Source organism: Gobio gobio (genome assembly GCF_949357685.1).
Source record: "Gobio gobio genome assembly, chromosome: 21".
Taxonomy (NCBI): domain Eukaryota; kingdom Metazoa; phylum Chordata; class Actinopteri; order Cypriniformes; family Gobionidae; genus Gobio; species Gobio gobio.
The window spans coordinates 38,383,785-38,455,873 of record NC_137117.1 but is presented as its reverse complement, the minus strand read 5'-3'; the positions used below and the strand labels follow the sequence as shown (position 1 = coordinate 38,455,873).

Here is a 72,089-nt window from a genome sequence, read left to right as displayed (position 1 = left end):
TAAGCCTCCAACCCTTCAAGTTTAATGTGCGGCACAGACCAGGACGACAAAATGTGGTGGCCGACTACCTGTCGCGGTACCCGGACAGTACGCGGCTAAGAGAAGGGGGAGGTAATGTGATACAGTAGATATCCCGCTGGGCACAGCGCACGCACATACACATATATAACACACACACACACTTACCACGCTGTTCTCCCCTCCCTCTGTTTGGTTGTCAGCAGAGCGGGTGCACACGCAGCTGATAGCCCATGGACAGTTTTACACACTACATGCTCCATTTCCCTGCAATAGTTGTTTCCCGATCACACATAGTACATCACAAACATGTTTGTCCCGTTTATGTTTTGTGGGTTTTGTGCGTTGTTTGTAGTTTGTCCCGAGTGTTTGGTCAGGACTGGCTGATGGCACTGACGAAGCCGAGTGATTGAGCGGCGCCGGCTTATGACGTCACTGTTAGCGCCATACCTGCGCAGGTTGCGCAAGTCCGGTGAAACCATGTGTGTTGTTTAGGGGGGGGGGGACTGACAAATTAAGAAGATGTCAGTAATGTGTTATTTTGTTATGATATTGTTTTGTTTTGTGTTTTATTATGTGTTATATGGGGATTTGTGTTTAAAAATGTCTATTGTATGTGGGGAGAGTTTTGGACAAGAGATTATTTTAATGACCAAATTAATGGGATGTCCGTTGAAGGGGCGGAGTCTGGTCTACAAAAAGGGAGACCAGACTCAACACAAGGACTTGTTAACCAAGTCAAGCAGGAGCAACGGTGGTGCTGAGAGACAAATTGACAAAGCGAGTATAGTGTAGTTACCCCTTTGTGTATATTTTATATATAGATTTTTCTTCTTTATTTTTCCAGTTTGTTGTTTCTTTGATACTTTATAATTTAGGAATTTGAATTTTACACTGTATATATTTTTGCACCCTCACTCGTGGACTTTTGTATATATTCGGTGCTACAAATAAATTACACCTTGCACAACAGTGCTGTTGGGGGTAAAGCCATCATTTTTTTTCCCTCTACACACGAACCCTCACGTTACCCAAAGCAGATCCGTAGGGGTCGCTGTGTGACACTGGCATAAAGTTGGCTTTACGTTCGAGATTCGCGAATTTAGGGACCGTCTCTAAAGTTACGATTTGTATACACGTTTCTAACTTCAATAGCATTTGAAGAGGATGACTTACAGTCATAAAACCAGCTGTAAAGTGTTCATCTAGGTGTCAGGTATGATGCACACCTTTTGTATTTTTGATATTTAATAAAATAAACTGTCAAATCATATGAAAATATGGATATGCATTATTTCACTAGGATACTGTTTGGGCTCGTATACAAAATATGCTAGATTTAAATGTGTCTGAAAGAACTGATGAGAATATGGCTTGAGAATATATTTACAGAGATAATATTAGAGATTATATTTACAACAAATTATTATTTATGCATTATGCATTGCTATTGACGACGGCCATTATAAGGAAGGAGATCCCACAGAATAGAATCAAGCTTAAAAAAGTGCATAGAGCTGCTTGATGTATTTGTTGTTTGTTGATTTTCAAATATAAAACATGTTGAAATGTTTTAAGTGTGTGCATCTGTTCTTTATGAACACTTTCATCTCATTTGAAGAAAACCGTGATAATATTGATAACCGTGATAATTTGGGTCACTATAATCGTGATGTGAAATTTCCATACCGTTTCATCCCTATTGGGTTGTTTTAACCCAGTGAATGGGTTGTTTTAACCCAGTGAATGGGTTGTTTTTTACCCAGTTTATGGGTTGTTTTAATCTAGCAGTTGGGTTGTTTTAACTCAACGGTTGGGTTAAATGTTTGCCCAACCTGCTGGGAAGTTTTATTTAACCAAACTATTGTTTAAAAAAACAAAAACAAAAGTCTTGCTTACTTAAAATGAACCCAAAGTATGTTGGAAATTAACATTTAACATTATTAATATGTTTAATAAATGAACATTATTAACAAGTTTAATGAATAATAATTAAAGTATAAGTTGGGTTAAATAAAACTCCCCAGCACGTTGGGCAAACATTTAACCCATTTACTGGGTTAAAACAACCCAATTGCTGGGTTTGTCCATTTTCAACCCAACTTGAGTTGTTTTTAACCCAGCATGTCTAAGTGATATTTATCTATTGCACACGGATGCACAAGTTTTTTAACATTTCATCAAAATGACTTGATGTGTAAATGATGTCAAAATGATGTGTATCTATGTAAACTTTGCAGGAGGACTATAGCATTAACAAAATGTCACAGCGTATGGGAATAATAAAACTAACTTTGGTTTTAATGCATAAGGTGTGCATAAGATGTTAAAAGGGAAAACAATTACAATTTATTTTCCACCGCTTCTATTTATTGTAGTATTTTTCAAAACAATCAATGCGATGTTCTTCAAATGATCTTTGTTTTAGACACAGAACTAGTATATTGTTCTTTGCAAAACTCACAGACTGAAAAGCATATCGTTTCTAAAAATACAGCAAATCTATGACATGCAAACTCACTAAATGTATAGTTTGAAAACAAATGTTTCAAAGTGACATATCATCAGATGTTTTTCAATGTAAACAAGTTAAAAGCCTATATGAGACATACAGAATGCAAATATAGCATAATTACTTCTACATAAATTATACATCATGTTAATGCGCTGTTTTTAAGTCAAATAAAAGGCTACATTATTTTATCATTTTTTCATTCGTTTTTATCTGGTGCTCTTCTCATCATCTCTGAAATAAAAACACAAAATACTACATTATTTCAATATATTCTACTGGATTATGTGAATAAAGCAGCATTTAATAATGTTAACTTTATCTGTAATTAACTATGTGTAATCTTTAAATATACATTTAAATTTTATTGTTTTGTTTTAGATTAAACACAGACAATGAAAATGTATCGTTGTGAATATGAGCAGTGTGTGCTTTGGTTCTTACCCTTCTCTTCAATAACACACAAAGTTAAGTTTCTCTTCACAGTCTCTGTTCTCCCAACGTTTAGTTTTCAGGTTTCGAGCTCCACAGTAATGGCCATTGGCAGGGCACGCTGGCAGCTGGACCAAATTTCCCAGAGATTCCCCACTCACCCAGAACCAGGAACCTGCCAGGAAGCGCAAACCTGTCCACACACTGGGGGTTTGAGAGACTGCAGACTTTTGTTGGGCTTGAATGAGATGTAAACTGGTTGGCAGACTGGCCAAGTCTGAGTGTTTAGTCCTGCAGTGTTCTAACGCTTCCTCCCAGCTCTTGTTCTGCGGTACCAGAATCAGTTCAGGCTCCCACTCATAACAGAAAAAAGGCACCCTTTGATAACATAAGTAGTCCCACAATTCACCATAACAAGTCCAGGCACAAAAGTCAGTGTTTGGGAAATTTGGTTGACCAGTTTTCCATTTCATAAAAATGTCTTCACTTCCATCACTCCACACCCATTTGCCGTCAGCAGAGGGCTTGCTCAGACCAACCCAGTTATTTGTGTTCATCTGACCGGCTGCTTCATTATTGAACCTGGTAAGCTCATCTTGGCTGTCTATGGTGGACAGGTCGTCATAATTCTCTCTGCAAAACTTTTGAGCATCGCTCCAGGACAGATGTTTATTAATAAAAAAGTGTTTCCTGATCAAAGTTAAAGTCAACTCACAATGAGCTGAGAGGAAAAGAGCAACCCAGACAATCTTCATCTCTTCTGTGGAAAGCCAGTCAGTAAATCCAGTCGAGAGGCAGACTCAGTAAATATTGGCCATAAAATGCAAATTTACTATTTGATAGTCAGCAATGCAAATATTCACTTGGTCAAATGTCACACATAAAATGATATATATATATATATATATATATATATGCGTAATGACAGAATTTTAATTTTGGGGTGAACTATCCCTTTAATAGACAAAAAGCTCAAATTAATGAATACTTTATTATTAATCTATTATTGCTCCTTGCAAAAATTCACATTCACCGCAGTAAATTTTACTAATCAAAATCCTTTATTCATTGTTTTTATAAAAGAGGTCCAACAGAACATCCACAATATTTCATCATCTAGAATCTTAAAGTTTTCTGTTATGTTGTATAGGCCCTATGTATGTACAAATTATGTTTTACTTGTATTATTATTTAATCGTAAGTATCCTTTGCAATCTTTCTATGTACTTGTATTTCTGAAACATTGGCATTTAATAAATGGCATTACACAGTCCTTATAAGGATGCGTTTTCCCCCACCCTATATTGTAGACCGAAATGGGTGATTATTCATAATAAACATGCTGAAACAATAAAACATATAAAATTAAGATAGTGTTGCACAATTTAAAAAAAACATGATAATAACGGAGTTAAGCAGTGCTTAACTTAGTGCTTGATTCTTTGCGAATGTCTACCGGAAGTTAGGGCCACAAAAGTGCGCATGTGCAGTAACGTTTGTTTATGTTGTTGCCGTTGAAACCGTCTATAAAGCACTAATTTAAACAGTTTGCTAACTTACAAACAAAGTTAAAAATAGTCTGCAAGTCAATTATTTTTACTCTATGGAAAGCCTAAAGGGTTTTGGGTTATTATTATTTTTTAGTAGTGTATAATGAAACAGATTGCGGTTTCATAAATTAAATGGTAAATGTTCAAAATCGAGAGGCATACAGGCGGTGATGTTAGAATATTATTACATGATGTTTTTCTAGGATAAACACAGCTCATGGTAGACCACAATTGATGAAACATACAAGTGCATCAGACTAAATGAAAAGAAACTACGCAAATTGAGCAGAAACCTGAACTCTCATCTTCATTTGGTTTGGTTGCTGACTTTATGTGGTGCATATCCTAATTTCTTGTCAATCAATGTCAGGACCAAAATACAGGGTGTTCTTATTTGTTATTTGGTTGTTGTGAAAGCAAACTAATTTATTTGCATATATATTTCTAATATACTTAAGTATATATATATATATATATATATATATATATATATATATATATATATATATATATATATATATATATATATATATATATATTATTTTTTTTATTTTTTTTATCTGAAACTGAGAAGAAACTACTTTTAAAAACAACTAAGAATATAGTGATCAAACTACATTTTGTAAGTCACAAGTTATAATAAAAATTAGATCAGAGCTGTCAATGGAGGGACAAAAATCTCTGGTTTCATCAAAAATATCTTAATTTGTGTTCTGAACGAATGAACGAAAGTCTTGCGGGTTTGGAATGACATGAGGGAGAGTAATTAATGACAGAATTTTCATTTTTTTTGGGTGAGTTAACCCTTTAATAGAAACTCAAACAACAGAAATTTAAGGTTAGCATTTTATTTAAACCCTTTTTTTTAAAACACCTTTGACTTGGTATTTATTCATTTGTAAATATATATTCAGATAGTGATCATCCTAATGCATTTAATACAGTTTAATGTAAAAATTGTTCTTTAAAGCATTTTCCATGTTAAACATAATTGGAGTTTGGGGTATTGGCCTTTTCTTTTTCAGCAGCAATTAATTCCTCTGGTAATGTGTTGTAATTTCATTTTTGTGTTCCTTTTGCCTTCCAACAATTATGTCTGAGTGAAAAGACAGACAGTAATTTGAAATTACTAGCGAAAACTAGTAGGCCTTTATTATATTAAAGGTTCAGTGTGTGAATTCTAGCAGCATCTAGCGGTGAGGTTGTGAATTGCAATCGGCTGCTGCTCACCCCTCCCTTTCGAAGCACATAGAGAAACTTCATCTTCGCAGCCGACATTGACACAAAAACACTAGTTTATTAATAAAGAATTCAAATGTCTCCTTGCTATTTTTGACACATTCATAATAATTACTTTTGCCGGTTCTTGTTGGCAAGCTTTATGCATGCGCTTGCTTGCGCAGTAGGCAAACGGCATATTACATAAACGCTCATTATGGTTTAGAATACTCTCCAGTACATATTTAAGTAATTAAATGAATATAAATGTGTGCTTAGTCGAATAATAGCTTATACGAACAACTATTAGTCGAGTAGAAAAAACTTTAGTCGGGGGCATCCCTACTTATTTAACATATGTCACAAAGGGCATTCTAGGTTGAGCGGGCGGAGTGGAATCTTCAGAAGGGCGCTCTCCGCTCTGAAGGAAATTACTTCGCTCCTAGTCTCGCATAGCCAGATCTTCAGACTGACGCAGAAGGTCTGGACTCCATCGCAGCTTTCACTGGTCAAAGACCGCCCAAGAGGACGTTTGACTGACTTGTAACGCAACCAATCACAGTTCGTTTTGTTCCACGTCATGTTTAAGGGTGTGAAAATGTAAAGTTGATGTCCCTGCAATAACAGACCTAGCCTGGTCCTACCAGACTCTCATACATTTCATTTGTACAGAGTCTGGCCACTCCATTTACAAGCGTTAACTCCCTTGAAGGCGGGTACTCTGTTGAAGTTTAAAACTTAGTGGATTAGGATTAGTGAGCAGGTCATGTTGTTGCTCTTTGAGCCCAGAAAGAGTCCATACGCTTAATCCATATCCACTGGCTGCTTCTTTCGGCCGCTTTAGAGACTGATCTAACTGTCTGTTGCAGAGCCTGTCCATGGATGCCAAGGTCTTTCACCAGTCTGATGGTGGAAGAAGCCACAAAATCTCTGCACACCACTTCAACCGGATAGACTTTCGCTTTCCATCCTCGTTATTGAGCGTTTGCTGCCAGTTCTATGTAGCACAGTTTCTTGCGCTCATAGGCCTCTTCTATTAAATTATCCCATGGGACTGTGAGCTCTTTGATGTAAACAGACTTCATTGAAGGGGACCAGAGTTCCAAATCTGGCCCAAGGGTGGTGGCTGCAATCTCAGGTGGAAAGATTAGTTGCTGGCCAATATCGTCTAGCATCTTCCAGTTCCAGGCCATGGCTAGCTCTCCAGTTTGACCCAAGCTTCTCCTAGCTTCTGATTTGGTAGGGGGATGGTTGGGCTTTTTCTGTCCCTCTCGGATGAAGGTTGGGGCCGTGTTGGAATTGGTTGCTCTCAGGGGCAAGGAGTTGGTGGTATTCCTCTTGCTCTCAAGAGCTGCTGCCAGACTCTTGAGGACCTGGTTGTATCTCTAGGTGGAACGACCTTATGTGAGGCTGGTCTTACAACCGGTCAAGATGTGTTTGAGATTCGCTGGTGTTGGACAGAGGGAACAGGTTGGGTCCTCGCCATACCATTGGTAGAGTTTTTTTGGAGATTGGAGCACATTATAGGTGGCGCTGATGAGGAAGCTGATGTTGCTTGCCTCCATTTCCCAGAGCTCCCTCCAGCTGAGCTTTCTCCTCTCTAGGCCTTCCCATCTCATCCATTGTCCCTGCTTGGCAAGAGAGACACCCTTTGCGCCTCCACCTGACAGCGCACCTCCTCGATCCCCATTTTCCTCCTCTCTGATGTCCTCCTCTCTTACTTGCTGTAAGGCCAAAGCCTCCTCTTCCCAACTGGATGTGCCCTACAATGTCACTGTGCCTCAGGACTGACTTAGCTTGCTGCACCGCATCAGATGGTGTCCATTTCCGTCCAGTTAACAGGGGTGGAACGGCATTACTGATGGTCTGGTCTTTGGAGTCCTTCAAAGTCATTCTTACTTTGGAGTACTTGTACTCTTCGATAAGGCTCGTGATAGGCAGTTCAAGGACCCCTTTGCCATAGAGGCTGATATTAGTCAGACAGCGCGGGACGCCAAGCCTTTTCTTCACGTATGAAGTCATTGTTTGCTCCACAGTTGTTATTGGGAGCTCGTAGATAGTGAGTGGCCACATTACCCTAGGGAGAAGTCCAAATTGCAGGCACCAGAGCTTGAGCTTCCCTGGCAGTAGAGTACTGTTGATTTTTTCCAGACTGTTGGTAATGTCCTGCCTTACTTGCTGCACATGGTCTTTGTTCCTTAGGCTTGCATTGTACCATCTGCCCAGGCTTTTGACAAGTTGCTCAGACACTGTTGGTATTGGGTCGTCACTTATGCAGAACTTCACGTTTTTTAGCTGTCCCTTGACTATTGAGAGTGGTCATGTCATCCATGTATGCTCAGATGGGTGGAAGACTGATCCTGTTTTTGGTTCGCTCACCCCCCACCACCCATCTTGAGGCCCTGATGATGACTTCCATGGCCATTGTGAAGGCCAGGGGTGAGATTGTACAGCCTGCCATGATGCCTGCTTCTACACACTGCCATGATGTTGTAAAGTCAGCTGTTGTGAAGCACAGTTGCAGGTCTTTGAAGTAGGCTTTTACTAGACTAGTGACAGATGATGGAACTTGGAAGAAGTTGAAGGATTCCCAGGTCAAGGAGAATTACATGGATATCTGTTTTGTCTTTCTTCGCCGCTTGGATCTGGTGCCAGATCATACTGGAATGCTCCAAGCAACCAGAAAACCTAGGAATGCCAGCCTTCTGTACAGATGTATCAATTTATTTGTTCTTCTCCAGGTAGGTGGACAACCTCTGTGCTATCATGCTGAAAAAGATTTTTCCCTCAACATTGAGAAGGCAGATTGGCCGGAATTGACTTATGTCTGTCGCATCCTTCTGCTTGGGAATTATCACCCCTCCAGCCATTCGCCACGCCTTAGGTATTATTCCCTTCTGCCTCACTATCCTCATGAGCCTCCAAAGATAGCGTAGAACATCTGGTGCATTCTTGTAGAGCTTATTCGGTACTCCATTTGGCCCAGGGGCTGATGCTGATCTTGCGCGCCATACTATACTCTCTACTTCCTTCCATTTTGGAGGGCCAGTATCCAGGTTGAATACAGGAGGTTGAATAGGTGGGGTGTCATGTGGGATAACTATCTGTTTGTGCCTTTTCATGTCATGGTGGACCTTTTCCAGATGTTTTTCCAGGTCTTTGACGAACTTGAAGGGGTTTTTGTAGAACCGAGGTGTTGTGTGTTCCTTCTTCTTGAGAAGTTTCCTCAGGTTCTCTGTTCTTCGCAAGGTTGCCAACCAACACTTGAGGCCTTCTTCCACTGCTTTCTCAGCTGCCTTCTCTCTCTGACCAGCCTTTCGATCTCTTGCTGCCTCCTGGATTTGGCTGTTGCTGGCATTGCTTTGTTGCTTCTCCTTGTGTTCACTCCATAGTGCTCTTCTTCATAGTGGTAGATGATGTAGCCCATCCTTTGCAGCTTTTTCTCTGCTGTGCCCACTTGTTGCTCCAGGATTTTTGTCAGGTTGTTGTTGACTATTTCCCACTCTCTCTTTTCAACAGCTTTGGGCCACTTCACGCTCGGTCTCTGCCCTTTGATCTTTTCCTCCTTGGGAGGTCTCTGTGGTTGGGTGGGTCCTCAACCCCCTGTATGATGTTATTTTTGCCCAGCCACAGGTGCACACTTGAAGTGAGCATTGTGTTGCTGCTTTGGTTGTCTCATGTGCCGTGTTCTTGCATGTAGTCTTGTCCGTTCCTGGGTCTGTAGCCATCAGTGATGCGCGGGTTGATCCAAAATGAGCGGGTGCCTGCGGTCACCCGCGGTTACCCGCGGTAACGAGTCATCCAAAATAATTTTTAATGATATTCGGGTCGCGGTCGGTCGGGTCATCCTTATTTTCCTTTTGAATGTTGAGCGTTATTGAGCGTTAACTTTTTAATAAATACTGACGCGGGACAAAATGCCCGCTTTCCCAACACGTTGAACTGAGCAATGCCATTGTGCAATTTTAATAGGCTACTTTTAAACGCATATAGCTCAGAAAAGTCAGTTTTATGTATTTTCTGAGAGGGGGCGGGATTTTTGTTGTCAGGGGAGAGACGCACACATCGATTAGACTGGATAAACACATGCAGCATCTTAATTGTTAAGAAAATGAAACAAAATAAATGAATAAATCAATCCATTAGGAGCGCAAACTGTTCTTTTTCTGAATGCTGTATGATATAGGCCTAGTCTAGTGTTATGTAATAAACATGTAATTTAGTTGAAGCTTCTATTCAAAAGCAACTACATCACTCAGCTGGCATAAGAAAGTGAAACTAGCTATTAAGGGCTTTCTCGCAGTTGACCTGCTGATGACCTTCAAGCCGGGTCGAAACATAAACATCGCGTTCATCAATAATATGCATCTAGACAGCTGAAATGGAAAATGATGGGCCGCCTCAAGAACTGCCTGCTCTCGCCGCTGCACCTCTGAGCGCACCACGTCAGGGCCTGAAACATTTTCTCAATGGCCCAATGAGCTACGATGAGCATTTATTACTTTAAAAAAATGCGGGTCAGGAAGCGGGTCGGGTACAATATTTTCTTCTTTTTTTTTTCGGTCCGAGTTGCGGGCGGGTTAGTTGAAAACGTCGGTCGGGTGCGGGTTGTTTATACATTGACCCGCGCATCACTGGTAGCCATGCTGTCAGTCATCGTTCCATCTTGCGCCCCCGCTCTCGCAGGCTCTAGGGGTATGTTACTTTATTCTAATGTTCTAGATAAGTGTGCTGATGGAAACATCAGTTTAAGGAGTATTCTACCATGATTCCAGTGAGGTAGCAACAATAACTGGATTGCTGATTTAACTTTAAAAGTAGAAGGGGAAGGGGCTCGTTTTAGGGAACCGGATCATTTGGCTCATCTCAGTAATAAGAGCCGGCTCTTTCAGCTCCCAAATGGCTCTTCATTTAAAATGAATCATAGATCACGGCTATCGGATTGGATCAAATCTTGAAAATGGATTGTTCAAAAGAAAAAAAGGATTCTGAAATTGGATTAGATCACAAAATCCGATTTCAAAATTGATTTCAAACGGGATCAAATCATGTTTTTTGTTTTTTACTTTTTAGTAAGATTAGGATATCTCTGACCCCCCCCCCCCCCCCCCCCAAAAAAAAAAATCAGGATTATCCTGATCCCTGGGGGGATTTCAGGAACAAAAATGTAATAACTTTAATATGTAGTCTCATGTAATATACACACATTTATATTTTTATTTTGCTCTTGATATTGGTATATATTAGACTTCCTATTAAGCCTTTCAGTAAAGTGAAAAGATGCAATAAAACAATCCCCCAAACAGACAGCTTTCAATATCAAACAAATAGAATATATTTAATTTTAAGTGTTGTGACATTTGATCAAGTGAATATTTGCATACATTGCTGACTATGAAATAGGAAATTTATATTTACTGAGTCTGCCTCTTGACTGGATTTACTGACTGGCTTTCCATGGAAGAGATGAAGATTTTCTGGGTTGCTCTTTTCCTCTCTGCTCATTGTGAGTTGACTTTAACTTTGAGCCGGAAACACTTTTTTATTGGTAGAACTAAGCCCTGGAGCAATGCCCAGAAGTTTTGTCGAGCTTTTTACATGTTTCTATGTTATGTTTCCACATTATTTCCAACATACTTTGGGTTCATTTTAAGCAAGGAATGCAGTCATTTTTAACAAGAGTTGAGTTAAATAATCCTACCCAGCATTTTAGGCTCTTTAAAACAACTCATTCATTGGGTTAAAACAACCCATTCAAAACAACCCATTCATTGGGTTAAAAACAACCCAAACAACCAAGTTGGGTTGTAAAATGGACAAACCCAGCAATTGGGTTGTTTTTTGAATGGGTTGATTTTAACTCAATGAATGGGTTGTTTTATATCAATGAAGGGGTTGTTTTATATCAATGAAGGGGTTGTTTTAACCAAATGAATGGGTTGTTTTTAACCCCACATTTTTAAAGTGCATGTTTTTCCTTCACATTTTCTGAAATGTATTTTAATTTTAATAAACAATTTAATGTGTAAAAAAGCGATCACTTAATGGATGTCAGATATATGTGTCATGTGCTGATGACCCGTGAGCATCTTCATGCTATTGTGAACATTGTGAGCATTGAATGCGCATTAATGTCAGTGGTTATTTATAGCATTACTCATGTCAGTGAGTTTTTTATCCTTGTCACTCTTACAATGGACAAGTTTCCTTTAAAATGTTCATTTGAAAGGTTTTCTTCACATGCTACAAAACAGTCATGTAGGTTTAATCATTTTCCCCCATTTTTAAGAGGTAATAAGTTGCATCATTGTTCACTATTCAGGGATGCAAATGCATTTAGCCAAGCAAATAATTGTTTCCTGGGATGCAAACTCTGAAGGAGACGGAAGGAAAGTTGCCTGAAAATAATTAAAATGAACAGCTTTATAACAATCGTTCATCTTCATTATAACTACAAGGAATTATTTATACAACACATTACCTTACTGTGCAATATCATTGCGCCGCTGCACTCATGGTGCGGCTCAAAGTTCCTTGATTATTACGCAGGAATGAGAGAATAGTTCCTAGCCATATCGGTCTAGAAAATCAGAACTTTTCATTTTAAGTTTGTACACGATGTAACTACAGAAGAGTCTTTGGTAAAACATTTTTTGAGCGAGATCAATTATCTATGCTAAGCTATGCTATAAGTGCTAGCACCAGACCCGGAGACCGGCTGAATGGATTAAAAAACGGATTAAAAAAAAGTGTTCCTTTCAGACATGATACCATTATGTTTGTAAACTGGTAAATCAATCAATATTTGCCCCTATAAAGCACTAATTTAAACAGTCTGCTAACTTATAAACAAAGTTAAAAATAGTCTAGGAGTCAATTACTCTTACTCTTAATTGTGGGTTTTTAAATCCCATGTTTAGAAGTAAATATTTTGGATGAGGCTGAGAACGTCAGTGGGGAATTTTTAGTTTTTATCTCCAGTAACATTTATGTTTCTGTATGTTTTGTAATTGATCACAATACGGCGTCTTTGAATATGTCTGAAGGCGAGTGAGATCTGAGATCTATTGCAGATAGCAGGTGTGCTTGACTGCACTCATCATGTGATTCTTAAATGCCGTTTCAATGCGGATTGCGGTTTCATAAATTAAATGGTACATGTTCACAATTGAGAGGCATACAGGCAGTGATGATAGAATATTATTACATGATGGTTTTCTAGGATAAACACAGCTATCATGGTGACCACAAATGATAAAACATACAAGTGCATCAGACTAAATGACTAGAAACTATGCAAATTGAGCAGAAACCTGAACTCTCATCTTCATTTGGTTTGGTTGCTGACTTTATGTGGTGCATATCCTAATCTCATGTCAATCAACGTCAGAACCAAAATACAGGGTGTTCTTATTTGGTATTTGGCTGTTGTGAAAGCAAACACAATTATTTGCTTATATAGTTCTTATATACTTTAGTATATACAGTATAATTTTTTTATTATGATTGATTTTTATTTGAACAGAATTTTTTGGAGTGTATTCTTGGACAAAACCTCTTCAGCTTTGGAAAAGGTAAGTTTGTCAAGGTCTCTTGATGGAAATAACATCACATTTATAACATCACAGAGGGGCAATTTTTGCTCAAGATCTTGTATTGACAATGCAAGAGTCCAGCACTCTGTAAAGTCTCCTCCAGCACATCCCAAAGACTTTCAATGAGTTTAAGCTCTGTATTCATATGTGATTTCTTCTTGCTCCCTCCGAACCATTCTTTCACAATTTGAGGCTGATGAATCCTGACATTGGGATCCTGGAATATGGCCATGATGTGTAACAAGTCCGACTTACTGCCGAGAACCTGGACACAGCTCTCACTTTGGATGTACAGGGATTGGATAGCCCTGAGAAGTGACCCCCTTCACCCCATAATCCCGCAGCACCTCCCAAAGTTTCTCCCAGGGGACCCGGTCATACACCTTCTCCAGATCCACAAAGCACATGTAGACTGGATGGGCATCCCTCCAGGATCCTTGCGAGAGCAAAGAGCTGATCTGTTGTTCCACGACCATAAATATTTAAATGTAAGCAAACCATTACCATAGTAAACATGGTAAATACGTCCGCTTGAAGAAACCAGACAAATCATATAGGCCATCAAAATCGTGTATTTATTTCATCTGTGTCTTTTCTCTTTACACCGGACTGTCTGATATCCATATTTAGCCACGCATATGTCATAGAGCTTCCTTTGTTTCTCTGACTGAAAATATAGCCTAACTGTATTGGGACGGTCACTGGAGAGTGCCAAAGCTCTTCGGGTCGTGGCAAATTTAAAAGATCAATTATCGTTCTGTCTCAAAAGTGATGTAAACACGGTCCTGTGACTACAAATAAACAGAAACAGACATAACTGAATAAGTGTGTCTTTTCTTTTGTGAAATCACGGTAAATACCACTTAGTGTCAATAATATGCAATCTTAAAGGTGTCATGAACTGGCTTTTAAAAATAATTATACTGTTGTCTGAGGTCAACTTATTACGTTCGCGTGGGGTTCTTACATTCAAAAACATCATCATGAATAAGTAATAGGCTATTTTCTGCCCTGGTTTTGAGCCTCTCTCTTGGAACGCTCTGTTTTTATGGGCGTGCCGCACTGGAGACTTGGAAGTAAACGCCCACTGCTATGATTGGATAACAGTTTTGCATATTAATGAGTTTCGGCTCCCCGTCAGTACATGTGGGAATTGTTTTGAAAACTTCCAATGCAGAGAAACGGCAACCGGAATCCGCCTTTAGGGCTCGCAAAATGTCTTTATCAAACAAACACAATTATTTATCTCTCATCCATCCGCAATTAATATGAATGTTATGTTTTTTTACTTGGCCCGCCCGATCGGTGGATATATCCGCGAACCGTGCATCACTAACACACACACACGCACACATGCACGCACGCGCCAAGTACGTGCATCAGCAAAACTTGACTGCAGACAAATCAGCATGTTCAAAACTTCGGCTGCACAATATTTAGATATCAAACGATCTGTAGCAATGCAATACTAACACATATAAAACAATTTTTTACTCACATAAGTGTGTTGCACCATTCCTGTCAGATCCAATGTAGAAGGCACAGCATTGTGTTTTAATCTCAATATGTCTGCAAATCCAGTCTCGGCCTGTGTCTTGTTTATAAACGATTCTGCGGTGAAATGAAGCAAACAAACGTGTCTTGCGCATGTGAGCTGGAACTTAAAAATAAAGTTCATCCACACATTCCTAATATTAGAATCAGAAGGAAGCTTATGCAGCGACTGTGTTCTTCCACAACTAGGCTCAGCTCAATATCTTGCTATCTTCAGCATGTTTATTGCTCGGTAGCGCGATCCGTTTAGCTCCAAGAGTCGGTGGGCGTGGCTTCAGAATCAGGCGTACACTATTCTTCTGTTGAGGCGGCGTTTAAGCATACGCTGATGTCAAGGGTTGGCATATTCTGAGATCGAGCGTTTTCTAGGCCTGGTGTCAATAAAAGCTTTTCTTTGACTAACAAGGAAGTTTTCAGCTCCGAAACTTAGAGAATATTCTTACATCACAATGAACTTTTATATATCAAAGGCTGAATGAAAAGTTGATTTCTCAATTCATGATCCCTTTGATATTGTAAAACTGTGGTAAAACATCAATGCTTGGGTTTTAAATCTTTAAGTAAACAACAAAAATGCCAACAAACAGACGCTTTTATGTTGGTTTTGCAATCTGGCTAGTTTGTAATGATTTCTTTCTGACTAGTTTTCTGATAAAACTTCCACTTGTTGGTGAAATGATGGATTTGTGTGACGTTGTTCCAGAGAGGCGTGTTACGGGTGGGTTTTAGTGAAGTGCTGTGGAGCTTCTGGCTCGTCGGTAGAAACGCAGCATGATTTTGGGCTCAGTGCTACAGGCCCGAGGCTATTAGCCAATCCCGGCCCGTTGAAAGCCATGGCTCACAGTGGCCCGACAGTGGAAAAGCGGCTACTAGGGATAGAAAAACTGTTGAAGAACATATAACATTCAACATAATAATCACTGAAATAATGATCCAATCATTGACTCTTAAGCATTTGCCTATTTATTTTTTTTAACTTTTTTGGGCCGGGCAGTGGTGCAGAAATTATACATTTTTAAACTACTTTTTCTTAAACTAGAAAAATAATGCATTAACACAATTTAATTTCAACATCTTTATTTTCCATTTATTTCTTTGTACTTTTAGCAAATCAATGCATTTCTGCTACATTTTTGACTGTAAACTAAGGAGTGCAGTCATCACAATCCAGCATGCAGTGATCACATCATGTTGTCAATTTCAAGGGCATGAGTCGGCTTGCAGCACGGCCCTTCTGGATCCAGTTTGACGGCTGGAAAGCGCCCAGTCATCTTGTTTCCACATGGCTGCACGCCCTTGCAGTCACAGATACCATTCTTGACGTCTTGATCATGGCATGACATCAGAGTGTTGCGCTCACAAACCGGCTTGCAGAAAGCCTCTTTTGAATCTCCTGAATCGAATTGAAAACGCCCGATCACATTGCTTCCACATGGCGGCATGCCTTTGCAGTCTTTAAAATCCTTGCAGGCAACTGGCTTACAATCATAATCATAATCAAGGCATGGCGGGATGTAGTTGCAGGAATTACTGCAAGGATTGTTGCATGACACTTTCTTGCTGTTGCTCTTACAACCATAATCACAGCATGATGGGAGATGGTTGCAAGGACAACTGCAAGGGTTGTTGCAAACTGGCACACTGCATGGCACTTTCTTGCAATCGTCCAGCGTAGGGACTGCAAAATGTCCGACCGGGCAACACTTGATGATTGACTGTTCACAAGACATAGTGTGAGCTGCAACAAACAGAAAAAAAGAGTGTGAGGAGAGAATAAATGGCAAGACAAAACTACAAGCTACCTCTTCAGAATAATTTTGATGGTAAAGATTACTATAAAAAATGAGCACAGAAACGCGCAATTTCTTGAGAGTTATTAGTCACTGACACTGTCCCATCAATATTTAGAGATTCAATTAATGAGGTTCTGAAACGACTCTTTTCAAATCTGAAAAAATATGCTGTTACATTCTCCTTCCTCTATTCATTTTTGTATAGATCTTATGTAAACGCCCTGTGCTCTGTAAGTGTTTATATGTGAAAGACATGAAAATCAATGAACCTAAGTACAAAGTATAGCCAGTTCAACAGATTCAGCTGATTATGCCTAAATGTAAAACTATTAAACAGATGTTTTTAATAAACCTTTCCACTTTAGCATTTATGATGTTTATTTGTGAAATATTACAATAATTTAGTCATTTTATTCAAATTCAGTCTGTATTGATTTTCTCTTAGATAGTTCTTGAAATAAAATATCATGCTAAGATTTTATCCACTTTTTATTAGTTTGTTATTTGTTTGATATTTATCCTATTCTGTATGTATGTTTTTAATAGGATAGCCTATTAAAGCAACCAACAAGCGAGGAATATTGCAAGACCCATTTCTTCATCTAAAAAGGCAATACATTGGCATCGCAGAAGCTGGGGCTGGTTTACTTGCGGGTTGATTTTGAGGTCTGGTACAAATATGACATACAAAAATATGTAGGCTATTTTAAGACTTGTTTGAACTATTATTCATTTAAACGCTGGCTATTTCTGTGTTGTAAACGTCAAATAAAAATGACAGCCGTGATCAAAATGAGTAAATGACCTTTGACAGTAATGTTACGCTTTAAATAAAGATTATATTACAATGTTATTCCACTAGGTGTCGTCCAATGACTGATAACATGTATTTTCAGAATCATGTGAGAACTGTGAAAAAAATCCAGATTATCCAGAAACATAAATTAAGATGAAAAGAATTTACAATATATCTGGCATCTAGCATATACTAGCACTGTTTCTAATATTAAAATATGCAGTCTTAAAGACTAGGATGAAGTCCTTATGTACATTAACAAGGATTCTGGACGATTATAATGCATTTATGCCCCTCTAGCACAAAATGAGAACATGAGCGACAGTGAAAATGCATGTTAGATCCAGTGTTGACATGACCTCTCTCTCTGGCAGATTATATTCATATATCAGTTCATTCATTCTGATTTCTAAAAACACCAATAGCTTATGTTATAGGGGATATCAGAAGGAAGGAGACAAAATCATGGTAAAAATAAACAATGTGTGTATTGAATAATCTTAACTGCGTCTTTCTCAATACCTATACCACGAAAAGTCGATGGACAATTAATGACAATATGGTCCCATGACATTGAAGACTTTGAAATTAAAACTCTTTATCTTCTAACTTTGAACTTGTAAAACAATATAGCAGGCAATATACAATTAATCTGTTTGACAACACAAAAAAACAAAACAAGCAAATGATTACATAAAAACGATATAGCCTAAATATAAATAAGATAATATGAAAAAATGCAAAGACATTAATTAACAGTAGCCTAGGCCTACTGTATGTATGTGCAGTTCAAATAGGGGAGTCTGGTGAAAGTTTTAAGCAGCTCATTCTGTCACGGAATACAGAGAAAGTCATGATAGGTGGTAGCGTTTTCAGTTCATCACTCAGAAAGACTTAGAATAGTTGCATTTTGCACCTATGAGCAGGTCATATAACTTCAAAATGAGCTATACATTCATGATTTAACCCTTAATCGTCCCTCAAGTAGGGTTTACGTTTGAGTCCCTTGGGGTCAGATAGACCCCAAACTTTTACAGAGCGATTGCATAAGGAAATATAATTTTTTAACATGGAAAACTATATATAATTTTTTTTATTTACTTCTTAACTATACATTTATGCTGTGTTTTTGTGGGTATTTGGTAGTTGTTTACCTATTTACTGCACAAATACTTAACTATGTCATAAATTGGCTCATTAAAAATGATTTTTTTTATGAAAAAATCACTTGAATGATGATCTTAAATAAATATAAATAGTTTTTGGACATTGCTCTATGTGTTAGGGATAGAATACCGCCATCTGTAGGTTTGTGGAAAAACTTTAGGAATTATAGTTAAAGAGAAAGAGAGTGCAATGACCACATTATCCAATAGAGGTCCATAGGGAAGTTATGCAAAAGTTAAGCTGCCTTTCATCTTTCTTTTATTTGCCCTTTTCCCTCTCTTTCTCATGATTGTTCCATGTTGCATTTGTGCTCTAGTATTTGTCCTTCATTTATGTATGGAAATTTTTCAGATTTATGCCATTTTTGTTGATTTTATTTGCCAGTTTCTATAAAAATGCTCTCTGTTGCAGTCACACACGTGTGTGTTTGTGCGTGTGTGTATGAGACAGAAAGTTTGTTCTACTTTGTGTTTATGCTCTAGGACCAGACCTTGATATAAATGTTGACATTTTCAGATTTATACTGGATTTAGTTAAAAAAAAAATTGACAAGCAAAGTGAAAAAAAAAATATTTTTTACATTTTCCCATTCATTGCCAAAATCAGAAAAATATTCTCCAGACACCTGTGTGTGTGTGTGTGTGTGTGTGTGTGTGTGTGTGTGTGTGTGTGTGTGTGTGTGTGTGTGTGTGTGTGTGTGTGTGTGTGTGTGTGTGTGTGTGTGTGTGTGTGTGTGTGTGTGTGTGTGTGTGTGTGTGTGTGTGTGTGTGTGTGTGTGTGTGTGTGTGTGTGTGTGTGTGTGTGTGTGTGTGTGTGTGTGTGTGTGTGTGTGAACATGCTTGTTCCATATTGCATTTGTGCTCTAGTATTAGTACTTCATTTATGTATGAAAATCTTTCAGATTTATGTCAGTTTTGTTGATTTTATTTGCCAATTTCAATAAAAATACTCTCTGTTGCAGTCACACACATGTGTGTTTGTGTGTATGTGTACGTGTGTGTGTATGAGATAGAAAGTTCGTTCTACTTTGTGTTTATTCTCTAGGACCAGACCTTGATATAAATGTGGAAATTTTCAGATTTATACTGGATTTAGTTAATTATTTTTTTCACCAAAAAAAGTGAAAACATTTTTTTTTACACTTTCCCATTCATTTTCAATGTGGGGTCAATCTGACCCAGAGGGACTTAAACGGTAAAAAAATTTTTACACACCTTTAGAACAACCAAATCAAGCCCAGATCTTTTGTGCATGTTTAGATAGATTATTTAGGAAAAATCACAGAGTCTCATAGCCCTGAGATAAAGGGAACACTTTTTAAAAATGGAGGAAAAGTCCAGTGGGGTCAGCTGGACCCCAAGGGGCGATTAAGGGTTAATGTGTTAATCCTAGATGTTTATGTTTGTAAATGCTGCGTGACTTCGACGTGTTTTAATGGGCGTGCGGGACTGCGCGTTGAACATTTGAATCGATTTCAAACACTGGAGCGGTGCAGAGTTGCCATGTGAACGGCGCAGCAACAACTGACAAGTAAAATTCCCTCTGTTGCTTTTGTTTTCACTGCTTTCAGGTGAGTTTAGTCTATAAAATCACACAAATAATGCACACAACCGTTCCTGACACTTTTCTTACGTGTAATTGACCTTCTTCTGTTGAATATTTACTTGATGTAAATGTAACGTTTGTCTTCAAAACGTTTTTTAGCATTTCAACCATTTTCAGAACAGGTTAGTTCTTGTTTATAAAAGTTTGGGCTTTTAATCACATATTTATGTGTAGATGAGAGGTTTTGATAGTTTTGTAAAGGTTTTGCTGGCAATTGAATGGGTCATTAGAAGTTGGCTAATTCATGTAAATGTGTGCTGTTACATTGAACAGCACTGTGGAAGTGGAGTCATTCAGGTTCCTGGTCACTACCATCTCTCAGGACCTGAAGTGGGACAATCACACTGACTCCATTGTGAAAAAGGCCCAGCAGAGACTGTATTTCCTTCGTCAGCTGAGGAAGTTCAACCTCCAACAGGAGCTGCTGATTCAGTTCTACTCGGCTGTCATTGAGTCTGTCTTATGCACTTCCATCACTGTCTGGTTTGGTTCAGCTACCAAATCTGACATCAAGAGACTACAACGCACAATCCGGACTGCGGAGAGATTATTGGTGCCTCCCTGCCAACCCTCTAGGACCTGTACTCTTCCAGAGTGAGGAAGAGAGCAGGGAAAATCATCACAGACTCCGCTCAGTTAAAAGAGTTGAACACAAGCACCCCCCCCCCCCCCCCCCAAGGCATATGCCTGAAAGTGCAATACTCTGACTGTTTAGTGCAATATCTTCTAAACTCAGGAGATATTTATATTTATTCATACTACTCACATACTGTAAATGTTTATAATCTGTAAATGTTTATTCGGACTAAACGTAACTGTGACCTAATATTTTTTTATGCTATTTTCATATTTTTATTCTTAGAATTTGTATTACTATGTTCTTGTTGTGTTTGTATTGTATATGTGCACTGGAAGCTTCAGCACCAAGAAAAATTCCTTGTGTGTGCAAACACACTTGGCAATAAAGCTCTTTCTGATCCTGATTAATCGATGACATCACAGCAGTATGCAGGAAATGGTTGAGTATTATTTTAGGTATATCTCTGTATTTAGTGCCTGCAATGTCAATTGATAGTCTTTACACATCGGCTTGAATACTTACATGGTAAAAAAATCTAATTTTAAGACACGTCAGGTCGTCACGTGGGTCACCCGCTCAGTAAGACACTCGGTACAAGACGTTCGGCTAGACGTTCGGTTTGATGCTTGATTTTGGTACGGAGTGCGTGCGTACGCTCTGACAGATCGAATGCTTGGTCTTTTTAAAAACTTTATTTAAAGGGACCAGAGCAAACAATCATGTTGATCTGCATTTGTGCTGACAGTCCACAAGTAGGGTATAATCGTATACTTTAACCTCATAGAATCATTTAAATGTGAAAGTAAAAAAAAAACCCTGATGGATGAAAAGAACTTAATTATAGTTACATGTTTGCTAACAAAATAAACAAATTAAAAGCCATTTGTGTGTTGTGGCTTTTGTGTTCATGGTTAAGTGCTAATTTCAACATGCAGTGTATAGGAGACGTTTGCTAGCCTTGGTATAATTAACATTAACAATAATTTGTGTGTAGCCTACATTACAATAACTGTCCTGGTTGAAGTGCAGCAAATCTGTGTTGTTTTGAGCAAATTAATTGTATTGCAAAAAAAGCGTTCTAGAGTGAAAATGTTGCCTATAAATAATGTTGCGCGGCTTCTTATCAAACCTGCCACCGCAATGATCAACCTCTCCTCCATTTTGCTTGGGAACTAATGTGGTCGGAACCAAAGTTTACAGCACTGCGTTCTCTGGAATCCTCTCAAGCGGAGCACTTCTACATTCCCATTGGTAGCCGCCCGGTTGTCTCCGAACCGTGCCGTAGCTCATTACCATAAAGTTGACCTGATTTCAACTCTCCTCGACACCCAAATCGTCAAAAACGCGCCGTTCTCGTCAGAGCTTGTTGCCGGCTCCCATTGAAAATGAATGACTTCCGGCCACTTTTACGCTCTCGCCACCGGCAGTGTGAACGCACAGATACGCATGTGCGAAGCGAATCACAGATCAGACTTGTTGCGCATGCAAGTTATTTAAGGTGTTTCAATACCCCTGTACCAACTGTACCCGGTCTACGCTAGTGTATAGTTGCTGGGGTTTTTTTATATAGGATTTGTTTTTATAGTGCAGGACCCTGCAGAGTGGATCTTAGCAAAGGCTTTATAGCAGGGATGGGCAAACTCGGTCCTGGAGGGCCACTGTCCTGCAGAGTTTAGTTTCAACCCTGATAAAACTCACCTGCCTGTAGCTTTCTAGTAATCCTGAAGGCATTTATTAGCTGGTTCAGGTGTGTTTGATTAGGGTTGGAGCTAAACTCTGCAGGACAGTGGCCCTCCAGGATCAGGATTGGACACCCCTGCCTTCCAAACCCAGTGCTCACCACCAAAAGTAGGCTGGGGTTCAGTTCATACTCAGTCTGATTGGATTGAATGTAATCTGCCATGAACCACAGAAGTGAACTGCTCTTGATGATTGTTGGGTTATTTCTCAGAGCCCCAAATATTCTCAGCCTCTTCAATCAGGAATGCACAGGCGTGGGAAGAAACAGACACAGAAGACAGTGTTTCATGTTCAAGCTTCTTCAGAGGTTTATTGTCCAGCATAGGGTATATATACACTCAAAACCAAGGATACATTAGTATAAAGAATATCATGAGCTAGCAGGTGAAGAATGTTCAAGGATCACTGTTGGGGAAAAATTTAATCACAGAAGATTTAATCTTCCAGACCTGTTTTCTCTATTGTGTTTTAAATAAGTCAGATCAAAGAGGCCTCACCTGTGGAAGCCATACATTGTCCCTTTTATCTTTCATGGCTCCTGGAATTGGAATTCCTGACTAGCATCTATGCGTTTGAATAGATATGCTGATTAAGAGTATGTGATACTCTGTCTGTTGTTACAGATGAAGGACCATTGTGTTTCTTGCTTTTAATTGCTCAAGGCGAAACCTTCAGTGGGTTTCGCCAGATGTATGGGAAATTACTGAGGGGGTTATTTAGACATTGGGGGTATAAGAAGCTTGTGGCTTCTTTGTGTCTCCAGTTCACACTCAAGGTAGCCTCGAGCGGCTGCGTTTGACCGTGGCTCTTCCTTGCAAGGAAAATAAATCTTTATAAAGACAATTGGATTATGGTTTGTCTCTTATTAGTGATGTCGACGAATTAATTTTTGCCATTACAGTTGGTGTCAGAAGTTTGGGATTCCTTGGATGTGCCTTCTGGACCCCGAGAGCAGACAGTGACCTGATCATCCTGGACTTAGAGTCACAGCCTTACCCCGAAGAATTGAGGGAGAAGGGCTGACTGCTCTGGGGGTGTCCGGAGGGTCCAGACACTGGAATCAGAGAAAACGAATCCGATGGCAACGGGGCGCTTCTGGTAAGAGACAAACTTTTTAAATTCAGGGGGAAATGTTTTATTTTTTATTTTATAGAATTTGGTTAAATTGAAAATTGAATTGATAGGGATAAACCATTAGGCGAGTCTGACTCTGTGGCAAATGCAGCGTGAATTGATGTTTTTTACGAGGTAGAAAAAAGAACTGAAATCACGTGGGCGATTAAATACCTAGATTGGTATAAATAAGACCTAGATTGGTCTGAGAATAAATAAGACCTAGATTGGTCTGGGAACCATATTACCTAGATTGGGTTGGTTCCGCCCGCGGTCAGGTAACCAGGGCACAAAATCGGGCACTATTGCGAGTGTCCGCCCGGCTGGTCTTGGGTGAAGAGATCAGATCTGTCCGGAGACGTCCAACAGATTAATAGCGCGAGCGCGAAAAGCCACAGAATCAGACTGCCAATATGGGGAAATCCAAAGCAAGCTAGCTGAATATGAGACACCGGTATTTTATCAAATGAGAAAATTATATGGCCAGAAATGCATGCAACGTATACGAAGTTCATTAAATGTCATGATTTGAGTGTCACCGCTGAGTGACCGGACTGGGGCTGTGAAAGAGTCAGTTGAAGGAAAAGGATAAATCGATGGGCTGTTGTGAGAACGCGTGTGAGAACTGTGAGCAGACACTGAAATGCTGGGTGTGAGAGGCATTGACTGTGGAGAAATGAAACGGAGAAATTAAAATGCCACAGCTGTTTAAAGATCGCTGGTGAGTATGAACTTTGACTAAATTTTAGCTAACAATTTGAGTGATATGATCAGTAATTTGATTAGTCGGTATAAAGATTGTAAGATGAACAAGAGCAAATGCTGTAAGCAGCTCCGCTCTGAAACCCTGACTTCAAAGACATTTGCTGGACTGATGAAGATAATGGGCAGAAATGTTTTTATTGTAATTGGAAGTTAACTAGCTACAAACAAAGAGAGAACAAGAGAATTCAAATGTGTAGATGTTTGTGCGTATTCATTAATTTATAAAATGGGGGAGGTGCCATAACCGAAGGGAGATATACAATTTGAGTAACTAAAAATAATGTTGGTGAAAAAGCAGATAAACTTTGATAAAGCACCATAAATTGCAAGCCATTGTCTGTTTTATTGGACCTCGAGCGAGCTCTGTTCTCAAACAGACTGCCACTTTTGGAGCACACAGGTTGCTGAACGTTGCTCCATAAGCTAAAGATGAGAGCGTTTTAATTGTGCTCAGCTGGGCCATTGATTTTGCGCGTAACTGTGTCTGAACACCCATAAGGTGTAAAAAGTGTGGCAAATCAGGCCACCAGACTAAATTCTGTAAATGAAATCAGTAAAAAAAAAAAAAAAAAAAAAAAAAAGAAAAGAATAAAACAGATTTACACTAAGAAAATGAGAAAATAATAAACTTGATAAATTCTTTAGTGATTATTTTTGAAGGAAGGATTTGAGATAATTTTAATATGAGGTTAAAATTAAAGTTAAAGATGATAAAACATGTTGTAAAAGATATATAAAATATATAAATCCTGATTAACCGAGTTAAATGAAAAAGATATAATAAATATGTTCTTGCTCTTCTCACCTTTGCAAAACTCTGATAATGATGATTTGACTGAATATTGGGTTGTTGAAATAACTATAGGTGTTAAAATGTTGAAAACCCTAGAAATTGATGTTTTGGTTTCAAAAGATAAGCCTGTGCTGAGCTGAAATAAACAATTTGTAATCTCAATCCGGCCACCACGTGGCCTAATTTGAGTAACAGAGACTCAATCTGAGTGAAAATTATAGCTTCTGAATTTATTTTGGGGGCAAAAGACAAATATAAAGTTATGATCACTTGAAAATGTGATTTCTGTCTAAGGATAGAGTTAAAAGGAAAATGTCTTATATTTATTTGAAAACAAAGCCAGATCTTACACTGAGCTAGTGTGAGGAGTGAAAGGTTTATGAAAATGCAGTGTACCAGCCCTGAAGGCCTCAGAGTCTCTCTCTGATCCCAGACCAGCTCAAAGCTGATATCTGAGCCTGTGCCACAGATGATAGAAGATATTGATGAGTAAAAGCACAGGGCATTATGTGAACACAATAGACAGTTATTTGTTAAGATATAAAAAAGGTGCCATCAAGAGGGCAATAAGACGGAAATTGAACTGAAATTTTGATTAATGTATGATATGACCAGTAACTTCTGTCTACTCTTAGCCTTCACCATGTACAGAACTGATGGCCTTAGTCACAGATGTAGCAGAACATTAAATGGAATGGAGAGTTGTTTTGGCTAAATTCACTGAGTGTAATCCACGCACTGTTAGGTTGCGTCTTTGAAGAAGTATGATGGATTTTAGTGATTAAGTTGTGTTATAATTAACCTGTCTCCATGTTTTTGCTAATTTGAAAGCAGACCAGATGGCTCTGATGACTCTTGAATGCACTTTCCGAAAGGCTCTAGAAAATATCGGATCCTGTTTAGGGTCAAAGATCTCAAAGCGATGACGAGGTTGAGCACGATGTGGTTGTTCCCGATGACGGGTAAGACTTCCTACGGCCTGACAGGTGGCAACCCAAGCCAGGGGAATCACGATAAGTCGCCTTGGACCCCCTACCAAAAAAAAAAAAAAAAAAAAAAAAGGAGGAGGGGGTTTTATGTGAGGTGTGTATGAGAGGTGAGGCAGATGTCTGTGAGGCCAGCAGCATCTCTGTTGGGGGGGGAAGCTGTGTTTCGTAAGGGCCAAGGTCAAGACTGGACACAGCAGCCCCTGCCCTAATATTGGCCCCTCTATACCGCTCACCAAATACCGCATAAATTGAGAGCCAGGAAACACCCTGAAGGAAAAGAGCTATGAATGAGATCGGCATTCAAGAGCCAGCTGAGACCATGCTGTGATTGTGATTGATAACTTTGTGGAGCAGAACAAAATTTATTTGGATTAGTAAAACTGTATGATATTGAACTAATATGTCTCTATCATAGTCTTAATCCTGCAGGTCATTAGGATGGCAGAGGATAATTTGGAGACATGGTGATGGCTTTAAGATGAGGATGGCTTTTGAAGTTTAAAGAGAAGGTCTGAATAACAAAGAAATCTAAACTAAAGATAACTTGAAACAATAAGTTACACTATGAAATTTCTAAACTTTGTGAAGGATTAATGATTTAAGGGTTAATGAATTTAACATTATAGTTAAAGTCTTAGAAGACTGTTAAAAAGATTATCTGGGTGAGAGAGAGAGAGAGAGAGAGAGAGGCTGGAAACAGGGATTGTACTATATCTGTTATTGCTCAGTTAAAGCTGAGACTACACAAAAACAATGATATCAGAACAAAACAACCCAGCTGACTTTTCTAAAAATAAACAACTAATGAACGAACATATTTGAAACTGGTTAAGAGACCATGTAAAAGCACATCTTGAGAATGAGCAGTTCATATTTATGTGTCATGATTGAGTGTAGTGTGTCAGTAACCTCTGGAATTAGTGTCTTTATCATTACAGATGGGTTGAGTTAAACAAAACAAAAACTTTAGAGGAAGTTGATTATTCCGAGTGAATCTGATGAAAAGATGATCAGGACATGGGACGAGCTTTAAGTGGATTGGACATCCAGCTCTGTCTGTCACTAGTAATTATGACCAAATTTGTCATGGATGAAGACTATTTTAATTTATCTTTGGATTAATTAAGAGACAAAATGACAATTTAACTGAAGTCACTATCCAAATGATCTAGAGACTCACTCATATTTACGAAAGGCCGGAGGGCGAACCAAAAAGATAACTTCTAAAAGAATATCTAGATAACTTCTAGACATATTTTGATTCATACAGGAAACAAAAAATAAATAGAAAATAAAAATAAAAAATTAGGATTTCTGACAGGGATTGTGAACAATCAAAGTCAAATTAGGCTAAAATGGATATTGAAATATGAATGCTTTTTAAAATAGAGACTGGTTTTAACCAGCGTTAAAGAAATTGATGTGGCAAGTTTGATGATAAGAATCACTGCCAAATTACATGATATAAGAGGAGTTTTAATGGACAGGGCATGGAGAAAAGGGTACTTTAAAAGAAATCCTAATTGATTAATTAATTAATTTTGTTTATTGATAACAGGAGCTGAAAAGATTTTGATAAAGAATTGGGTATTGAGTATGATTAAGTATGATGTCACGAGATAAAGATGAGTGAACGAGCTGATTGAACGTAATACGAATTGATAATTTTGTCATTTTGATGAAGTATATTTAACATTAACAAATTTAGATTTATATTTGTTAATGGTTAAATATGAGGTGGGCTATGATGAGTGAAAATGGTTCTGTTGGAAATAGTAAGTAGGGAAGTTTGTGAAGAATTGTGTTGAAATGACTGACTGAAGGAAGGTTGATAAGAATGTGATGCACAGTGAGAAACTGTGGGCAAAGCACAAAATGTAAACTGAAGGATGTTTTATGTAGAGATTTAAGGCGCTAAGATGGATTATTATCTATCTTACTTATTTGTATTGTTTAGTTTGAGTTTGAGTGAATGCCAAAAAGGTCTGTTATGATTTTGATTAATCAAAAGAACCACTGATTGTTGGTTTTTCATATATGTTTTCTAAAGTGTTTAGTCTCTGAGGAGTGACTGTGGGTCTGGCCTAGGGATGTGTGTGTCGTCAAACGGTTGATAGCAGAAAGTTGGCATGTTTGAATTTTGTAGGTATCACACACCCCTAACATGATGGGAGAGCAGTGACAGTGATTACTGACTTAGCCCGGCTTACAGAGATGAAATACGGATTTGTCTTTCATTTTATTGGATATTTTCAGTATGTTTATGGGAAACTTTCAAGTTAAGACTTAAATGCGCAGCGTAACTAACAACAAAGAGTTTATTTCAACAGGAAACCGTGAGAGCAGATGCGGCTGCGAAGGCCGCGGCAGCACAGCAGTCAAAGGAACCAGAATGCATTTTATTATCTGAAACTAACACAAATGCTTTGATTTCCTTACAGAGTATGCAGGCATTTGCCACAGCAGCGGAGAAGCACCTGTGGAGACGTGGCTGGAAACTTATGAATGATGTGTGAATGTGCAAAATGGCGTCTAGACAAGAAGTGATGGCAAGCCTTGTTTACCTCAACAATATTTTCAATGATTATGATAAATGGCTGCATGGGCGAGCCTGCAGCCAAAGGGGGAATGGTAATGGTAATGGTACTCAAATGAATGAAGTTTATAAGGGGGTTACAATATTTGCTGAAAATTTCGCATTTTGATGCATATTGAAATACATGAAAACGAGAAAAGGCCTTTAGTAAATCTGAGCCCGTTTGAGACATTTTTTGGAAGACCACCATTCATGGGAATGGAAGGGGGTAAACAATAGCTTGCATCAATAGAATTGTGAATTATTGCAAAGAAATGTCTTCTCTGTTGTCTGGTGTATGTGTGCAGGCGAAAACTGCTCAGGGGAAACCGGCTGAGACTCCCTTGCACAACATCAAGCCAGGAGATCACGTGGTAAAACAGGACCTGAGTACGAAAAGCTGGAAGGCGGAAAGGCGGCTAGGGCCTTTTGTCAGGCTTCTGACGACACTGCGGTCAAAGTAGCGGAGAGAGCGACGTGGGTGCATGCGAGCCATTGCAGAAAGGTCCCAACAGTGATCGGGGAGGAGGAGCCAAGAGGAGAGAGAGAAGCAGGAGGAAAACGTCTGTGCGGGCAGATATATAAACATCATTTGCCGTTATCATCTCAGGAGCAGAGACACTGGCACAACGTGGTGCTGAGCCAACCAGTTTTCAAGTTAAACCCTATTTCAAGCCTACAGAATCCAGTAGGTGGTGCTTAGAGCTGCAGCGGACATCGAGCAAGGGAAGATTCCAACAAAACATCCAACGTCTGCTCGAAAGAGAACGCAGCGGTACAACCACACAGACATGTTGATTACAAAATTGAGAGTGATGCATGTTCAAGGAGATGTGTTCGTGTGCTCACGAGACTGAAGCTGAACGTGAAAGCAGGGTGTTCTGACTGCAGAGTCAGAATTGACATCAAGAATTCGACCACAGGGAACTGCACAGCGGTGATAGGCAGTATCACAACAGGTTTTACCTGTACGTTTAGCAAACCAAGTGACACTTCGCATGCTGTAATTTGGGTTTGTGGTGACAGAAACCATTTCATGCCACAGAAAGACTCGACAGGTTGCTGTTACCCAGTTTTAATGAATGTGATGAGTGACTATTATTACTACTTCTATTTTTATTATATACACATTTAAAATTTTTCTTTTTTGAAAGTTATCAAAGAATGATAAAAGGGGGAAATTGTTGGGGAAAAATTTAATCACAGAAGATTTAATCTTCCAGACCTGTTTTCTCTATTGTGTTTTAAATAAGTCAGATCAAAGAGGCCTCACCTGTGGAAGCCATACATTGTCCCTTTTATCTTTCATGGCTCCTGGAATTGGAATTCCTGACTAGCATCTATGCGTTTGAATAGATATGCTGATTAAGAGTATGTGATACTCTGTCTGTTGTTACAGATGAAGGACCATTGTGTTTCTTGCTTTTAATTGCTCAAGGCGAAACCTTCAGTGGGTTTCGCCAGATGTATGGGAAATTACTGAGGGGGTTATTTAGACATTGGGGGTATAAGAAGCTTGTGGCTTCTTTGTGTCTCCAGTTCACACTCAAGGTAGCCTCGAGCGGCTGCGTTTGACCGTGGCTCTTCCTTGCAAGGAAAATAAATCTTTATAAAGACAATTGGATTATGGTTTGTCTCTTATTAGTGATGTCGACGAATTAATTTTTGCCATTACATCACCAAGCAAGGATTTCTCCATAGATAAGAAGCAGGGAAGGAGAGACATGGTACAGTATGTAAGTGGAATGCACAGCCAGTACTTTTCTACTTAATATGAGAATGAAAAGTAAGTATTATTCTCACAATCATGTATATTTTTTTATGTTAATATAGTGGAATGGAATTTTCTTGTAGATGTGTATCTGAAAATGTGTGGAGCAGTAAAAATACATCTTGAAATAGATCTACAGAAAACAAACTTGTGAGAAAGGAAATTAATGAAATCAAAATGTAAATGTTATATTCTTAAAAAAATCAGTGTCTTTAAAGTATATATCAGTTACTGATGTGTAGAACAGAAAACTTTGATTATATTGTTCTTTTAAATGTTGAATCTATTCTGTGAACTTCTTTGAGCAGATTCGGTTTGCTATATTTAGTTCAGCATATGCCACATTCACTGAAGTATGGACATAATCTCATTTCAGCTGTGTATTGTGTATCAGAGTCCTTGTTAATTGTTCCATTAAATGTATTTATCCAGACTCTCAATAGCTTCCTCTTTAGAGTATTTTCTCCATTCATCTGGAATCTTGCCCTTCCCCTGGTAGGTTTCTTCATAGAAATTTTCCAGATCTTCCTGGAATCTGCACACAAACCACTTCCAGTACGGCAGCTCAGAGAGATCCGGGGTGATACTCCATGCAGCAAATTCAGGACCTCCTTTTCTGTATTCCTTCATGGGGATACTAACATCTGAGCTATTTGGATAGAAAGATCCATCACTGGCTACTGCTGATGTGCAGATTTCGGTACATAGGTTTTTTGTTTCGCTGTAACTCCACCCTTTCAGTCCAAGATTACGATGGAAAGGAACACTGTGATCTTTAGCGTGGCCTTCTATTGTGTTGGTGCAGATGGCTGCACAGAAAGGACACTGAACCCAACAGCAGTCACAGAAGTGATTGATCAGAAGCTCATCTGGTCTGAACATGTAATTCAGCTTAACTGGAAACGTTTCTGTGCTGAATGTATGTTGTATGTCAGACATTATAGAAGGAAGTTTTTTCATTATCACATCATCTAGGAAGCTGACTTCAACACCATCATGATTAACTCCAGTGAGGTCATTTAGAGAGAAAACCAGCACATCAGAGAGCTGTTGTGTGAATTGACACAACCACAGATCAGCATCTCCATTGACCTCTTTAACATGTTTGGTGGATTCATGTGCTGCGTTTGTGATCTTCTGCTCCAGCAGTTTAATGCTGTTTTCCATCTTGGGTCGAACACTATCTTCAAATCGTTCAGTGATGTACTGACTGACTTCATCTCTGATGAATTTATTGAAGTGTTTTTTGGGATTGTAAATGTAGGTCATGTATGCTTTGAAATCCTCCTCTTCTGCCAGTGTCCTCAGGATGTGTTTCTCCAGGTTTGATCGGTTTCCATTTAGTGATTCACAGTTTGTCCTCATTTCATCTGCTAAATCTCTGGCAGTTTTTTTGAAGACTTTCTGCTGAATGGGCTCTTTAAGTTTATTACAAACAAATTCACCAAAAATAGCAGCTGATGTTGTTCCTTGACAATATTTCTGGAAAATCCTGTAGTACTCTTCACTCTTTCTTTCAAAATAAAGAACAGGATCATTGGCTTCCCTAAACATTTTGTGTTGATCAGTGAATGTCTTGTTTGCTCTGTGACATTAGCAAAACACCAGGGGCCTCATTTATAAAACTTTGCGTAGTATTTGCGTCAGAAGTGGCGTACGGATGAAACATAGGACGTGCGTACGCACAGAAATATTCAGATTTATAAAACCGCGCGCACGCACATCCTACGCAGTTTTCCCTTAATAAATCACAATCAATTCTAAAAGTAGCGCAGCTTTTGCGGCTTCATGTCACGCCCATAGTTGCCCATAAATAGTCTGTGAAACGCCCACAAGTTAATATTCATAATTTGTGAAATCATGGCAAACACAGAGAGGAAATCAAAAAAACGTAACTTCACTCAATGCGAAGTAGAAGTTATCGTTGGCGAGGTGGAAAAGAGGAGAACAATTTTGTTGGAGGGCACAGTGTGGGCATTACTATTGCCAAAAAGGCACTTGAGTGGCAAAAGGTTGCAGACGCCGTAAATGCTGAAGCCTCACAACATCTGACCATGGCCGAAATAAAAAAGAAATGGTCGGACATCAAAGTCGAGGCAAAAAAGCGTCTAGTGCTCCATCGCCAGAGTGTATCTGCCACGGGTAGGGAAAGGGACACCGGAGCTGAGCCTCTTGATGAGAGACTGCCGGCAATTATTGGGGAATCCCTATTAATCCCTATCCCTATTATCTACGTGGAAATGGGAAATAGTTCAGTGCAAATGAAATTTCTTGCAGTTTTCTGAATGATTGAGACATACGTCATACGTTATTTTATCAAAAATAAAACAAACTAAAGGCATACGCATATGATTCCATAGTTGATGAATACATTTTCACTATGAAAACAACTTTCCTCAGCGGACAATTAATAAATCTATCTATCTATCTATCTATCTATCTATCTATCTATCTATCTATCTATCTATCTATCTATCTATCTATCTATCTATCTATCTATCTATCTATCTATCTATCTATCTATCTATATCTAATATCTAATTGCATCTATATCTGCTCCGCCTGACGGACACATTGACGAGAATATCAGTTTTGTAGGCTACATTATTTCGTTCTGTTTACCATATTATTTATGAGGATGAATTGCATAACATGGCAATATTATTGCAGAACATATTTCACTTTTCTCTTTGCAAATATGTGTTAATTTGCATTTGAGTGTAATTTTCGTTTGATTTTGTTTGTTTTACACTGCAGATCGATTAACGGGTGTTCGTGTAGGCTGTTAATTGTAAGACTTGCTTTGTGAAGTCTTCATTATTTATGAGAGGCAGTATAGCCATTTCTTTTACACAACGCTCTACAGTTTCACACACTTTCTCGTGTTTCTTCATCTGCCGATGGTGTCGCCATTTCTCATTTCACCCGTTTTTGTGCGTACGCCTGGGTCAGAGCTTGCGTGAAGGACCGCACATTTTCCCGTCAAGTTTGCTTTTTATAAATACCAATTATTGCGTAGAGAGCGGCGTACGCCTTCTTTTGTGCGTACGCAACGTTTATAAATGAGGCCCCAGATCCACGAAGAATTCACTCTTGAACACATATTTTACATTTGTCCCTTCCTCATGCTGCATTAATCTTGCCTTTATGTAATCTACGAGTTGTTGAATGCAACTGTTGTTGTAGCCCATCTTTGCAATTTTAAACGACTGAATCATTTCTTCTGTGTGTTCAGTGATATCTGTGATTAAGGCTCTTATCTGGGCTTCATCCTCTTTAGATAAAACAAGACCCATCATCTCTTTAGCTCCTTTGTACGCATTTTTTAAAGGTGCTGTAATTCCACTTGATTTCTTCAAATGTACGTATTTTGAATAACTTGGCAAACAGATCATATCTTTTTGCTTACTGCTCTCTTTCATTCGGTCTAAAGGGAGACTTGCATACGTCTCATTGAAGAGCATTGTCACATCTCCTAGTATGTCAATATCTTTGACTAAAGGAGTGTCTCTGATGATCTCAGCTGTCTGTTGTTTCCAAAAGGAATCAAACTGTGTTTTCATGACATTTTCATCATTTGCTTGATCTTTGAATTTTAAAGCAAGTTCTTTGCTCTTTTCAAAGAGTGTGTTTTCATGATGTGTCCTCTGAGCATCCATCTTTTTCTTCAGGTGACGCTGCTGAAGAACCCCATTTAGTTTCCTCTTAGTTTCTCTCACAATGTTTTCTTGAAGCTGTTTGATTTTTATCTCAAATGAAGCTTTCCACTGATTCAGTACAGATGCATCTCTGTCTTTCTTAAAGAAATCAGACATCGTCTTTTTCACTTCTTCACTTTTTGTATTCAGTTCTCTTTCAAGAAGAAATTCTTCAATGTCATTTATTGCTTCATTTTCTATTTTATTGTGTAGTCTGTTTTCAATCTCCAGTATGGCACTCCGAAGACTCCAGGCCCACTTGCTGTATTCGGTCTCTAGTTTCTTATATGCTGCGATTTCCTGGGAATTTTTGAAGCTGAACACAAATTGTTCATTAAGCAAAGCCTCCCAGAGATCTTGAATGCGGTCTCTTAGGTGCGTCAGCATTATGCCATCTGATTGTGAAGCGTGTGTAAGAATACTTTGCTTCAGTTCTTGAATGTTCTCGCAGTAGTTTGGGTTTGGTGGTGCCATGGGTGGGCTGCCCTCCCAGAGCTGAGCAAAATACTTCACATCATTCTGTACATCAAACGCAATCACATCACCGAATCCTTCTGCCTCACAGACTTCCTCTTTAGCAGCGATTTTGGTCATTTCATCCAGTTTCTCCTGCAGTCGTCTCCTTCCCTCCATGTTTTTCTCTCCAGCTGTGATATCTGAGACATTCTGATGCACAAACATACAACTGGGACTCAGTCTGACGTTCTTCATCCTCAGGAAGGCCTGAACAACAATCTGAAGAATGTCCTGCATCTCAGATGGGTTTTCTCAAAAGATGTTGATCAGGGTCATATTACCAAGACCAACAACAAATGTGGCCATTTCATTGTCACGATGTGTTGTTGACCTTCCAGCCAGTTCTGGTGCACGTAGGCCTTCAGTATCAACAACCAGAATAAAGTCGAACTTCAGCTCTGTTTTCATCTCCTCTGACACTTTGACCAGCTGCATGAAAGCTCCTCTGGTGCATCTGCCAGCACTGACGGCAAACTGCAGTCCAAACATGGCATTCAACATGGTGGATTTCCCAGAGCTCTGAATACCTAAAACTGACAGCACAAAGATTCTGGTCTGCTCTCCCAGTTTCTTCACAAGTTCATCTAGAACAGCAGTGACACAGGTGAGAGGAACATGAGCAGCATCTCCATCCATCAGCTCCATTGGAAATCCAGAAATCATCATCTCTGCTGCAAGACTTGAGAGAGAACAGAAGTCAAACTGCAGGCCTTTCTTGTTCTTCTTCACAGATGACCAAGATTCATAGATCTGACCAAACTCTCTCATGATGTGCTCCATGCCAAACGTTGTTCTATTGATTTGCTCTGATATGTTTTCCAGGTTTGTTTGTTCAGGCTTCAGTGTATCTAGATTGTTAGGATTTTTTTTCAGTGTCGAGACTTCGTGCCATTTCTTGTCATATTCCTTATGAAAATCACAGAGCTTCTCTGAAGTGAAGTCATCCAACAGGTTCATCATCCATCTGAGGAAATATTTGTTTTCATTGTCACTCTGTGATTTCATTGTTTCAATAAATGTCCTCATAAAATCTTTTAAACCCTGTTCCATCTGCTTTTCTCTTATTTCTCTCATGTTCTTCAGTTTGGTACTTTTATCTTCCTCTAGATTTTCTCCTTCTAGATGATGCAGCTCTTTGTTGATTTTACACCAGTCATGCCACAGTTTCCCCTGACAGGGCAGGTTTGTTTCTTTCACTGTTGATGGATCCTTTCCTCTCAGTAATCCCATGATCTGGACCGCTGCCTCTTTCCCTCTCCAGCACTCTGGATCCTCCTCATCTACTCTGATTCCTGTGTGTTTGGCCACATCTTCAAGTTTGAAGGTCATTTTATGTTTGCTCAAACTCACTCTGATTGTCTCCTTTATCTGGTTAGATACATCAGACTGGTTTTTGTTCAAAAGACCAACTATGAATTTTCCATTTCCCAGTTCAGTTTCGTCACAGTGATTGTCAGTGAGCAGACAAATGAGAGGTTGAGGAGATTTGAAGAGTGATCTCACCAAACCCTTGTAGTGGTTCTTCTGTCCAAAATCAGGTAAGAAGAGGACATTCTCATTGGCTGCTGCATCACCATGAAGATTACAGAAAGCAACACAGTCATCATACGCGTCAGTCTTTTACCCAGAAGGGCAGTACCAGGCGATCTCCACCACTCCATCCATCAGGATTCTGGTTCTGCTGCTCCCTGAGCAGTTCCTGTGGAAGAATGTGTCATGTTTCTCATTGATGAGGCTGTTCATCAGCTGAGACTTGGATGAAGACACTGATCCAAACCTGAACAAAGCCACCATTGGAGTCTCAGCCTTGTAGACCGCCTGAGTTTGACTGATGATCTCATTGTTGGAGTCGGTCTTCTTCCAGCTCTTGTTGATTTGTCTAAATGTCCAGAGAGGAAACTCAATCTCTTGAGTGAATGGATCAGGAACAAGCAGAGGCAGTGAATGCTGACACTGTGAGAGTTTAGTCACTATCAGCTGCTTCAGGAAACCATCAGCACAATGAAACACAGCCATCTGAACATCCATTAGGTGAATATCAGTGTCATTATCTTCTTTCTTCCTGTGTTGTATGACTGTTTCTCTTGCTCTGTAGTCCATGTTCATCAGCTTTTGAAGGAATGAGTTTACCAGTTCATTCTCTTCCTGTGGTTTCTGAGACTGAAATGATGACTTGGTGATTTCTAGAATGTCTGCTCTTTTCATTTTATCTTGACGTCTTTTTGTCAGATCTAATCTATCATAGAGTTCTTCAAGCTGTTGATTGGTTTTTGGTCCAACCTTTGGCTTTTGACCAGTTTCATCTTTCTGTAATGAACACATTCACATAAAACAGTGGAAGCCCCAGCCCTCCATGGACTCAGGTATGGAGAAGGAGGGATCATGTTCCGGTGGTCCCAGTTCCGGTGGATCGTGTTCCGGTGGTCCCAGTTCTGGTGGATCGTGTTCCGGTGGTCTCTGCTCCGGTGGCCTCCACTCCAGTGGTCTCAGCTCCGGTGGACCCCATTCCGGTGGATCCTGTCCCTGGGGTCCGTAAGCGGAGGAGGAGAGGGAAAGCACGCTCCGTGACTGTTCCGGTGGTCCCTGTGCCGGTGGATCGTGTTCCGGTGGTCCCTGTTCCGGTGGATCGTGTGCCGGTGGTCCCTGTGCCGGTGGATCGTGTTCCGGTGGTCCCTGTTCCGGTGGTCCCTGTGCCGGTGGTCCCTGTGGTCCCTGTGCCGGTGGTCCCTGTGCCGGTGGTCCCTGTGCCGGTGGTCCCTGTGCCGGTGGTCCCTGTGCCGGTGGATCGTGTTCTGGTGGATCGTGTTCCGGTGGATCATATTCCGGTGGTCTCTGTGCCGGTGATCCCTGTGCCGATGGTCCTCTTCCCGCGCCGCCCCGGCTCCCTGCTCTTCCCGCGCCGCCCCGGCTCCCTGCTCTTCCCGCGCCGCCCCGGCGCCCTGCTCTTCCCGCGCCGCCTCGGCGCCCTGCTCTTCCCGCGCCGCCCCGGCGCCCGGCTCTTCCCGCGCCGCCCCGGCGCCCTGCTCTCCCCGCGCCGCCCCGGCGCCCTGCTCTCCACGCGCCGCCCCGGCGCCCTGCTCTTCCTGCGCCGCCTGAACTCTGCTGGCCGCCTGAACTCTGCTGGCCACCCTGGCCGTCCCGCCCGCCTGAACTCTGCTGGCCACCTTGGCCGTCCCGGCCGCCTGAACTCTGCTGGCCACCCTGGCCGTCCCGGCCGCCTGAACTCTGCTGGCCACCCTGGCCGTCCCGGCCGCCTGAACTCTGCTGGCCGCCTGAACTCTGCTGGCCGCCTGAACTCTGCTGGCCGCCTGAACTCTGCTGGCAGCCTGAACTCTGCTGGCAGCCTGAACTCTGCTGGCCGCCAGAACTCTGCTGGCCGCCTGAACTCTGCTGGCCACCCCGGCCGTCCCGGCCGCCTGAACTCTGCTGGCCACCCTGGCCGTCCCGGCCGCCTGAACTCTGCTGGCCACCCTGGCCGTCCCGGCCGCCTGAACTCTGCTGGCCGTCCCGGCCGCCTGAACTCTGCTGGCCGCCTGAACTCTGCTGGCCGCCTGAACTCTGCTGGCCGCCTGAACTCTGCTGGCCGCCTGAACTCTGCTGGCCACCCTGGCTGTCCCGGCCGCCTGAACTCTGCTGGCCACCTTGGCCGTCCCGGCCGCCTGAACTCTGCTGGCCGCCTGAACTCTGCTGGCCGCCTGAACTCTGCTGGCCACCTTGGCCGTCCCGGCCGCCTGAACTCTGCTGGCCGCCTGAACTCTGCTGGCCGCCTGAACTCTGCTGGCCACCTTGGCCGTCCCGGCCGCCTGAACTCTGCAGGCCGCCTGAACTCTGCTGGCCACCCCGGCCGTCCCGGCCGCCTGAACTCTGCTGGCCACCTTGGCCGTCCCGGCCGCCTGAACTCTGCTGGCCGCCTGAACTCTGCTGGCCACCTTGGCCGTCCCGGCCGCCTGAACTCTGCTGGCCGCCTGAACTCTGCTGGCCGCCTGAACTCTGCTGGCCACCTTGGCCGTCCCGGCCGCCTGAACTCTGCAGGCCGCCTGAACTCTGCTGGTGTCCCCGGCCCCCCCGGCCGCCTGAACTTTTTGTGATCCCCGTCTCTCCCTTGTTTTCCCCTTCCTTTTCTGTTTCTCCCTTGTCTGTCCCTCCCGTCCCGTCCTGGTCCGTCCCTCCCGTCCCGCCCTGGTCCGTCCCTCCCGTCCCGCCCTGGTCCGTCCCTCCCGTCCCGCCCTGGTCCGTCCCGCCCTGGTCCGTCCCTCCCGTGCCGCTCTGGTCCGTCCCTCCCGTGCCGCTCTGGTCAGTCCCGCCCTGGTCCGTCCCTCCCGTCCCGCCCTGGTCCGTTCCTCCCGTGCCGCTCTGGTCCGTCCCTCCCGTGCCGCTCTGGTCCGTGCCGCCCTGGTCAGTCCCGCCCTGGTCCGTCCCTCCCGTCCCGCCCTGGTCCGTTCCTCCCGTGCCGCCCTGGTCTGTCCCTCTTCGTCTGTCCCTCCCTGGTCTGTCTTTCTTGCCCCGCCCTCTGCTGATGGAGCGTCTGGTAGCCGCTCCGTAGAGAGGGGGTTATGTCACATGCCTGTCCTGTCTTGTGTGCACATGTGGGTTTTGTTAGTGTGGCCATGTGCCTCTGTCATTGTTTGATCCCTCCCTCTTGTTATCTGATTAGTGTTTGATTTCCTCCACCTGTTCCCTCCTGATTTCTTCCCCTTTATATAGTTCCCATGTGCTCACAGTCTTTGTGGTTACGTTGTAATGTCTACGTCCTCCGTTCCCTGTGATTCCCTGGTATGTTCAGTTTTCTGTTATGTTATGTTTTTTTTTTCCCCCTCGTGGGTTTTGTTTTGAGTTTATGTTTTATTTTATAATAAATTTCTATTCTCCTGCACTTGAGACCTCGCACCAGTTTTCCTTTGTGTTAAACGTGACACTTAACACTTAAGGTAACCTATGGCAAAGAACACAGTCTGATGAAAGCAGACTGTGGCATCCCCTTACGTCGCAAAAAAAGTTGCGCTTGAACACACCGCACAGACTACAGCCAATGGCCAACTAGCCCGTGCATTTTGTGAGAGGACAAAACTCTCCCATACCAGCAGGTGGCAGTAGTCTGTATATAAAATGGTAACTTGAAGAGCTGGAACTGTGGATTAGAGATCTACATCTTCTGAATGCGCTGTTAAAAATAAATCATCCACCTGTCACCCACCCGAACCTATGATTTTCTCTGATTTAGATATCCGCACCTCATTGTCACATTACATTTATTCAAATTCTCAGTGTAAAATTAAGCTTTAAACACTTTTATCAGAATAAGTTCTGTTAACCCTTTGAGTGGTACGTTCTCACATATGGGATTTTTATTTCTGTGCCCCTGAGAGTATGGTCCCACAGATTCAAGATTCAAACTGTGCTTTCATGCTTTGGCTGGCGCTGAGTCAGCGAGAGAGAGAGAGACGCACTCAGCGCTTGACGTATATCACAACTATTCAGTGTTTTCATCCACATAATGTTTATTTTAGGTTTAAAACATTTAAATACACATAAGTACTATTAAAACAATACATTTAGAGTTTGTAAAATACAGACTGGTGTTTATGAAAGCAGCAATAACAATCCATTCAAATATAATTTTCTGACGTGTTTTATTCATAACAGATACACATTGTGTAAGTAACTATAAAGTTTTCTCTATTCTTCTCCCAGTTCACCGGCCACTTACTAATATGTATTTCGGGAGAAACTGATGAATTCACGTGATGTAAATCTGACTGACAGGACTCTCTGAACCGCGATGCGAGCAAACATGGCGGCGCCCATCTCACGTTACAGATCATTAATAAAGGTTTTTAAGCGACAAAACACACTTACTAACACGTATTTGAGAATCGGAATATCAGATAGTTGATGACATGGTAAGCAAGTTTGTGAATATTTTGAAAAGAAAAAGCAAAAACAGGGCTCGGGCGCTGCGTTGCATTCTGGGACGTGGCGGCCATGTTGATGGCCTCGCGAATGTAAACATACAGCAAATCGAACGAGGAGAAGCAGAGTTGGGAGAAAGAAAAACTATGTTAAAATCCCGAAAAGGATGTGGAATTTACCGGGATATGTTAAATAGGGAAGCCAGGGACCGGTATATGGACAAAATTGGAACTATTAACGGTTTGGATTCATATGAAATTTGCAGTTCACAAATGGATGGGTTCAGGAGCTGCAGATCATGAAGCCTATGTAACGTTAACCTTTTACCTTGAAGCATTCTGCATCGTTCTGTGTTCTCAGGTTGCACTACTTGCAAATAAACACTGAAAAATATATGATTGTGTGACACTTCTTGCTTTTACACATTATACGGTTATTGCGATTGTGTGACACTTCTTGCTTTTGCACATTATACGGTTATTGCGATTGTGTGACACTTCTTGCTTTTGCACATTATACTGATTTAAGTATATTTATTGTGAAGATTGTGGATATGGATGCAACAGACACTTAAGGCTGTATTTAATGCACATTTATTTCAGCACAACGCTAGGGCTCATGTTTGTCAGAGCACAACATACAGACACAATCTTATAGAGGAATGTCATGTCTTCGTCCTTGCTTGGCAACACCATGTGAATCGGTACTTTATCTGACAAAATAGTGTACTTGTTGCGGACGGTTACAAATCACCCTTTCCACGTGAATTCGGAGGTGGGCATTTTTTCTTGTGCTCCCCACATCTCTTGCATCCAGCTGACAGCGTTCTTTTGTGAAAGTAGGGATCTTTACCTCGGTACACATAAGTCCCACACTGTCCTTTATGTCAAAGCCGCGATCAGCCAACACCATATCCCCAGGTAACAGTTTGTCTTACAGCCGCGATCCAAGCGAGCCGACGACTCTTTGTTACCTCGGATACTTGGTCTCCGTAGTTGCGTCTCCAAGCAGGAAAGCGGTGGAAAGTTAATCCATTTTCGAACTTTTTCCCATGGCGATTATGTGATCTAGTGTTACACCCCACAATGCAGCAACGGTTTACCATGGTTTCCAATAATAACGCCAAATTAAGACACACGACTGAGAGGGAGCACGTCTATAAACAGTGCGCAGTAGTCCGAGTAGCAGCAAATGAGGCCATCAACATGGCCGCCACGCAAAGTAATGACGTCATACGCCCGAGCCCTACTAAATAAAAGTGAGTCACATGACAGACATTATACATCACCATGGAAATAATAAGGTGAAACAAATAATGGTCGTCTTGATTGTCGTCGATTGCAAAAAAAATGAAGTTTTGAAGCAATATCACATGTCGTTTTTTTTCCCTTTGTTTTATATAATGACCACTAGGTGGCGCTCTAGACATATGTTTTTCTTGATTGGTTTTCCCTGAAGAGATATAAGTTGAAAACAAAGTAAAAGAGTGACGGATGTTCGTTGCGTTTTTACTATGGAATGAGTTCCATGTCTTTATTTTAAAATCAACACAATGATTTATCTCTCCCGTGATTAATTGGAAAGTTGTTTTTATTACTTGACCCACGGATCTACCGCATTACTATTGGATATATAAAGCAAGCAGCGCTCATAACAGACTGATTTGTGTAGCTTTATCAGTTATGTCTGCTATGGTGTCACTGGCATTGTCAGCCCTTGGTTATAATTAAAATAATCCACTGTTCAAATGACAAGCATCTGTAGTGTGTTCCCTCTTAACTGCGTCGTTTGTTTGCTTTTGTCAGTTCCTTTTTTTCTTTTGTGCGCTGATTTGCTAAGCTGAACAGCCAATCAGATTGATCTCTCTCACTGACGAGCTTAGCAGCCGTGTCGGAATCAGCGTACGAATAGAGCCAACGGTGCAGAACACACCAAAAAAACCTAAGCTGACCAACCCTAAAAAACCCAATGGTCAACCGACGGCTTGGTGTGTCCCGGCTCTAATGGTTCTAAAACTCTTAGTCCTCTAAATGCCCCTGACCCGTGATTTTCATTGATCACTTACCTGTAGAGAAGAGGCTGTTTGAGTGCAGGACATTTTCATGTTCTCCATTTCTTTTCTTCTGTCTTCTTCATAGTCCACTGGTTTTAGTCTCATTAGTTCATCTTGCTTCTGTTGTTCCATTTCCTTCATTTTGTCTTCATTAATCTTACATTGTTGTTCTCTTAGATATTTCTCATTCTGGATTTCTTTTGTGAGTATCTCATGTTGTTTTATCAAATTTTGTTGTTCTTCTTCCCTCTTCCTCCTCTCATCTTGCATCTGTTTTAGCATTTCCTTCTGACGTTTCTGCATTTGTTCCTCTTTTTCTTTTATCGTTTTTTGTATCGTTCTTCATTTTCACTAAATTGTTCCTCTCTTCTCCTCCTCTCACTGTTGTGATTCCATCTTTGTTCCTCCATCTTTTCTAATGCTGCTTTATATTTGGCATTGAGATCTTCTTTCTCTCTTTCTATCCTTTCCTTTTCTCTTTTAATTTCCTCTCTCTCTCTCTTAATGTTCTCATCACATTGATCCCTCATGTTTTGTTCTTTCTTCGTCCTCTTCTCATCCTCCTCTTCTCTCCTCTGTCTTTCCTCTTGTAACTTTGTCTCCAGTTTCTCTTGTTCTCTTTTGTATTGTTCTTCACTCTTTCTGAATTCTTCTTCTCTTCTCCTCTTCTCTGTGTTGTGAAGTTGGATTTCTTCCTCCATCTTAATCTTTCCTATTTCTACTTCATGTTTGGCCTGAAGATCTTCTTTCTCTCTTTCTATTTTCTCATTCTCTCTTTTGATTTCCTCTCGCTCTTCTTTAAGTATCTGATAACATTCATCCCACATGTTTTGTTCTTTCTCCCTCTTTTTCTCAAATTCTTCTTCTCTTCTCTTCTTCTCTGTGGCATGATTCTGCCTTTCTTCCTCCATCATCCTCTTCATCTTTTCTGTTTCCGATTCATGTTTGGCCAGCAGTTCTTCTTTCTCTCTTTCTATTTTCTTTTTCTCTCTTTTGATTTTATCTCTGTCTTCTTTAAGTATCTGATAAAATTCATCCCACATGGTTTGTTCTTTCTCCCTCTTTTTCTCAAATTCTTCTCTTCTCTTCCTCTCTGCATCATGATTCTGTGTTTCTTTCTTCTTCATCTTTTCTGTTTCTGATTCATATTTGACCTGAAGACATTCTTTCTCTCTTTCTATTCTCTCATTCTCTCTTTTGGTTTCATCTCTCTCTTCTTTAAGTCTCTGATAACATTCATCCCACATGTTTTGTTCTTTTTCCCTATTTTTCTCAAATTCTTCTTCTCTTCTTTTCTTCTCTGCATCATGATTCTGTCTTTCTTCCTCCATCTTCCTCTTCATTTTCTCTTTCTCTTCTTTATGTTTGGCCAGCAGTTCTTCTCTCTCTCTCTTCAGTTCATCCACTTCAACCATTAACATCTTCATCTGTGCTTCTTGTTTTTCTCTTTCCATCTGCTTAAACTTCTTACATGAGTAGTAACTCCCTCCATTTGCTGTCACCATGTCATTGATTTTCTGCAGTAATGTAGACACCTGCACACGGTCTCTAGTCTCATTGTTATTGAACACATGGTATCTGTTTCCACACTGTCCAACGAGGTTCCTCAAAGCAGATCCTGGTTTTCCCAGATACTCGTCAATGGTCTTCTTCTTCAGATCATCTCCTCTGGTGAAGAGCACCATAGTGTACATTAGGGAGTTTTTACCAAAAGTCTCTTGAATGATCTTGACAGTGTTTTCCTCCTCCTGAGTGAAACGTCCCAGTGGTATCAGTAACAGAAACACATGTGGTCCTGGCAGGATCATGGAGATGCAGTTGGTGATTTCTGTCTGGATTTCTTCATGACTAAGTTTAAGTATCATATAGTCCTGGAGTATCAATCACAGTAATGTGTCTGCCACCGATCTCAACTGTCTCTCTCTGACACTCTCTAGTAACTGAATTATGAGACATCTCTTCTTTAAATGCATCTCTCCCTATGATTTTGTTTCCTGTTGCACTCTTCCCAACTCCAGTTTTTCCCAGCAGGGCAATCCTCACCTCATCATCTGAATCCTCTCTTAAATCTGAAAAAAAAGAAGAAAACTGCTACAGTAATGCTACTAGATACAGTGTCTTTTAATGACAAAAACATTTAGCATCTATCAGAATTATTATTAATACAAAATAACAAATTGAAATCAAAATCAAATTAATTTAATATTAATTTGACAATAACGGAAATGTTTAATTGTGTGATATAAATTTGTAACACATCATCCCAGAAAATTTCCTGAAATTACTTCTCCAAACTATCATTTCTTTATGACCGACTGAAACTGATCTTAAACTCTGTTTGGTGGGTGTTGAGATCTGATTCCAAAACAATTTTTCAGCTACTGTGTAGGGTTGTAAATCTTTGAGCACCATAATTTAGGTGGACCATAACCAAATTCTGCTTAAAGATTCTGCATAAAAGCCATAAAGTTGCTGCAAATAAGGTGAAAAAAGCAGGTTATGTTTAGGTCTTGCTCTTGGTCTTTTGGAGATTGTGTGTGCAATGGTCTGACTGAGATTATGTGCACTTTCCAGTAGTGAATGAGTAAATGAGTAACTACTCCTCTGTCCACATGTTTTATCATTTAAAGTGGGTGTGAGACACACATTTTCTGATCATTACCTTGTTGCTGAACCTGCGTCTCAAATGAGATTACTTTCTTCCTCATTTCTTCAAATTTCCCTGTTTGTGCATCCAAAAATGTTTCTGTGGAGAAACAGATTCTACTATTTTCTGTCATCATCTTCTCCAGTTTATTCACCAACATGGACACTTGTGGGTTCGGCTCAAGGAAATGATGTCTTCCCCCAAAACACTCAATGACAGACTTCACTGCTTCATTCAGTTCTGCTGTCTTGTGCTCTGATTTCTGGATTATGAGGACCATGATGTGTTTATTGATCTTAGAGCTGAATATTTTCTGGATCTCCTTTGGCTCTGTTTTGTCTTCATCAGTAAGTGGACCATCAGGAATAATGAGGAGGAAAACATGAACTCCAGGATCACAGAGGGACACACAGCGGCGACCCTGACGCATCACTTCCTCCTGTGAGAGTCGAGTCAGAGCTGGAAGCTCCACCACAGTGATCAGACGTCCAAGAACTTCCCCTTCCAGCTTCACACACTCTGAGCGGAGCTCCGATCTTCTGTCTCTCTGGTCCAGGATGAGCTTTGATATGGAGGCTTTTAATGTTCTGTCACTCCCACACACAACCACATTCAGCTTTGGCAAAGCACAGACATCCTCTCCCACTGAGAAACAAACATGACATTAGTTTAGTTACATAAAAATTGTCAATGATCACCCCAACAATAACTATTAATAAACCTTCAACAGTCATTATATAATGTGCAACAGAAATAATCTAATGTACATTGAAATAGGAATTACAATTCCACTCTAATATGTTAAACAGTAAGTAATAATGTTTATTATTAAAGTTATTCATTTTTTTCTGTTTATTTTTTCCCAAATGGATATGCAGATAAATAAATAAAAATATATTAAAAAATTATATCTGTAAGGGGTAGTGGGCTCAATGTAACATGAGCAAATGACAGCTTAAAATGTTACCGGATATAATCAAAAAATATCCAAGACAAACTAAAATATTTTTTCAATAAAATCCAATTATTAACTTTTTAAAATAAAATAATGGCATTTTTTTATCATTAAAAATATACACATTTTTGAGTTTGACAACAAACACATTGCTAAACACAGCTATACAGCATAGTTAAAAACATAATAATAATAATGAATAATTTCTGAACATTGACTTGACCTGAACATATACATTGATATGAACACTGTTTTCAGATCACAATACTGTAAAGATTATTATCATGTATCAGGCAATAGCAAAGCTGGTATTGGTTCTCTAGGAGTAGCCTATTGATACTCACCAATAACAGAAACTAATGTTACTTCATGTTATCCTTTATTCATTAATTCTGTGTTATGAGTTTATTTCGTGCCGATTCACCGATAGTGTGAGGATGTATATGACGTTATGAGCATGTAGTTGAGTGAGCTTGAATACATACACGGCATGAATAAAATATTTACCAGCACATAATTCCAAACTTTTTTGAAAAGTGTGAGACTGTATGCATTTGTGTTAATGTACATACTTTGTATTCATCAATGTTGAAATTGATTCACGTAAAAACAACGTTAAAGAAGCATCGCGTGTGGATGTTTATTCATTTAATATCATCATTTACACGAGTATTACAATGTTTGACTCCATCATATCGCCGGGATGATAATCTGAGTGAACACTATACACATGTTTCGGAGCAGATGCAGAAGTGAAGTCCCGTCTCTTCACCTGCACAAAACGCCACCCGGTAGGTTTCCTAACCTTTTTTTTTGTTAGGAAGCCTGTGGACTCGATGACCTGACAGGCTGAACACAATAATTAATCATGACGATGATAAATCGAAATAGGAAAACTACCGAAAATACACAGACTCGTACTGAATACCAACCTATTCTGCAATGAGCCAACACAGAGCTCGGCAAACGTCTCCCTCTCGTGACGTAATATGACGCGATGTTGGAATTTTTTTTTTTTTTTTACAAACAGCCAACGAAACGGTCACTTTATTTACAAAATTTGTGCCCTAATGTCTTTTTAAAACATTTTAAATCCTGCATTACCTTTTCAGATGGGGGGGTTACAGAGGATGGTTACCTCTATTTTAAACGATGACTCCCACCCTTTGCACAGTGAGTTTAAGCTTCTTCCCTCTGGACGGAGGTTTTTAGTCCCAAGGTGCAGAACAAAGCGGTATAAAAGCAGCTTTATTCCTGCTGTTTTAACAGTGTTGAATAACAAATAGGGTTTTTTTCTTGTTTTTGTTGTTTTTTCTGTGTATGTATGTTTATATAGGCATAAGTATATGTAGATATGTAGGGAGGTGTAGTTGTATATGAAGGTACAGGTTTATATACTAAGTCTTGAGTGGTGGAGTGGTGGCCTTGAGCACATGTATCATGTAATAATAATTATTATTTATTGTTTATTATGTTTTGTTTTGTTTTGTGATACGTGTCATGATCCTGGCTCTTTCCTTTTTCTCCTTTCTCTTTTCTCCCTCTTCTGGTCACACTCATTATTACATTCTGTTACGCACACACATTTGCATTCATTTACTCATTCGTTTTCAGCTGTCTCTCATCACCTCATTCCTTACGTACTCACATTCTTGTTCATTATCTCTTTCATTCTCATCTGTTCCCCACTTTCTCTGATTGGTTTCTCTATTTCTTGTCCTTCCTTTCTCTGGTCCTTCGTCAGATTATTGCCTAGATGTTACGTACCTGTTTGTTTGACCACTGTCCTGACTTAGTCCTGTCTGATGCGTGTAGATTCCTGACTGATTTATTATCACCTCGGATCTGCTCTATTTAAAGTCTCCAGCTACGTGAGTGGTCTACGGTTTGGCGTTCCTTGCTCTCTTCGGACCCAGCCTATCTCTCTACCTCCGGGGATTTCCCATTGCTGTTCCTGACCGGACAGTTCTGTTCCCTTACGTTTTGCTGTAGCTAAACGCCAGAGACTTTCTGTTGAATTTATATGCCTTGTGGCCACCTGAGTTATTTTGCCCTGAACTGAATTAAAACTTTGTTTAAATCACCTTCTGCTTTTGGGTCCTCATCTCCTGTACGTGACAATACGGATGCCTTTTACTCACTATGTCATCATACTGCAAGACAAATTTACCTGCGGGTATCAATAAAGTAACCTAACCTAACCCACATTTTTTTTTGTGCTTCCGACGCCCATGATTATAAACCATTTTCATTTTCTCTAATCTCTTGAGAGGTGATGTGTATGTGTGGGCTAAACTAACTTTCTTGCCAACAAAACTTACACAAGGTATTCCTTTGTACAGCAACTCCCTTTTTCTCTTTGAGATTTTGATCTTTCCATCATCTTCGTGATCACAATCCTCCTCTTCTTCTGCTGTGACTGAACCTCCAGATCTGCTCTGCTCTTTATCCACTGATGAGGATTCTTCTGCTTCCTCACACAACTCACAGACAAGAAATTGGTCCTGGTTTTCTTTGAGAATCTATCTTCTCCACTCTCTCAAGTATCCCAGAGAGCAATCCTGAATTTCTTTCATCAAACTGAAGATGTCCACCTCTGCACTCTTTTATGAATTGATGAATACGGTTATTGTGTATCTCTTCCTCATTAGTCAACACTAGAGTGTGTTTAAGAGCTTCATCACTGAATTCATTCAGCACATATTTCACACTATTTCTGTCCTTCTCACTGAAGTCGTTTTGCTGCATTACAAGTATGATCACATGAGGTCCAGGAGCAGACAGATTCACACACTCTTTCACTCCCTGTGTGATCTGAGAGCTTGACAGATTTGGGAGCAGCAGGTGAGCAGCGTTGATGACTCTGACGTCTCTGTCCTTCAATTTTCCTCTGTGTTTCTCAATGTGCAGCTCTACATCAGCAGGTGGTGCTTCATTCTCAAACGCTGCTCTTCCTAAGATGAAGTTTCCCACGCTGCAGTTTTCTGTTACATTCTTCCCCATCAGAACAATCCTCAAATCACTCACTGAAACACAGAACACAAATAACAGTAATACTCGACCAATTGACCAAAGATGGCAGATTTCAAATCACTTCAGGACAGGTCCTGGACCAGCCGAGTAACTGGCATTGAGATGAGTGGAAATGTTAACACATTCCTTTCTCTAAGTATTATATAGACCCTGTGAGGTGACTTAATTTGGTAATTACTACGCTCCACTAGGAGGCGCTGCTGATTAGGTTTGCGGCTTGTCGCTGCTGTGTTTTGACTAAAAGAATAAGACTATCACATGTGTTCACGTGCGCTTACAAAGTGTACTGATCTCTGCTGTTGCACTGAATAAAAGATATTGAAGATAACTTCTATGAATCGGTGAATTCATGACATGGTGTCAGAAGTGACTCTTTCACCCATTGGACAAGACGGAGGCAGCGACATGGCCAAGTTTCAGGCTCCGGAATCGTTTGACTTCACCCAGCCTTCGGCGTGGCCGATCTGGAGACAACGTTTTAGCCGCTATCGGATAGCTACTAAGCTAGACCAAGAAGACGGTGATGTACAAGTGAATACGTTGTTATATGCAATGGGCAAAGAGTCGGAACCTATCTTTAGCACTTTCACGTTCCCAGACAACGTCGATAACTACTATGACGAAGTTTTGAGAAAGTTCAATGAACATTTTGTGCCAAGACGAAATACAATACATGAACGTGCCTGTTTCCACCGCCGCTCACAGCTCCAAGGGGAGAGCGTGGAGGCGTTTGTCAGACAACTGTATAAATTAGCAGAGCACTGTGATTTTGGACAGACAAAAGATGAACAGATAAGAGATCGGATTGTGATTGGGATCACAGATGGGGAAGTGTCACAGAAACTACAACTTGAACCGGAGTTGACCTTGGAAAAGGCAATCAGTATCGCACGACACTCCGAGCTGGTTAAAACACAAAATGCCAGCGCCAGAGCAACAAATGTTGAAGTGGGTGCCGTAAATGCACGTAAGTTCAAACAGCCAAAGCAATATGACAAAAGGTATGCTAAAAACAAAGACAATGAACGATATAAATGTGCACAACAGTCATCAAACAGAAAGGGCTGTACAAGGTGTGGGAGACAGCATGAGCATAGTGCATGTCCAGCTACAGGGAAACGCTGCCGTAAATGCAATAAGATGGGCCACTTCGAAGCAATGTGTAAAACCAAAAACGTGAATGCACTTAAAGTTACTGACTGTGATAGTGATGAGGGCAGTGCCTGGTTTCTAGGGGCTGTTGCTGAGGTCGTTGACAGCGAAGAGGACAAATGGTATGAGGATTTAGAAATAAATGGCTCAACCGTCACGTTTCGGATTGATACGGGCGCAGATGTCACTGTGATTCCAGAGGAGACATTTTTGAAACTGCAACAGCGCCCTCTTCTGATCAAAACGAAGTCGACATTCACCAGCCCAGGTGGAACACTGATTTGTAAAGGCAAATTCATGACTCGCTGTGAAAGGTATGGTGAAATATTTCCTTTTTGGATTTATGTTATGTCAGGCCCCTTCACTACAAACCTGCTGGGTCGTAAAACAGCTATCAAAATGGGACTAGTGTGCAGAGTTAATGGGCTTGAATCATATGATGACGTTTTTGGGGACATTGGACTATTGAAATGTGAACCAGTGAAAATAGAGCTGAGGCCAGACGCTCAGCCCTACAGCATTGCTACCCCACGGCGCATACCATTCCCAATCTTACCTCAAGTGGAGGAGGAACTGAAACGGATGCAGTCTCTGGGCATTGTAGAGGAAGTAAAAGAAGCCACAGACTGGTGTGCTCCTATGGTGCCTGTGATAAAAAAGAACAAGAAACCACGGATCTGCGTAGATCTGACTAAACTTAATAAAGCTGTTAAACGAGAGCGATTCATTCTGCCGAATTTAGAGGACATTGCTCCAAAGCTGTCAGGTGCAACTGTGTTCTCCACTGTCGATGCTTCAAGTGGGTTTTGGTAGATTCCGCTTGATGAGAACAGCAGGAAGCTCACGACTTTCATTACACCCGTGGGTCGTTTCTGTTTCTGCCGTTTACCCTTCGGCATTACATCGGCTCCAGAAATATTTCAACAGAAAATGAGTTCTCTCCTCAAAGACCTTGCGGGCACAGTGGTGGTAATGGATGACATTCTGGTCTATGGCAAAGACATGAAGGACCATGACCGGAACCTGCAAGCGGTGATGCAAACGATCAGAGCTTCAGGACTGAAGCTAAACAAGGATAAATGTCAGTTCCGCAAATCTGAGATCCACTACTTTGGACACATCATCGGAAAGGATGGCATCAAACCGGACACTGAGAAAGTCAGAGCCATCGCGGAGCTTCCCAGCCCGACAAACATAACAGAACTGCGGCAGAGAATCGGGATGATTAATTATTTGGGGAAATTCCTCCCGGATCTTTCTACTACAATGCACCCCATCAACTCTCTACTGAAAAGCGACACAATGTGGACATGGGGAGAGGCACAAGAGAATGCCTTCAAAAAGGTAAAAGGAATGTTGATTTCAGCACCTGTTTTGGCATACTATGATGCAACAAGGCCGACCGTTGTAAGTGCGGATGCAAGCAGTTATGGCTTGGGGGGCGCACTGCTGCAGGAGCACAACGAGGGACTCCGCCCAGTCGCCTTTTGTTCAAGGACACTGACAGAGACGGAGCGCAGGTACTCCCAGATAGAAAAAGAATGCCTCGCCAGCGTGTGGGCGTGCGAGCGGTTCGGGAGATATCTGCAGGGCATGGACAGATTTGTTTTGCAGACTGATCACAAGCCCCTTGTTCCGCTAATAAACACATACGACCTGGACAAAGCACCTGTTAGGTGTCAGAGACTTTTGATGCGCTTAATGAAGTTCAATCCAGAAGCTGTTCATGTTCCAGGGAAGCAGCTCATTGTGGCGGACACTCTGTCTCGTAACCCTCTGCAGGACTGTACTGTGTCCGACACTGAGCATGAGGTAAAAGCTTATGTTCAGGCAGTGATTGAAACAAGGCCAATCATTAAAGACAGATTAAACAGGATAAGAGAGGCCACAAGCAACGATAACATTCTGCAAACTGTGATTCGTTTCACGAACAATGGCTGGCCCTCAGACTTGTCACGCTTGCCACACAACCTGCTCAAATATCACACAGTTAGAGCTCACCTGTCAGAAGTCAGCGGACTTTTAATGCATGATGACCGCATTGTTATTCCATCCACAATGCAAAAGACTGTACTGTCACAAATACATGCGGGTCATCAGGGACTCACAAAGTGCCGGAAGAGGGCCAACATGTCAGTGTGGTGGCCAGGTGTCGGGAAAGACATTGTGGAGCTAGTCAGCACATGTGAATTTTGCTGTAAGAACAAACCAACCCAAAGAAAAGAGCCACTGATTACCACACCACTGCCACAAGGTGCTTGGCAGAAAATAGCAGCTGATTTGTGTGAGCAGGATGGTAAACAATATTTGGTAGCGACAGACTACTATTCACGTTACATTGAGATTTCACACCTGCCTACCACAAATAGTAACCAAGTCATCTCACAGCTTAAGTGTATGTTTGCGAGGTGGGGTATTCCTCTTGAGCTAGTCACGGATAATGGCCCCCAGTTCGTTTCAGGCAAGTTCCGACAGTTCAGTGAGACACAACTTTCAGCACACGACGTCCAGCCCTCACTACCCGCAAGCAAACGGAGCGGCTGAGAGGAGCGTTGCCATCGCCAAGAGAATCCTGCGACAGCCAGACCCACAGCTCGCCCTGATGAGCTACAGAGCTACTCCCATTACCGCAACAGGTCACAGCCCAGCTCACCTCATGTTTGGCCGTGAGATCAGGACTACGGTGCCGGTGTTGCCCCAGCAGTTACGTCCAACTGTAGTTGATCACCAAACTGTAAGACTGAAAGACCAACAGACTAAATCAGCCTACCGCTTCTTCTACAACAGGCGTCATTCAGCCAGGCCCTTGTCAACACTACAGCCGGGCCAGAGTGTTACAGTTAAGCTGGACGGGGAGAAGGGCTGGAGGACCCAGCGAAAGTCATCGCAAAAGCACCAGAGCCCAGATCCTATATCGTTCAAACCGACCATGGGACTGTAGCACGTAGGAACAGGAGGCATTTACAGGAAGTGCCCGAGTCAACAACCCAAGTTACTGCGTCAGAGACTAGTGACTTTGATATTCCTGACCCAGGTGACTCAGATGCCCCGCTCGCTGACACTAATGCATCTGTGCCCTGTGTTCCCACCATTCCTACTGGCTCTGGTTTGTCCCCAAAGAGGACCCTTGCTGGTCGAGCTATTAAGCCACCTGTTAGATTTAAGGATTATGTTTGAGATAGAAATGTCCTTTACTAATGATGTTTTGTTTTAAGGTACACCCTTCTAGAGCGAGTTAAGAGAAGTTTAGAAATACCAAACCAATTGCTATTGTTTTGTTTTCCTCTTTCTTTTGGGCTGTGTTTACTGCATAGTAGAATTAACACACATACAGCTAAATGTTATATTAGATATTGGTTAAGTTGAATCATAATTGGTATCTTCTTTATTGATTATAGACAAGTTGCAAATGTTTATTCTGCTGTTGTTAATCAGCTTAAGAGGGGAGATGTGAGGTGACTTAATTTGGTAATTACTACGCTCCACTAGGAGGCGCTGCTGATTAGGTTTGCGGCTTGTCGCTGCTGTGTTTTGACTAAAAGAATAAGACTATCACATGTGTTCACGTGCGCTTACAAAGTGTACTGATCTCTGCTGTTGCACTGAATAAAATATATTGAAGATAACTTCTATGAATCGGTGAATTCATGACAGACCCCTGATACCAATAATAACCCATTATCTCCGTATCTTCATGTTCAATGTCAGAGTCATCCATTAAATCCACAGGTTCTTGAGATAACATGGCATCTTGACTCCGATTAAACGAGTCATCAGTAATCGTTTCATTTTCAATGTTATCAGGCTGCGTTTGATTTCCATCTAAAATCAAATCCGTTTCAGACACGGACCGCAAGCACACCTGACCCGCGCTCATCTCTGCCGGCCGGCCGCTTCCTCAGCAGAGGCCTCCAGCACCGGTCTCCCTTCGGGCATGTCACCTGGCGCCGAGAGCGCTCCGCTCGGCTGGGGTTCTGACGCCACAAGCAGTCACAGCGATATCTGCGCCGGCCGCCCTCTCGCTGTTCTCCGCATCTACAGCTGGAGCCGCGATAAATAGAGTTTGACTTTACTCAGGTAAGCATAATACAATTTTTATTTATTTATCTAATGTATTTTGGGACGTTTTAACTGTTATTTTGAATGTATCTGTGCTTCAGCATGACTCCTATCAGTGAATCTGCTGTTGTCAGAAATAAAGAAGGGGAGGAATAGACTATGTGAATTCAAGCAATTTTTGACTTTAACTTTTGAATATTAGTAATCACTAATTCATATTTTTTAGGAAGACATTTGTTGCAGAAGGATGCAGGCAAAACAACAGACGAGGTAACAGCACATTCAGTGAGACAAATGCTAATTTCAAGTGTTACCCTCTCATACTGTATCTACAGTATCTTTCTGATTAAAATACAGAATAAATGTATTTCTCAAGTACTAACTGCACCCATAGGATGTGCATTCTGTATTAAGGGAAGTTACTGTAAGTCGTGATTTATAGAAAATAGTGTTTAATGACAATGTCCGTCATTTTTGTTAATTTTGTATGCCACATTGTTGCCAGAGAAATGCTTCTTCATGTGGTCACTGAGGTGGGTGATCCTGCTTTTGTAAACTTGGGTCTTATATGTTTGCACTCATTCTGTGTGAAAGCACACTTTCGCTGGTTAGACCAGTGTTTCCCTACCCTGTTCCTGGAGGCACACCAACAGTACACATTTTGAATGTCTCTCTTATATGACCCATCCATTTCAGGATGTGCAGCTTCGGTCACAGTCCTGCAGAGTTCAGCTCCAACCCTGATCAAACACACCTGAACCAGCTGATCAATGTCTTCAGGGTTACTAAGTCTACAGGCAGGTGAGTTTTTATCAGGGGCTGTGTCTCATTTTGGAGGCTACATTTGTCAGCTGCCTCATTTCAGTAAGGTAACAAAATTAAGTATAAAGTCTGTATCATGCCAAAAAGAATTGGAGACCTGTAGACACTACCATGAAACCTTTAAACACTTCTTATCAGGTGATAACTGTTTAATAGGCATTTGATGACAAAATGCAACAAGAATAGTATTCACATGGCTGTGCATGCATGTATACTGTTAATAAAGGTAATGTAAACCTTGTGTATGTAACAGTTTTCTTATGATTCCTCTAGGCTACATTGGAAGAGGAAAATGGAGAGAGATGCTTCAAGAAACACACTGGTGTCAGGAGAACCACCTCTCACTCGACATCATCAACACCAAGCAGCTGGTGGTGGATTTCAGGGGAAAGGACAGAGAACACGCCCTGTCACCATTGATGGGACACCTGTGGAGAGTGGGTCAAAAGCTTTAAGTTCCTCTGTGTTCACATCACTAAAGATCTCACATGGTCTGCTCTGCTCTCACAGATGCAGAGCTGAAGAAGGCACGTCAGCACCTCTTTAATACCTCAGGCGCCTGAGGAAGTTTGGAATGATCCCCAACATCCTCAGATCATTCTGCACCTGCACTGTGGAGAGCATCAAGAGCACTTGGTACAGAAACTGCACTGCTGGCGACCTGTAAGCCAGATTGTTGGAGGTGAGCTTCCCTCCCTCTGGGCGGTGTATAAGGAAAGCCCGGAGGATCATCAGTGACTCCAGCCACCCAAGCTACGGACTGCTCTCTCTGCACCCACACGAGCCGACGGAGGGACAGCTTCTTCTCTCAGGCCATCAGGCTCCTGAACACCCAGAACTGATGCACCTTATACAGCACACTCTATGCCATGCACTGCACTTTACACTCCATCACCACAATTTCAACCAAACTAGAATCTAATGTATTATGCACTGCACTTTAACCCAATAATCAATTCTGCCATTACCTACTTATCAACCCACTGTACATCTGCAACTGTATAATGTGTATAATTAGATGCCAAGGATGCTGAACACTGGTGGTGGTTGAGGAGAGACCCCTGACATGGTTGTAAAGCACTTTGGGTGTAAAGTAGTACATATGAAAGCAAATGCCTCATTCCTTCATTCATATAATTGGATATTGTGTGTATAATATGTAATTTTTTATTGTGTATAATGTGTATTGTTATCTGCAAAGTATGTCCAATTGTATTCTGCACTGCTCTCAGACGGCACATGTGCTGTTGCTGATGTGACAATAAAAGTGATTTGATTTGAAAACACCCATCCAGGTTTTTGCAGTTATTGGTGTCAGTTGCTGGAGGACTGATTTGTATTTATTAATACAATGATTTGTTCTTAATAGTTGCACTCTTAAATTCACTAAAACATTTGAATAAAACATTGTTTACATTTTGTGAATAGCTCAGCATTTCTGAATTACATCATTAATCTGTGGGATGTGTTTGATACTTATATCACACTATACGTTGTTGTTTTTTTTCTAAAAAGTATAGGCTAGCCTATCTACTATAGTAAGATTTAATTTAATCATTTAAAATCAATCTAAATCACAATTATCCATCCATCCATCCATCTTCTTCCGCTTATCCGGGGCCGGGTCGTGGGGGCAGCAGTCTAAGCAGAGATGCCCAGACTTCCCTCTCCCTAGACACTTCCTCTAGCTCTTCCGGGGGGACACCGAGGCGTTCCAAGGCCAGCCGGGAGACATAGTCCCTCCAGCGTGTCCTTGGTCTTCCCCGGGGCCTCCTCCCGGTTGGACATGCCCGAAACACCTTCCCGGGAAGGCGTTCAGGAGGCATCCGGAACAGATGCCCGAGCCACCTCAGCTGTCCCCTCTCGATGTGGAGGAGAAGCGGCTCTACTCCGAGTTCCTCCCGGGTGACTGAGCTTTTCACCCTATCTCTAAGGGAGCGCCCAGCCACCCTGCGGAGAAAGCTCATTTTGGCCGCCTGTATCCGGGATCTTGTCCTTTCGGTCAAGATAGGTGAGAGTAGGAACGTAGATTGACCGGTAAATCGAGAGCTTCGCCTTACGGCTTAGCTCTTTCTTCACCACGACAGACCGGTACATCGACCGCATTACTGCAGAAGCTGCACCGATCCGTCTGTCAATCTCCCGTTCCATCCTCCCCTCACTCGTGAACAAGACCCCTAGATACTTGAACTCCTCCACTTGGGGCAGGAACTCTCCACCAACCTGAAGTGGGCAAGCCACCCTTTTCCGACTGAGGACCATGGCCTCGGATTTGGAGGTGCTGATCCCCATCCCAGCCGCTTCACACTCGGCTGCAAACCGTCCCAGTGCATGCTGAAGGTCCTGGTTAGAAGGGGCCAACACGACAACGTCATCCGCAAAGAGCAGAGACGAAACCGTGTGGTCCCCAAACCTGACACCCTCCGGCCCTTGGCTGCGCCTAGAAATTCTGTCCATAAAAATTATGAACAGAACCGGCGACAAAGGGCAGCCCTGCCGGAGTCCAACATGCACCGGGAACAAGTCTGACTTACTGCCAGCAATGCGGACCAAACTCCTGCTTCGGTCATACAGGGACCGGACAGCCCTCAGCAAAGGACCCCGGACCCCATATTCCCCCAGCACCCTCCACAGGACGCCGCGAGGGACACAGTCGAATGCCTTCTCCAAATCCACAAAACACATGTGGACTGGTTGGGCAAACTCCCATGAACCCTCCAGCACCCTGGAAAGGGTATAGAGCTGGTCCAGTGTTCCACGACCAGGACGAAAACCACACTGTTCCTCCTGAATCCGAGGTTCCACTATCGGCCGGATTCTCCTCTCCAGTACCCTGGCATAGACTTTCCCGGGGAGGCTGAGAAGTGTGATCCCCCTATAGTTGGAACACACCCTCCGGTCCCCCTTCTTAAAAAGAGGGACCACCACCCCGGTCTGCCATCCCAGAGGCACTGTCCCCGACCGCCACGCGATGCTGCAGAGGCGTGTCAGCCAAGACAGCCCCACAACATCCAGAGACTTGAGGTACTCAGGGCGGATCTCATCCACCCCCGGTGCCACCGAGGAGCTTTTTAACCACCTCGATGACTTCAGCTTGGGTGATGGACGAGTCCTCCTCTGAGCCCCCAGCCTCTGCTTCTTCAATGGAAGACGTGACGGCGGGATTGAGGAGATCCTCGAAGTATTCCTTCCACCGTCCGACAACATCCCCAGTCGAGGTCAACAGCCGCCCATCGCCACTGTAAACAGCGTTGGTAGGGCACTGCTTCCCCCTCCTGAGGCGCCGGACGGTTATGATTAGGCTATTATTTTAACGATCAAAAGCGACAGGTACCGCATACTTCTGGTTGTAAAACGGCAGCCGACATCCGGTTTTAGTGGCAGGTACTGTCGGCTGCCATTGGCAGCAACTTCCTGCTGCCAGCTGCCGATTTTTCGCACTACGTTTCATAAATAAGTTTTTTTTGTTTTGTTTTTTTACTTTAATACTTAATTAGCCTACATTAAAAATGTAGTACTTTCTTACTTTTACTCAAGTAAAACTTTGAATTACGTTTACTTGAGTAAAAGTATACAGTACTAAATTTTTTTATGTAAATAAGTATTAAATGATATTCAGTATGAAACGTAGTGCAGTAAACATTTCAATATTATGTTTTGGAATGTTGCGAAGTAAAACTTTTCCAAAGAATAACTGATAAAGTACAGAGACTTGAAAAATTAAATTATAAATTAAAAAAATAAAATAGTTTACTACTGTCCGCCTCTGTGCATTGCTTATAAAATAATTTATTTCATATTATTTTAAAAGCACACTGTGTACTTGTAATTTAACACTTGTATTTGAACTTGTCCTCAGCATGAGGTCACAATGTAAAACTGCCAAACAAATCTTGCTGGCGCAACGCTTAGGACGCGCGTTCTATACAATCACAAATAACGGAATAAAATGTTAATTAAAGTGGTAAATAAGGTCATGATTGCACTGCCTGTTGTTCTCCTGTGTCAGTCTGGGTCTAAGCAGCTGTAAAACACGGAGAGATCTCAAGGCAGGCGCAACGCTAAGTGGTGGCTGGCGCGACGCTTAGATTACGGGACGCGCGTTCTATACAAACAAAAATGGTGGAATAAAAATATAAATCAGAGTGGCAAATAAGGGCATGATTGCACTACCTGCTGATCTCGAGGCAGGCGCAATGTTAAGCTGTGGCGGACGCGACGCTTAGATGACGGGACGCGCGCTCCATTACAGACAAATGAGTGGATAAAATACATGGTAAGGTCGCGAATAACTAAAATAAGAGCATGATAGCACTGTATGTTGCTTTTGTGCTTCAGTCTGTGTATCTGGCAGCTTTAAAACAGTGAGAGATCTTGAGGCAGACGAAAAGCGTTTGGTTAGTGGTGAATATTGACCCATTGTGCGTACCGTAGTGGCGCGCGTAGCGTTCTGTAGTTTGTGTAAAAATGGCGGAATTACATATTGTGAAAAAAGAACAGCGTTGTCCTCATTCACACGCATCTACCGGACTGGCAGCTGCCTCCAGCACTGGCAGGTTTTAGAGGAGCTGCCTTGAGCAGTGACGGGTTTTGTGACAGCTGCCTTCAGTCCTGGCAGGTTTTTGTGGCAGCTCCCCCTGCCACGCAAAGATTTTAGTCCTACTGCAAATCTTTTAAAAATTCAACAAAATAAAACATACACAGTTACATTCAAAAGGCGGAGATCTTTAAGATATGAAACAATACAAAAACTTGAGTAATATTGTCCATTCAAAAAATGGATATAAAAGTTGTGTCCTCACTTTGCGTCAACTCGGTCAGGATTTTTTATAATTCTGAATCAATCAGGCAGTGTCATGGGCAGCTTTATCTCTGAGGAGCACTTATATATCCTGCTCATTGAGGATCTCGATAGGACACATAGTCCTGGAAGTTATATATTTGTAAAATATTTTAAACAAACAATGTCGAACTCTCTGCGGTCACAGCTTTCACATGTCAACTCCGTCATCGCAGTGTAATAGTTTCTGTTTTTTATATGTTTACATATCAGCTGAGGGAAAAAACTAAATGGCGCCACATAACACGTGGTTAAGGTGGAAAAATATTACATTTTGTCAACTCTGTCAGGTTTTATGTCTGATGGTTCACAAGTGCTGTATAAAGTCTCTATAATGTGATTTAATATTGTTGTTGTTGTTTTTTGCATATGGGTAATTCTTCTAATGTTGTTTCATAAATCTATTTTCATATACTGTATATTTGCCTCAGCTCCCTCAGTATTTTACACCGTCAGGTGAAGGTTTTTGTTAATTTTGAAAGAAATGTCTTATTCTTTGTCCAATTTATTGTATACAAATGCATTAATGCAACATGATATTATGTCTTAATTACCTAAGAACATTGGTGATATATGTTTAATATTAAAAGGAGAGAGGAGAATTAAGGAATTTAGGAACTGGTTTTGTTATAATAGTATGAAAAAAAATGACTTTAAAAAAATCCTAACTGAAGACTTTACACTTTTTTTGGATAGATTAAATTTGATGTGAAGTGAATTATGAAGTGAATAAGTATATATTTTTAGAAAAGATATTTAGAAAAAAGCCTGTTCCCTTACATGGGACCTTTGTCTAAAAAATATATTTTAATAATGTAGGATAATGTTAGTGTTTATTTTTTTAACATCTTCAACATTTGTCCCTTATCTCAAGAATCAATGAAATACATAATAATTTTGCATAATAAGAAAAACCTGGGCATTAATGACAATACAAATATTCACATGTGGTTACCTTTTTGTAAAAAACAAACAAACAAACAAACAAAAATATTCTATTTCATATTTCATCTCAAGCTCTTTTCTCTAGGGGACTGAAAACCCTTTAATAGGGGCAAATTAGTAGTTTGTGATGGAAATATTGGACCTTCTTTTAACAAAAAAGAAAGGGTTAAAACACAAAAGAAAGTGTCTGAAGTGGAAGAAAGTTATTTTCTTAGGGTTCTTCGTAGGGTTGTTGTATGGGCGGGTGTAGTTTCGTGGCAGGACTGAAGATGGGCGGACTTTAAAACCAGCCAGGAAAAGACAGGAAAGAGGATACTTCCCCGCATCACAACAAAAAGAAAACGGTAACTATTTTATATGTTTTGTGTAAATACATGAAGTTGACAAAAATGAAAGATGTTTGGTGTGTGCTGAGGAAATCGTGTGGATTTTCACTGTAGGATTTCATCGGCCTGAAACTCGCCGTGACTGTAAATATATATATTTTAAATGTTTTAAATGTAAATATATTTTAAATATATATTTTCACCCGAGTTGCGTCATTTATGCTGATGATTCATGACAGCTCGTTTCAACAAACTAAGTTAAAATAGTTCTGATGATTATGATTCAGTTTAATATGAAGCGATCTGCTCATGCGTTTAAACTCAGCTTTTTCACATATGCGATGACTCTGAACGAGAAAATATTAACCTGTTAGTTTAATCCACATTGAGTTTAAACTCTTCTGACATTGTTGAATTAAGTGTTTTGGTAGAATAGAGCAAATGTTATTTCTATTTGGCCACATTACTAATCTGCTTACCGCAAATACTTTGCCATTTTCTCGTACAGTTTCTCTAAACGATTATAGTGAGATATATGTTAATAAAATATTGTTGTACAGTCTCTGAAAGTTGTTTACCATTATGTGATGGGGTGCCGATTAAATATTTTTCGATTTCATGTTTATTTAAAACAGTTTTCTTTCTGATAAATCTCGGTTAGTGGCTAACCGAGCCTTTCCACTTCAGATTTGTCACTTATTGTGCGAAGCTATCCGTTTAACATGAAAGCAAATCTTGTTTTCCATAATAGTAAATGCATTTAGGTGGTTGTTAATGTTTTACGGTGTATTATTTTGTTAAATGTGAATGAATGCTGTAAATGTTTTGATGGCGGGGCGCGGCGGAAACACAGGCCTCGCGACATGACGGTTTCATATCATGGATATATCGATCTTCATGCGCAGTAATATACTTAGATGATCGTTAATCTGATGTTGTACGATTATGGCCTTTGTCGTTTGGTCAGTATTTGTGGAAAGGTTTTTCCTTTTCTTTCTTTTTCCACATAGTGACACAGATATAGTGCAACTTCCGGTCAAATGATACTTCCGCGCAATTGTGTTTCCGGTTCATGTTGACTCTATCTATCCATCTATCTGTCTGTCTGTCTGTCTGTCATAAAATGTACATCTTTCTGTCATCTAAATGTTCATCTATCTATCTGTCTGTCTGTCTTAAAATGTATATCTTTCTGTCTGTCTGTCATCTAAATGTTCATCTATCTATCTATCTATCTGTCTGTCTGTCTGTCTGTCTGTCATAAATGTATATCTTTCTGTCTATCTGTCATCTAAATGTTCATCTATCTTTCTGTCTGTCTGTCTGTCTGTATGTCTATCTATCTATCTGTCTGTCTGTCTGTCTGTCATAAAATGTATATCTTTCTGTCTATCTATCAGCTCTCAAAATGCTTTGAATGTGTGAATCTTTATTTTGTCTGTCCTTGTGTCTCTCCTCAGTCAGATGGCTGCCATTCGTAAGAAACTCGTCATAGTGGGCGATGGAGCCTGTGGAAAGACCTGTTTGCTGATTGTTTTCAGTAAAGATCAGTTTCCTGAAGTCTACGTGCCCACAGTGTTTGAGAACTATGTCGCAGACATCGAGGTTGATGGAAAACAGGTATGAAAGCTGCCAATTTACAATGTAACAATGACACTTTACAATAAAGTGTAACCCCATGTAGTTACTAACCTTTAAATTAATAATTTGATACAATGCACTTATTGCGTACATGCATGTTTTTACAATGCATCCAATTACAGCTGTATTTATTTTACTTTACATTTATTCCAAAAATGTATTTGCATTTGTATTTTTTGTGACTTTGGCCTATATGCAAGAATGTCCAAAATTGTATGTTTGCAGTTTTTGCATCGTTTCAACCAAACAGTCGTTGTAGCCAAATATATTTTAAATGCAAGAAGTAAAATAATGTATATATCTTAAAGGGGGGGGTGGAACACTAATTTTCAGTAAATCATGTCAATCTTGAGTACCTATAGAGTAGTATTGCATCTTTCATATCTCCGAAAAGTCTTTAGTTTTATTGTATTTATAAAAGAAAGATACGCTGTACCGAGTCTTTCCGAAAAAAAGCAGAGCAGCTTGGGGCGTATCGTTCGGGCGGAGCTACAGAGTCACGAGCGCGCGCAGCGATTGCGTTGAGCCCTGCATGTTTACATAGAAAAACAATGGAATCGATAGCTAACAACAGATAGACATTTGAAGCAGTTTTACTCACCGCCTGCTTCCAACGCACAACCGTGAACCTTTAATCGCTGGGACTGCTCCATCTTTCAGCATTAGACGAGCTACAAATCCAGAGTAGAACTGTACCTCTTTTATAAACCATCATCGCCGCAATTCAGGGAACAAACAAACACTTGCACAACTCCGTTGCTGCTCCGGAAAAACAAACTCCATCCACTGTCCCATTAACGCGGGGTTCTTTGGGAAGCTGTGCAGGGTTGTCTTGCCTTGACAACCAAAAACACACATCTTTGGTGAAATTGTTGATTCCATGAAGTCCTGTGACTGCAGCGCAGCCGGCTGTGCTCTCTCGCTCTCGTCGCGCGCGCGCCCTTTCGGGTAGGGATGCACCGGTTGACCGGCCAAAAACCGGAACCGGGCGGTTTTTGCTTCTAGCGCGCGATCGGCAACCGGTTTTCTTTGTATTTTTCTGCCGATTTTTCCGGAAGTGCGCCCGCGTGCACATACACCTATATTGCAATCATTCGCGAACATGTGACTTGTGTGTTACAAACGGAAACTGGAGAACTGAGGGAAGAGACGAGATGCGCTGAAGGGAATGAAGAGCCGCTTTCCTGCGCGAGCTTAACTCTCCGCACCTGCACAAGCGCAGATAGTGAGTGTTTGTTCAGCTCAGCTTCTCACGTGTTGGATCGGATGAGAACGAAACAGACTAACTTGTGACAAAGCCGAAATACTTCTTTTTGTAGCCTAAAGAAGAACATGCATGCACTTTTGAAATGAAATACTATCAGTTCTGTAACCTATAGGATGATCATTTTTATTTGACCTTAAAGGTCCCATGGCATGAAATTTTCATTTTATGAGGTTTTTCAACATTAATATGAGTTCCCCTAGCCTGAATATTGTCCCCAAGTGGATAGAAATGTTGATCGGTGTAAAACCGAGTTCTGGCTGTCTTTCTCTGCCTTTGAGAAAATGACAGGCCAGACGTGCCAATCCTGAAGTCTCCTGGTTTGACGTCCAAGCAGGCACGGTTTCCTCCCTTTCCTCCGCCCAGAGAATCTGGCTCGCCCATGCAAACGCTCGTCGAGAGATCATTGCATCATTGCTTGTGAACGAGTGAACGCTGGCAGTGTTTGGATGTACAAATGAAAACAGAAGTCTTTTTTCAGTTCCTTCTGATCTGTGATCAGTGATTTCTGATGTGTAGCTAATTATTTATTATTCGTGCACACAATGCGGCTTCTCTCTCTCCAGACAGAACGGTGTTTTCGTGTTTTATATCTTGTGAGTCAGTGTTTTTGTACGTCCTCGTCGCGTCTATCGGTTCTAAAATGTGCATACAGTCATGAGTTTCTGCTCAACATCAGCACAGATAAACCTCACACACGCCGAAGCTCGGCCTTCAACATCCCCGACCCACAGTACTGCATCTGGCCCACAGCGGAGGCACCAAACGCGGCGTGAGATTAAGCAGAAGGGGGGTAAGCTTGAGCATATCCGGGCTAGCCAGCCTAGCCCCACAATAAACTGGATTACATCCGATTACTGCTGTTGTGTCTTTGTTTGCGCTGTGTACTCAACGCGCGTCACTGACGCTTTTATTTTATTTTAAAAATAATGCTATTATCAACACTTACTTTTAACTCGTTCATCTCGACAGCTGTAATGGTACTTTGCATGTGTTACAAAGTTGGTAATAATGATGAAGACGGACTCGGTGTGATGGGACTCGTGTTTATTCAGAACTCTCAGATACAAACACAATAAACTCGCGCTGACTGACAGCGCTCTCATAACTCAGTAGTTGCTATAAATAACTTTGTTAGCAATCGCTGAGCTCAGTCTCTGATACATTAGTGATGTCCGGTTCGCGAACGATCTTTCTTTTGAACCAGTTCTTTTTAGTGAACCGAATCAGTTCACCAAATCGGACTGAATCGTTCTAAACGGTTCGCGTCTCGAGTCAGCGCTGATCCATAATTTACTAAAGTTACTAACTTTCTGACATGAGTGACAGCCCCTCCGACTAGAAATAGACTAATAACCTAAAGTATATGCTGTAACTAAAACAGTTCAGACATGCTGAGAACTGATGTGAAGTGAACTCAGGTCCATCCGTCTCCCTGGCAGACTCGTGCCTGCTCGTGCCTCGATAAACCACGCCCCCTCCGCTCATATAAAATGCAAAGATGTCAGCCAATCACAACAGTGGGTGTTTTTACTGAAGTCTCACAGCAGACACGCCTCTTGAAGCAGGGCATTCAGCCACAGGGCAAACAGCAGTATAGAAAAAATGCCTTTTATTTCTAAATTATGACATTTTATGATGTAAAAGTCATACTAACAATATAAGTACAGCTCAGGAAACATTATAAAATAATAGAAAAATGCCATGCCATGGGACCTTTAAAATGACATTGACTTAATTTTATTTAAAAAGCACCTGCTGTAGCATCTTAGTTTTTTTCGTTGCACTAAACATTATTTGATTTAACATTTTGGAACAATTATATACTTTGATTTTATTTAATTTCACTGGTAAAGACTTTACACTGAATTTAAAAACAAATGCTGATTTAAGTAACATCTTTGTTTGGATTGCAGAATATGCAGTTGTTGCCTTTAATTTCACCTTTCAGCCTTTTAATTTCCAATTCAATTTCCTGTTAATTTCAGATCGCGGACTTGTTTTCATTAGCCAAAAGCCAATTTAGCCTGTTAAATACCAAATAAACATCTTGTTCATGTATACTTTCGTTCTTTTATTGTGTAAAAAAAAAATCGTCCAACTTTTTTTTGTGTTTTTTTTTTTTTTAAACTTTGTCCATGTTTAGGATGGGAATCCAAATCTTTAACAGTGTAAAAAGCTCAGTATGCATGAAACAGCACCCCCCCCCCCCCCCCATTAATAATAAAGGCATGTTTTCCACAGTTTTTAAACAATTGGAAGAATCATAGTTAATTATATTCATTAATATGCACTAAGACAGCAATTCATGTTAGTGAACGAACGCCAATATAATACATAATTTTTGTAAAATATTTATGTGAAAATGCATTGGGCTTTCAGTGACGACAAACAAATCTTTAATTCAGTGTTTTCAAGGAAACATCTCATTTCCTTTAACAGACATTTTATACTGATTCGCAGTATAAACTCTAATGCCATTTTTATACTAAAATTTTAATCTTGCAAGGTATTTATTGTAAACTTGGCTAATCAAAAACATCACCAGCAAGAATATTCAATATATTGTCTTGCCCCCATTGCACAGATGTGGTTACGTTGGTGTAGGTAATACATGTAGCAAAGTTGTTTAGTCCAAGTGGATGGAAGAAACACAGATTATTGGTGGCGACGGTTCTTCTTGTGTACCAGCGCAGCAATTATTGTGAAGAGTTAAGAGAGGAATGTTGTTGTGTTATTTGTCTGACAGTTTTGTACATGTACCAATATCTCTCTTCTTCTAGGTAGAGCTAGCCTTATGGGACACTGCTGGACAGGAGGACTATGATCGGTTAAGACCCCTCTCCTACCCTGACACAGATGTCATTCTTATGTGCTTTTCCATCGACAGTCCTGATAGCTTGGGTGAGACTTCTTCATAAACAACTGGATTGTACCAGCCTATTCAACACACTTTAATTCCAAATGGTGAAAAAAAAGTTATTTTGGTCCAAAAATTGACCTTATAATTTAACTCGATATTCCGGTGAAACAAGAGTTCTCAATCATTTAGTCTGCCTAAAGTGAGACAATCAGAGTGCAGGATGATTAGTTATTGACTCCCAAGTTTTTTTTTTTTGGGATCATCGCTGTTGTAATGTATTGGGAAGCCAGAATGTGTATGCTTCGACAGAAACATGCATTAACCTAACTCTGTCTGTCTGTTTTACATGTTGCTATTTTCATTAAAGCATATTATAGATGCGTCGTCAGATTTAAGATGAACCGCGGTGCAAGTGCATGCCGATTCGGTTAAAAAAAAAAAAAGTATTGATCTATATTTTTTACCGAGAACCATTACACCCCTAGTGTCTAGTCCTGCCCTAGAGGGCCACTGTCTTGCAGAGTTCCGCTAAAGACTGTAGATATAGAAAGACGGTTCACTCCTATTACTTATGAATGGGCGAGTGCAACGCACAATATGGCGGAATAGTCCCGCCTTCTAAAGTAAAAGAGCCAATCGCTGTCTTTACATTAAAAAGTAAACAGTTTTGCACTTGAGCACTTGTCTGAGGTTACAGACAAAGATTTTGTTTTTGTTTTTATGAACTTTCTGGAACTTTCTTGGTTTCTTAAACCAAGTTAAGGATGTAAACTTAAGTGTGATAGTTTTGTTTATATGAAATATTTTACTCAGCTAAGCCATTAAATGCTTGTCATGATTTTAATATAAGGTTAAAGTGTGAAATTAAAATGATCTCTCTCTCTCTTTCTCTCTCCCCTCAAATGCATCACAGAGAATATTCCAGAAAAGTGGACACCAGAGGTGAAGCATTTCTGTCCAAATGTTCCCATCATCCTGGTTGGCAACAAAAAGGATCTCCGAAATGATGATCACACACGAAGAGAACTTGCCAAAATGAAACAGGCAGGGTCTTTTGACTTTTTCTTAAAAGCATTCACCTTCATGTCTTTCCAGACCTGTAGGATTACTTACTTACTTCTGCTGAAAAACAGTCCAACCTACGCTTTTTCCATACAACAAAATTGAATGCTAATCCAAACTCCCGTGGATGTGTGAATGTAAAGTACGGCCAGTTACTCAGCCTTTTATCTACAGTGTTGGGCAAGCTACTCTGAAACTGTAGCTTTACAAGCTACTCGTAAGTTAAAGTAGTTAAGTTACATTCAAGCTACCCTTCTGTAGAAAAGTAGTGAGCTACATTGAAACTACGTTTTTGTTTTATTTTTGTGTATTTTTACAATGACATTGTTACAAATAACTGAAAGGGTTAGTTCACCCAAAAATGAAAATTCTGTCATTAATTACTTACCCTCATGTCATTAGACAATGCAAGTGATCGCGCCGGCGCCTCCGCGTCATGATTAAATTCTCTGCTAAAGCCCATTAGCTTCTTATTTATTAAACCCAGGCAATTGGCTGATGAAACATTGATTAAAATTAAGATACAATTTATACAAAACAAAATTCACTTTAAAGCTACACTGTGTGATATTTTCCCCCATCCAGCGGTGAAAAGGTATATGACCATCCAGTGAATATTAGTTTCTGCTCCTCTCAATTCCGATTTCGTTTTAACTCCTATGGTGGCCGATTTAGTCCAAGATTAATATGGCTTCCAGTTCAACCTCGTCCACATTCGACACGGTGCCATCGAGTGATAAAACGTGAAAGGCGAAGCTTGAATTTACGGGTATGTCCCTCTTTGGCTAATGTACTTTCAAGATGGAGGGGCAACATGGCGACCCGCATTCGAACCCCTCACCCGTATGTATTTACAATGGCATATTATAAACTTACGAGAATACTTTATTAAAGTAAATATACATGAATGAGCACATATATTTTTGAAAGAACTAAGTGTTTTTAGCTAAGAATAAACTAAAAAAGTTACACAGTGTAGCTTTAAAGAAAGGCTTTCTACTAAATGAAGGGGTCAAAATCATTTCTGACCCACTCCATGACATATTGTGCATCTTATGTGTCCTATCTTACTCATACTGTTCACTTTTCGTAATCATCATTGATGAAATTAAAAATAACTATAATATTTGACATAAATATGAAACAAAATAAGTTTTTTCTTAATGGCTACAACAAGTATAGTAAGCTGCAGTACAGAGAAATTGAGAGAACGTTGTTTTACTGGTGAGCGTGAACGGTTCATGAGTGGAGCGTTCTCTTGGGCCGTGAGTGATTGAGTGGAGCGAGCCGGCATAGAGCGATATATTGAGCTGAGCGTCCGTCATTCCGCTTCGCTCATTACAGGTTCGAAACTCGTCAGAGCCCAAAACGGAATGTAGGTTTTGGTTGCGCTACACCGCTACTTGCTGGATAAAGTAGTTAGCTACTGGAAAAGCTACACTGTTTTAAAAGTAACTGAACTACTGACAAGCTATTGAAAATGTAGTTAAGCTAGTAGCGTCGTTGATGATTGCCCAACACTAATGATCTATCTACACTGCCCGAACAAAAAAAGTTGCTGTTTGGATAAAAATGCTTAAGAGTCTATGATTGGATCATTATTGCAGTGATTATGATTTTTCTATCATGTTAAATGTTTGGCAACAGTTCTTCTTCTAACTCTAATTGATGGATTGTGTAGCTTTTCATTTCTTAAAGAACCATGTAGGAAGACACATCATGGCCATATTCCAGGATGACAATGTCAGGATTTATCAATCTTGATGGTAATAACATCACAACATTTATTTCCATCAAGAGGTGAATCAATGTTTGGTCAAGTATTGCCAATGCAAGAGTCCAGCACTCTGTAAAGTCTCCTCCAGCACATCCCAAAGACTCTCAATGAGTTTAAGCTCTGGACTCAGAGGAGGCGATTCATGTGTGGAAATGATTCTTCATTCTTTCACAGCTTGAGCTGATGAACCTTGAGATTGTCCTCCTGGAATATGGTCATGATGTGTCTTCATACATGATTTAAGAAATTAAAAGCTACACACTCCATCATTTAGGGTTAGAAGAACTGCTGCCAAACATATCACATTCTAGAAACATCATAATCACTGCAATAATGATCCAGTCATTGACTCTTAAGCATTTGCCTTCTTAAATTCAAACAGCGACCTCTTTCGTCTACTTTTATTACACTTTTATGAGCTGGACACTGTCCATTTTCATTGTAAACTTGAATATTCTGCCTAATGTCTAATTTGTCTTCAATGGAAGGTTACTAGAATGAATTGACATGAATGTGAATAGGCATATATGCTGACAAAAGTATTCTTATTTTATACGATGCATTCCTTTAATATAAATGTTGATATTGGCTGTCGCTTGGACATGCTTGTAATATCTTTGAAATATTTCCTCATTTAGGAGCCCGTGAAGCCAGAGGAAGGGCGCGACATGGCCAACCGAATCAACGCCTTTGGTTATTTAGAATGCTCAGCCAAGACAAAAGATGGCGTGAGAGAAGTCTTTGAAATGGCCACCAGGGCCGCGCTGCAAGCCAGGAAACGGGGCAAAAAGAGTGGCTGTCTGCTGTTATAGAAACCTGTAGAAGAGTGGATGTCAGTTAACAGCCCAGGAGACTTCAGAGCAGGGAGGGAGGGATGGACGGGACGGGACGAGCCTAGCATTCATGTCCTAGTACAGTCGCCTTATCAGACTGATACTGGGACATCATGTCAGACAAACCACGAGAGACCAATGGAAAGACTTCGGAAACAAGTTGGGAACAAGATGATGTCATTTCCTGTCATCACAAAGTTTGGGGTTAAGAGTTTTCTGGTCACATCAAGCAAAACATTTTTAGATCGAATTTCTAAATGGACTCTGTAACTATGATATTTGATGTTGTTCTTTTCCCCCACTCTTCTTAGCCCCAAACAAAAGGGTTGTCTAATAAGCGTCCTGTCTTCAGCGACTGTTTTGTACATTGGACAGATTGTATGTATGTGTGTATATGTAAGAATATGAATGTTTGTGTCAAATGAGTGCATGTTTGCCATGTCTTCGTTGTATATGCGTGTATCTGCCCGGCTTTATTCTGTTTGAATATTCTGTGCTCAAGTAAAGCACACACTGAACACTGAAGTGGGCTGTATTGTGTTTAACCTCCCACTTCAGGCTTTTTCCTTTTTATAGCTGATGTCTCAAAGGATTCTGGGCTGTACATTAGGGATCTAAACCATTTAGTGATACTGATTTATTTAAAGCTTACAGTTTTTTTTTAATAATTTGCATTTAGAAATAAAAAATGTAAAGAAAATCAGATTTGAAATGTTCAACAAATTCATTGTCTCATTGATTTAAATGCGACAAATTGCAAAACTGGTTTTATATAAAGGTGTTATAAAGAATTGTGAATTGCGAGATGTAAAGTCAGAATCGCGAGATGTAAAGTCAGATCGTGTGACGTAAAGTCAGAATCACGAGTTGTAAAGTCAGAATTATATTTTAATTAGTTAAAGTAGCAGTAGTACGGTAACTGATTACATTTATTCAAATACTTTGCACCACTGAGTTCTACTTACTCAATAGACCTTATTCAGAGCAGCGCCATGACAGATGTGAAAGTGAGGCTGTGAGGGATAGACTTACAGTGTTTTCAAAGGCATCCGCAGTAAAAAGCTGTACAAGTTCCTTGATCCCTTATAATTTTCCACAGCTCATGTTGTCTGGAGTTTTTCGTCTAC

At 40.8% G+C, this 72,089-nt stretch overlaps 2 protein-coding genes and 1 pseudogene across 4 annotated transcripts; 2 read left to right on the top strand and 1 right to left on the bottom strand.

Annotated features, from left to right (window-relative positions):
* Nucleotides 1-30,980: 30,980 nt before the first annotated feature.
* LOC307117273 (interferon-induced very large GTPase 1-like) lies at nucleotides 30,981-49,348 on the bottom strand (annotated as a pseudogene). The gene is made up of 6 exons: nucleotides 48,970-49,348; nucleotides 45,406-46,035; nucleotides 43,261-44,812; nucleotides 42,756-42,769; nucleotides 33,616-37,087; nucleotides 30,981-32,151 (listed from the first exon to the last, which is right to left on the bottom strand). The product of its transcript is annotated as an interferon-induced very large GTPase 1-like (transcript).
* Nucleotides 49,349-49,627: 279 nt separating this feature from the next.
* LOC307117843 (uncharacterized protein) lies at nucleotides 49,628-56,691 on the top strand. The gene is made up of 5 exons (XM_079803012.1): nucleotides 49,628-50,345; nucleotides 54,374-54,607; nucleotides 54,816-54,859; nucleotides 55,286-55,390; nucleotides 55,685-56,691. The coding sequence occupies exons 3-5, from the start codon at nucleotides 54,837-54,839 to the stop codon at nucleotides 55,956-55,958; spliced, it is 402 nt and encodes a 133-aa protein (XP_079659138.1). The 5' UTR covers nucleotides 49,628-50,345; nucleotides 54,374-54,607; nucleotides 54,816-54,836; the 3' UTR covers nucleotides 55,959-56,691.
* Nucleotides 56,692-61,430: 4,739 nt separating this feature from the next.
* On the top strand, nucleotides 61,431-71,667 carry rhoac (ras homolog gene family, member Ac). Of its 2 annotated transcripts, none has more exons than XM_079803010.1 (5): nucleotides 61,431-61,540; nucleotides 62,983-63,142; nucleotides 67,211-67,331; nucleotides 68,204-68,334; nucleotides 70,768-71,667. In XM_079803010.1, exons 2-5 carry the CDS (start codon nucleotides 62,987-62,989, stop codon nucleotides 70,939-70,941), a joined length of 582 nt encoding a protein of 193 aa, XP_079659136.1. In that variant the 5' UTR covers nucleotides 61,431-61,540; nucleotides 62,983-62,986; the 3' UTR covers nucleotides 70,942-71,667. The 2 variants fall into 2 exon arrangements, with proteins under 2 accessions (XP_079659136.1, XP_079659137.1); XM_079803011.1 differs by having other exon boundaries at nucleotides 61,521-61,666.
* Nucleotides 71,668-72,089: the final 422 nt, after the last annotated feature.

Bases quoted from the DNA above. Each gene is read 5' to 3' on its own strand.
- rhoac (XM_079803010.1), top strand. From the start codon at position 62,987: ATGGCTGCCATTCGTAAGAAACTCGTCATAGTGGGCGATGGAGCCTGT. The intron at 63,143-67,210 runs GTATGAAAGCTG...CTCTTCTTCTAG, and splicing joins TCGAGGTTGATGGAAAACAG to GTAGAGCTAGCCTTATGGGA. The intron at 67,332-68,203 runs GTGAGACTTCTT...AATGCATCACAG, and splicing joins CGACAGTCCTGATAGCTTGG to AGAATATTCCAGAAAAGTGG.
- LOC307117843 (XM_079803012.1), top strand. From the start codon at position 54,837: ATGCAGGCAAAACAACAGACGAG. The intron at 54,860-55,285 runs GTAACAGCACAT...CATCCATTTCAG, and splicing joins CAGGCAAAACAACAGACGAG to GATGTGCAGCTTCGGTCACA. The intron at 55,391-55,684 runs GTGAGTTTTTAT...TGATTCCTCTAG, and splicing joins GTTACTAAGTCTACAGGCAG to GCTACATTGGAAGAGGAAAA.